Source organism: Strix uralensis, chromosome Z, assembly GCF_047716275.1.
Source record: "Strix uralensis isolate ZFMK-TIS-50842 chromosome Z, bStrUra1, whole genome shotgun sequence".
Lineage (NCBI taxonomy): Eukaryota > Metazoa > Chordata > Aves > Strigiformes > Strigidae > Strix > Strix uralensis.
The window spans coordinates 47,529,098-47,600,935 of record NC_134012.1 but is presented as its reverse complement, the minus strand read 5'-3'; the positions used below and the strand labels follow the sequence as shown (position 1 = coordinate 47,600,935).

General features: G+C 50.1%; 1 long non-coding RNA gene and 1 pseudogene across 1 annotated transcript; both read right to left on the bottom strand.

Annotated features, from left to right (window-relative positions):
- Window positions 1-39,704: 39,704 nt before the first annotated feature.
- LOC141938249 (U6 snRNA-associated Sm-like protein LSm5) lies at window positions 39,705-42,583 on the bottom strand (annotated as a pseudogene).
- A 17,980-nt stretch (window positions 42,584-60,563) lies between these two features.
- On the bottom strand, window positions 60,564-65,826 carry LOC141937807 (uncharacterized). The gene is made up of 3 exons (XR_012627072.1): window positions 65,739-65,826; window positions 64,063-64,224; window positions 60,564-60,748 (listed from the first exon to the last, which is right to left on the bottom strand). It is a non-coding gene; the product is annotated as an uncharacterized LOC141937807 (long non-coding RNA).
- Between the last annotated feature and the right edge of the window lie 6,012 nt (window positions 65,827-71,838).

Sequence of the window (71,838 nt, the reverse complement as noted above, 5' to 3'; positions counted from 1 at the left end):
TAGGCTAAAGCTACTTGTTCACGTGCCCTTTTGCCCCCTGTGATTGGTCCCGGTGTGGTGTCCACGCGATGCTCTCCCCCCAGGTAGACCCCCTGTTTTCGACATTCCAACATCTTTATCTCTTGGGAAGGAATGTAGTTTCTCAGGCCGTCTCGGCCTTGTTTTTGTCCTTGAACACAGCTGCAGCTTGTTGTTACAGTGAGGCCCCTCGGTTTGGATCGCTCATAATATGTCCGTTATTTTCCAGCCATTCCACAGTGGGGAGCTGCTCGATCCCATTGGTTCTCGGGAATCCTCTGCAGTGGGGGGCTGGCGCAGGGACAGAGCACAGGGCTGGCAGAGAGCGCACTTGGACTTGGTGCCAGTGCCATGAACTCCTGTGATGCTCCGGCAGCTCGTTTGTGACTGATTGTTGCTGTCTCCTGTCTCAACAACTGGGATAAGGTGGTGTGGGGGTGCAATTCTCACCCCTCCCCGCCCCTCCTGGTTGGGTGCTTGGTGCTGGGTGTGATTCCCCCCACCTCCCCCAGCTGTGCCCCGTCTCTGGAGATAAGGACTGAGAACGTTACCGAGCCTGGCTCCTGCCCTCCCACCTGCTGGGAATCGGCTCTAACAGCCCCTCATCTCCTCAGGACCTGGCACACCTGGGCCTGGGGTGGGGCCAGATGGGAACAAGAACAGAGTTGCACATCCATCAAGTTCTTGTGCAGCTGCTGGACGGCATCAGAAGGGACCTGACAAAAGTCAATTATCTTGGACCCTCTAAACTGCGACCCCCAGGGAGACCCTTGGAGCTCCCCTGGATCCCAGCGGCCTGTGACCAGCATCTCCCCTGAGCTGGAGCCTCGCAGGGACCAAACCCTGGAGGTGTCGTCTGCTGCCAGAGCTGAGGGCAGGCCGGGGCAAGGTCCCCCCGCTCGAGGCTCAGGGATCGCCCGCGGGGGAATGCCGAGGCCTTGGGAGGATTGGCTCTAACCTCGAGAGGAGGGAAATGTTCTCTGAGCTCGCTGCTCTGTCACCCGCTCGGTCTCTGCTCATGGCGGGGACGGACCGTTGTTTCTGGGTGTCTGTCCGTTGGTGGATGCGCAGGGATCGATGGATCAATGAAGGCACTGGGAAGTGAGGGAGTGTGAATCTGGGCAGTTCAGAATCTGTGAGTAAGTCGCTTTTCTTTCTTTCAGCATTTCTGAATTATTTTGTAATGATAAATTGCTGTTAGTTATTAATAAATCCAGATTTCCTGCTAAACCATCACTGTGTCAATACTATCAACCGCGACACCCAGTGCCCCCCACTATGTGCCAGTGGCTCTCCTAGTGCTCTCCAGTATGTTCCAGTGCCCTACATTCTGTCCCAGTATCCCTCCTAATGCCCCCAGTATGTCCCAATGACCCTCTTAGTGCTCCCCAATATATCCCAGTATGTCCCAGTGCCCTGCAGTACGTCCCAGTAACCATCCCAGTGCCCCCCGTTGAGACGGACACGACAAACACCAAATTGTGCAAAAATGGCTACTTTATTATTCTAACAAGCCTTTTTATAACTTTATGAAGAGTATGTGTCCATATATGATTGGTTTAATTACAGACTAACAGTTCATGACTGGATGACCTCTTCTCTGCCGCAACCTCGATAACCTTCCTCTCCTTGCGGTCAGGGAGTTCCAGTCTGGCAGTTCCTTAATCTTGTTTACTCAGCTCTTCTCGGGACTTTCAAGCCTCTTAAGGGTACGTGGTTATCTGTTCAAGGTCAATATCAAACTTCCATTCTGATCCCTCGGACCAGCCGAGGTCTCCCATAGTACCAGTACTGGTTCCCAGCTCCAAGCACAGAAGAGATGCTGGGCGGCTCAGGCCGCATGCTCTGCCCAAGCCAGAAGGTCACTGGGGCACAAGGGGCAGCCCTGGATCTGAGTTCAGGTGGGAGCAGTGTGGGAGGCTCCCACGCCCCAGACTTACCATGGGTCCTGGCTGATGGTGGGATACAGGCAGGTACCCCTGCAGTGCACCTGGTACAGTCGCTTTGTCCCCAGGGCCTCAAAATGCAGCGTCTGGTCAAACTGCCCCGGCACCGTGGAGCTGAATTGGACCTTCAGTTCCACCTCACCGTGGGCAGGCACTATCCACCGGCAGCTGCTCAGCCCGGCAATTAAAGAGGAGGCTTCAGACATTGCTAACGAGCAAACAAGAGAAGGAGGAGGCTCATGGACTCGCCATCCCGTGGAGGCACCGGCAGAGGGTCCCTGTGGAGCTGGGGATGATGGACCCCGTTTGGCAAGATGGACGTGAAGCAGAGGGATCACCTCCTCCCTCACAGCTCACCTGACGGATTTCCCCGGGAATGGGACTGTGTCTGTGTCGCTTTGGTGTGCCTCGGGGGGCCGCGTGGGTGCTCCCGTGCCCGGCGCCTGGAGACCTCTCCTGCCCCGGCTGGAGCTCCTCTTCTCCCTCACAGCCTCCCGCCTGCCCGCGGCTTTCTCCTTCCCCGACCGACCCCTGCTTGGCGTGACCTGCTCCTCTGACACCTTCACACCAAGGGAGAGAGGTGAGACCTGCCCTGAGACACCCCCATCCTGGAGAGAAAGCTGCAGGTTTGTTAACAGACAGGAGGGAGAATAAACCACCAACCACCTCTGCCCATGGATTTGGTCCTCCTTATGGGACTTTGTTTCTCCTACAACACCCCTCCTTGCCCAGGACCCTCTCCTCAAGGGAAGTTGAAGGTTTTAGCTGATTTATTTTTTCTCTCATCTCACAGAACTGCCCTATGTCTCAAGCAGAGCTGTATCTTTTAAACAGACAGGAGGGATGCCTGCAGACACGGGGCCCCATCATGTCTTCACTGCCCTTCCACAGTGATCCTTTTCCATCCCACCTGCCTCCCATGCCCCCATCCAGCCTGGCCCCTGCCCTGGCACCTTCACTGCAGGCACAACAGGGACGTCCAAGAAACTTCTGGTTTCCTTCTTTCCTTCTTCTGCAGTGGCACCTTCTGGCACCACAAAGGTGAAGAGGGCTTCTCCTGCTGCAGGGACCATCCGCTTCTCCGGGTAGCGGATCACAGAGTAAAAAGCAGTAGGTGGAATGGGAGGCCCCGAGGGACCCAGTCCCAGGTCATCCAGGATCTAAAGCATAAGAGAAAACCCTGTTTATACTCCCGTCGCCTTCATCCTCACACTTCCTGAAAGGCACTGAGCTTTTGGCAATGGGTTTTTTTATTTACATGGAGTACAGTGCTTTTTTATGCCCAGTGGGGTGGGCAGGCTCCAGAGCAGTGCCAGGACCTACAAGTGGGACCTAGAGAGAAATCTCAGCTCTGAGTGACTCGGCTGAAGGAAACAATGACCAGGAGTTGCCCTGCCCTGGGACCATTTTTAATGATTTCCAGACTGGGAAACTCTCCAAACAGAGAGGATGTTCTAACAGAGAGCCCTCCCTCTTTCCACCCATCTGAGGGATGGCAAGAACTTCCCCAGCCATGTGGCTGCTGTGAAGCCATCGTGGAACATCATCAGTGTCCTGGACAAGGCTCTGTGCTGTTGTCACCTGGTTGGACACAATGCACCAGGGCCCAGACCACGGCAGGCTCAGCATCTGAGCCTCACAAGGGCTTTACCTGCTCTGCCGCTGGCAGCTTGCCACTCTCCAGGATCGCCCAAGTCACATCTGCAGAGCTCAGCACCTGGATGTCCAAGCAGGGCACCCCGACGTCCTGGCCCCTGGCTGACCCTTCTGCACCTTCCCCTTCCAGCCCAGATAACTTGGAGTCCTCAAGAGCCTTCAGTTTTTCTAGATGCTCCTTCTCTCTGTCCTTTTGGCTCCTCCGCCTGGATAAATGCTGGCGCTGGCCTTGTACTTGGTGCTGCATCACCTCTTGGTTCAGAGGGGACAGCAGGATACCCTGAGCCCTGTCCCAGGATGACAAAATGTGTGTGACATCCTTCTGTGATGCCTCGTAGATCTTAAACCTCAGGGCCAAGTTCTTCTTGCTGTCACTCTGCGCCTCAGTTTTGGTTTCCCCCTGTTCTGGGTCTGCAGGTTGCACAACCTCCACTGGGCAGGCCTCTGTCGGGGGAGCCTTGCTCTGCTTTTTCTTATCTTCCTTGTTACTTGCAAGAGAGTCTGGGTGCTCCTTTGCAGATCCCTTCTTCTCTCCCCCCTCGGTGACATTGGACAGGTTGCCGGTGGATGCGCTGGTGTTGCTAGTGGATGCATTCGTATTCTGGGCAGGAGGAGCAGGAAAAAGCTGCGAGCATTTCAAAGCACCAACTCAAATGCTGTAGGACAGCGGCGATCTTTGCAATAGCACCCCACGCCTCTTCTGAGACCTGTGCTAGGTGCTCTACAAATCCCAATTCAGAACACAGCTGGTACCCAGCTGAGCTCAACTGAAACTAAACTCCCCAGTGCCAGACTGGTGAGGAGTCCTGCAAACCAGCTGAGAAACAGAACAGCTTCCCCAACCCAAACAGGGAACTTAAGACACCTCCTTACTCCTGTGCAGTCCTCCGGGCACGTTTCTGGTGTGCTGAGCATCCATCCCTGTGTCTGGCTGACACTTTGGGAAGTCTGGCTGCTAATGAATACCTAAAGGGCCTGGTGGTATCTCCTGCCAGACAGGTAGCAAAAGACACCACATCCCAGGCGGGTCATGGCTCAGAGGTGTAAGTCACATGCAGAACGGGGAGAAATGCTGAACTAAAACTATCTAGGGCTTGGAGTTACGTGAAGCCACGACTCAAAGGCAGCACGACCCTAGAAGAACAGCTCTACCCAACAAACCCATGCGAAAATACCCCTGGTGAAGCAGCAGCACGATCAAACACTGGCTGCTGTTTCCCAGCACAGCCCCGTGTGTTGCTGATGGCCAGGTACTCACCCCCAGCACTGCGGGTGGCTGCTGGCTTCGCCAGGAATGGTACGGCTCAGCAGGCGGGTCCCCAGGGCTTTCACTCTTCTCTATAAACACAACCACCCACCTGCCTGACTCCAGGCTCGCTTTTCTTCCTTGAAGCATTTTCTTTGTCTTTTCCAAGCTTTCTCTTGGCCCACTTAGACAACTTCTTCAGCAATTCTTCCTCCCTCAAGCGTTTGAGCTCCCACCGGTGCTTTTCCTCAAGCTCTCGAGCCAGCCACTCCATCTTCCTTCAGCAAGACAAACAGAAAACATCCCTGAGAGTCACCGCCAGAAATCGGGGCTCGCTGCAATCCTAGCTGGAGAGTCCCCAGCTCCACATACTATCATTTACTGCTGCGGCTCCTGCCTTAAGTCTTTACAGTACCATTTTCCCCTTCCCAGCATCTGATCTCTGCTATCCTGGCTTGGCAACTTTGCATCTCCTTTTTTATTTAGTCTTTTTCTGGCATCTGGACCACATTTCATAGAATCGTTTAGGCTGGAAAAGACCTTTCAGATCATTGAGTGCAGCTGTACACCTAGCACTGCCAAGCCCATCACTCCTTTCCCTGGATGTACGCAAGAACTCCTGCTCAGAAAATCCCTATGGATTTTAAATTCAGGACCGAGGGCCCCCTGCCCCGGGCACCACCCTGCCCTAGGCACCCCCCTCTCGCACAAGGGATGCCCCCAGCCCTGCAGCATGGGGCAGGGGGTGTCACCACCACCCCCCGAGCTCCCCCACAGCCCCGGTCCCTGCTCAGCCTCGCTGCCAAGACCCCCCTGCCCGTGGGTGAGCCTCCCGGCAGCACCGGCACCCAGAGGCACCCTTCGGCTTTTGGTCGGGGAGGGGACGCAGCCACCACCCCCTCAGCATCCCTCACCTCTCTCACTCCGCGAGGGCCATGGGGACACACTCACAGGAGGATCCCCAGTGCCAGACAGGCTGTTGCCCCCATTGCCAGGGCAACTGGGCATCCTGGCTGGCCCCAACACTGTGCATTGGGAACAGCGGTGATGTGGCGGGGGGTGGGGGGGGGGGCGGGCAGCTCTGGGACATGGGGACAGAGGGGACAGGGATGCTCAGTGCCCAAAGCACCCAGTGAGCACAGCAAGCAGGCCCTGAAACCACCTCCAGCATACCCGCCCGGCTCCAGCACAGCCGCAGCCCCGGGTGTGTTACCCCGGCACGGGGCAGTGGCTACGGACAGTCCCTTGCTGACCCTGCTCCGCTCTCTGACCCAGTCCTGGGCCTCACCATGCCTGGAGATGGAAAACTCCTCAGACGACCCCCCCCTCTTACAGAGCTCCCTGCCCAGGTACACGGGTGCAGCTGAGACAGGGAAGTCGAGGGAGGACCAAGTCTCTTGCGGGCTTCTTCCAAATGCCCGGGCTTATCGCTTCCAACAAGGCTTGCAAGTCAGACACAAAAGGAAGCATCAGCCATCGCCCCCAGGGGAGACCCCTGCTTTCAAAAAGAGAGCCCAGAAGCTGAAATTTCACCACCGTGGATGCTCAGGACCATGGAGTCAGAGGAGGGACGGGGTTTATATCGCTGCCCCCTCTCCATTCCTGGGGTTGGACATACCCACCTCTGCTCCCTCAGGGACCAACAAGCCCCTCTTCCCTTGCCAACACTCCCTCTGCCCCATGAGCTCCCCTCTGCTTTCCTGCACAATATCCAACTGTTACCAGTAAGCTCAGCTCGGAGCCATCATTCCCAGCTCACACTTGGCTCTCAGCTGGCTGCCTGCGTTTCTGACTCCAGGAGGACACATGTGGAGCAACCCAGGGCATGGAGCGGGGATCACACTGGCACACAGCCCAGCACAGAAGCAAGCCAGCCCCCTCAGCACTTCAGACAAGCCACCCTCCTCCATCCTAGCAGGGTCTGACCAAAGCAGGCTGCTGGCCCTGCTCTCTTCAGAGGCACAGGGAACTGATGGTTCATGCAGGGAGCCACTCTACAGGGCTGAAAATCCTTCCCCCATCCCCTGGGAAATGCTACTGACAGCTCTCATCCTCCTGCAGAAACACATGAGCGTACAGCCAAGGCCAGCAGCAGGCGTGTGGCATTACTAACCTCTCTCTTGCTGCAGTGCCAGAAGGACACAGGGCACCATCAGCCTGCATCTCCCCACAGCCCTGCTGCAGACTCCGAGACAAAGCCCCAGCACAGGCACTGCCCAGCTTCTGGACACCAGGACCAGAGCCCCTGGGGGGTGACACAGGCACATCAGAAACGTCTTTCCTGGCATCAGTGCTGCACTCACCAGATCGAACCCACAGAGTAACTGGGCACAGCTGGTGTCTTGCAGAGGACACGGAGCTGCAGCAAAGGCAAAGACAAGGGCTACAGTGAGGACCAAGGGAGAGGAGGGCAGTGCTGGCACAGACAGCTCACACCATCCATGGGAGCATTCCCTTCCGCCGTTTTAACCCATGAAGGAAGAACTCCAGCGCTCAACGAAGGGACTGACTGCGACACTCAAACCGTTTTAGATGCTATCAAAAGGTTTCCTACCAAATAACTGCAGTGAGATCACTTACCCAGCTGCATCATCATGAAGTCCCAAACATGAATTCCCAACTGGGCAGCCCATAATCCTCTCTAATCCAAGCAGGGTTTGTACTTGTTTTCTTCTGAGAAAGAAGGGAAATAAAGTTGGCTCCTTTCAGACATGTTTCTCCTGCCTTCCCCTGAGCAATGCAATCCCACATTGCAGGGGAGAACATTGATTTTTTTGGTAGCACACACCTCAACACACAGCCCTGGGTTTGCTTTCTCCCTTTTTATTCCCATGTTCGGAATCAATTTTTTTCCTCACTGTTTATTTTACATCTCACTTCCAAACCCTGAGCTGGTTCTCTACTCCTTTTCTAAATGAAGACAGTATCTCAAATGTCTACATTTTGCACACCCTGACATTAGCAGTGCAACCATGAAATCCAAAAAGAGTAAACTCATTTTTCCCCACTACTTTTTGAAACAAATCAAAGTCCTTGGCCCCAACAAATGTAATGCCTCCTAGGTTTTATTTTTCTGTAATACTATGAAACCGTTTAATCCAGCCAGCTGTCTTTGTGTAAATGCAGAAGAAAATTTACAAGCCTCAACAAGTTAATCACAGCTCAAGGGGAATCTCTGACATGGAGGTCAGCAAGGCAGTAACTGTGAGGCTGTGACTGCCAGGAGACAACGCCACAGGAAGATGGGTCGATTCTGGATGGAGGTTCAGGCCTGACTCAGCAGGGTACTGCCCTTAGGCATCTCAGCCTAAACAAGAAAGTGGACAGTTGTCAAGGGCACTGATCACCTACACAGTTACAGGATGCTTCGATAGTTGTTCTGGGGCTCACTCTACCTTAATCCCAACTCTCCTGGCCTTGTGTTTCCTCTGGCAGCTAAAAGACACCTAAGTCCCCATCATATTGAGGGCAGAAACATGCTGCAGTACCAGTGCACTGTAGGAGCAGGGCTTAGTGGCCTTTCACAGTCACAGAGGCAGAGCAGGGGTCAGTCTCTCCTCCTCCACACCCAGCTCTTCTCCTCAGCTGGCAGGGTCCTGCCAGGGCATTCTCCATCCCACCCCGTCCCATGGGGCACCACAGGCTGGGGAGCACCAGGCCCTCCTCTCCTCCACCCAAGGAGGGCACAGAGCCTCCTTCAGAGCCCAAGCACATGGAAGCTCTCTACTACTGGGCATCTCATGCATTTAAAACCATGGCAATACCTGAGCATCCACAGCCCAGCAAGATCCTCCCATGGTCAGCTCCAAGGACCACGCTAAATACCACAAGTGGTCCTTCCCTCCAACTTCTCCAGGACAAGAAAAAAAAACAATGTGCTTTACCTGGTCCACCACAGCTTGGTTTGCATTTGCAGCTTCTGGCATCACTTGGCAGCTCCATTTGCAGTGGGACAGGTCTCCTTGGCTCCTGGTTTCACAGCAAATCGGTCATCCAAAGCCCCAGCAGGTCCAGTACCTCTCCTGCAGGGCGCTTTCAAACACCAACATCTGCTTCTGTGATTTGAAGCAAAGGAGAGGAAGATTAGAAAAAACAAGAGCTGTAAGTGGGACACAGGGAAGGGACAAACCCAGCCCGTGACATGCATTTCAGCCTCAGCCCACAGGAGCCCCAGGCACAGTCACGGCAGCTACAAAGCACCACAGCGTGTTCAGAAGCAGTGCTGGGAAAGGAGCAACTTGCTTTCTTTATGCCTTGTGAAGCACTGAAGGGACAAGCTGGTCTCCTTGCCACTGCCAGGCCAGCGGGTGCAGCTCCCTGCAGCACACGGGCTGTGCCAAGAGGTGCTGGGGCAGCCTGAAGGCACCAGCTCTGCTGGGCGAGGAAGTTACAATGTGAACAGGCATCAAGAAAAAAGGCAAAGTGGAATGTGGTTTTACCTGCTCTGGGCAGTTGCCTTCATAGGCTTAATACAACCACACAACAGCCACAATTGCTGAGTTTGAACTCAAGCAAAATCCCAAAGCAATTGCTGGATTTGTCAAATATTTGACTGCATTTGTATCCAAAAGTCTTTTGCCAAAAAAAAATGGGCGTTTTGTTAAAGAACAGCCACACAGAGGCAGTCCTGGACTGGAACCTGAGCCAGGGCTTTATGATTTTTAAACAGGGCACCTAGTGCACCCCACAAAAGAGCCTCTGCTCTCTGCCGTGGAAGTACTGTCAGACTCCACAGCTTTGACGTGATCGAGGTCTCCATGCTGACTCCCAGCACATCACATCCTGGCAGTGGGAGCAGAAGGGCAAGTTTTCATTTTCCACATAGAGATCGTCCAAGCTGAACTGTTAAACGAGCTCCTCGGGTTCTCCCTTTGAACCTCTTCCCACCCTTCACACATCCCAAGAACTACCATGAATCAAAGAGCCAGCAACAAAACCAGCCCCAAACATCTGCAGATTCTCCTTGAGAGAAACCTTCCCACTCATGAAAAAGCAGCTCTGTAATAAGCACATGGCCTCAAAAGCAGAGGGGAAAACCCTTCAAAACACAAAGCAGGAGTGGAGCCACTCGTGAAATCAGACTGGTTCATCAGAAATGCTGATCGGTCTGTGCAGGGAGCACCAAAGGCCTGAAAGAATGAATCTGCCAAGCCACTGATATCATTGAAAACAGCTGGGATTTTAGAAGACAAGACAGTAGCCACATTAAAAAAAAAAAAAAAAAAAAAAAAAAGAGGATCAAAAAATTAAAAGATAGGCACTCCAGTGGGTCCAGAAACAGCCATGTTTGCATCTCAGTGACCACTAGCATAAGCATCTCTGAGCTTCAAGGCTCAGCGGTGCAGGACAGACCCACCCAACCCGGAGCTGTCAGCCTCACAGCAGAGCTTTTGTTTCCCATTACCAGGTCTGTTATAGGAGCAGCTCAAGAGGGTGCAGGTTTGGTTTGAGCAGCCTCTCTCTGCCAAGGATGAAAACAGGGATCTGAGTACCCCACTTGTGACTTCCTCTCACATTGAAAAGTCTTCCTAGTGCACCCTGGCACCCGATCTCATTAAAAGGGAAGAGGGGAACAGATGGAAACCAAAAGCAGCTGTCAGCTGCCAACCACTGACCCCATCCGACTCCATCCCTCGCCCCACTGCGGCAGAGGCACAACTGGCTGCTCCTGGAAGGACAACAACAAGGCCAGCAGGAGACAAGGAGGATTTCAGGTGGGCAATAAACAGCAGGAGCAGATGAAATCTTGGTAAATAAGAGATCCTTTGTCAGGAAGAAATTCATCTGCAATCAGGAAAGACAACATGTGAGGACTGTGCCACGTCTGGGACCATCCTGTCCCTGCAAACAGTGAGGAGCGGGGTGCTGGCTGGAACAGCCACCATGTCTCAAGCCTCTCCAGCACATCTCTGCCTCCAGGCACCAGCAAACCCAGCAGCAAAGTCCCGGTACCTGAGCTGGGATCCCCGGCAGGGCCTGCGGGAATCACACTCCTATCTCACAGCCTCTAGTTCAGGTATTCAAGCATTCTAGGAAGCCTCAGCAGACCCAGGTGATGTCCTGTAAGCAAGAGCATAAGCTATCAAGATTAAATAACGATCATCGTGGATACATCACACTCAAGTTAAAGGAGCCCTGAAACAGCAACGCAAATCAAAATCGACTGGACCCCTGAGGCTCCGAATCCAACAAAAGGATGGACATTAATTATCAGCATGATCGAACTATGGGGAGGGATCGTAAGTACATGGGACTATACATTAACACATAATATCTCCCTAATTCTAGGTAAGATCAATTGTTAGATATGTACTCAAATACCTGCTTTGATACAGCAAAGGAATTTGCTTAGGAAAAAGAAAAGGGGGGAATTAATACGAGGAAATGATCACTTGCTTTGCAACTTATTTACTTATAGCAACTTATGGCAACTTATAATGACTTCTGAATATTGCTTGATAATCCTGCTTGCCCTGACTGTTCTGTGAAAGCTTACCAAGGGCTACTGCTACTGTGTTCATCAAAACAAAGCAGTTTTCTGTGGAAACTTACCAAGAATTACTATGTTTGGCAAAATTAAGAGACATGTCCTTGGAAAGAGACTTGTCCTTGGAAAGCAGATGTGTTCTAGCAAGTTTAGTCTTTGTAATGGATAGACAGCCATATATGGGCGGTAGAAATTAATAGACTGGTGCTTTTAGATAAGATAGAGGTGGTAAACCAGTGGGAACCACTCTTGTTATTCAAGAAATTGGCTAAGAGAATCTGCACATGCTCCGAGGAAAAGTACAAGGTGAGGAGGACTGTGAGCCTTCCTCCAACAGACCCCCGGAGACGCCCACCAGGAGGCAATGAGCAGGTGCAAAGAGAACATAAACTGCTGACACCAGCCTCTAGAGCTAACGCAGCCTCACTTATGCATATGGCTATTTGTGTTATGTAATCCAATGACTATGTATATCCACACTCTAGAAGTTTCCGGTAAAATGTGCTGTTGGGGTGCAAGCTTTGTGGAGAAATTCCCTTGCACCCCGGTGCCGGAGTAAACATACCTGCTGTATAACTCTGAGTTGTAGAGTCTGTTTCCACAAATCAACAACTTCCTGCCTCCTGCCTTGGCCACCCACCTAAAAACCTTGAGGAGGGAAACGGAAGGGCACCAAGCACCCAGCTGGTGCCTTCAGCCTTCAGCATCCTCCATCTCTAAAGAAAAACAGAGCAGGGCAAGTAAAATTATGCCCAGGCACCAGGACCTTCTAGAGGCATCCATCAGCTGAACTTCTGACTGAGAAACAAATATCTAGGGTTTCCCTTTAGCACAGCCTCAAGGCACATACCTTCTTTTAACCCTCCCTGGCTGTTGCTCCCACCTTTTTAATCAGGAACTGAATGCTGATTTCTCCCAGACAGGTTCACAGTACGTCGCTGGGCTGAACACAGAAAGATGGCTTCTGTTTAATTTTCCTATGACTAGAAGACAGAGGTTTCCAAACCTGTTTGGAAACTTTTTTTTTCCCGGTCTGGTCTCACCAGCACTGGCAACCCATTTTACAAATGATATCTCATTAAAAATACATCTGGTATTAACCAAGCCAGCTACATCAAACCGTCCCAAGGAATAGCTGGGCTGCAGGGGAACTGATGAACCTCCTTATGGAGCAGATCTGGGTAACCAGCCCAGCAAGGAGACTGGTCAGGAAGCCAGCTTGTCAGTAACACTTCTTCTCCACGAGCAAGAGCAGTGACAGCTTTGCAGGCTGACTCTGGGAGGCTCCAGCTGCTGGCAGAACACAGCTCCCTCCTCCACCACTTTGCAAGCCCTCCCTCCCCAGGCAGAGGCAGCAGATGAGGTAGCCAACCTCCCTTCAGACAGGACATCTGAGTCTATAATGGCAGCTTCGATCCCTGGGCTTAGCTTCCTTCCTCTCCACAGCTCAGAGAGCTTTTCTGCCTCGTTGGACACACTGGTCCCTCCCTGCCCTGAACTTGGGAGAGGGCCCTGGGGAGGTTGGACTGGCCCCTCCATGCTTTCAAGCTTGCTGGGCTGTATCTCTGTGCAATCCACAGTCCCTGCACATAAGGGAAGCCCTTTTTTCAGTCTCTCTGGCAAAGTGAGCTGAAAAGCAGCTGAGGAGAAGGATTCACTTGGGACAGTCGGATTTCTCCTTCCAAGCAAGCAGCATTTGCAGGGCAGCAGACAAACTGGCTGACATTTGCCGAGAGCTCTGAAGGCACACAACCCTCCAGAAATGCCCATCATTAGTCCTGCTGTTCTTGACCCACAAAGCTTGTCTGTCTCCCACAAAAGCTACAACACAAAAGCACAACCCTTGCACACATCCTGTCTCCCTACTCTCGTCCTCTTTGACTTAACTGTCCCCTTGAGCCCACAGAAAAATTTCAAGGCCTAGAAACACCTGGTATGAAATGAAAACAAAGGTCAGACATCAAGTGCAACCCCTCCTGGGGATGTACGCCCAACAAGAAACCCTCTCTCATTATGGTCATAATCCAGGTAAGCCTGAAACAGCTGCTCTTGAGGAAAGAAGCAATACAAGGAGCTCCTCCCCAGCACATCACTCCCAGAGTCCTGCTTGGTCTCCGAGCAGGGCAGGGGCTGCTGCCAACATGGGCTCCCTGCCTTCCCAAATTCCCCCCTTGTCATTCCCACTTGCCCCAGGTCTATGTACAGGTTCATCTGGACACTTCACAGCAACAGCAGTTGCCTTTCCAGTCAAACAAATTCATCTAGAAGAGAAAAGGCAGCTAGCATCTGCTCCCTGGCAGAGCTTGCAGCAGACAGCAATACTGATACAATTCTCCATGTTTTACAATGATTTTTCTCTTCCTTTCACTCATAAAGCAGACTGCATGGGTCATCAGCATGATCAGGTAGAGAAACACGGAAAAATTTAGGAGGAAGAGACTTTGGATGTCTCTGGTCCAACCCCTCTGCGCAAAACGGACAATTTCAAAGTTAAAACAGATTGTGCAGGATGCGTCCAGCAGCGTTAAATGTCTCCCAGGACGGAGATTCCCCACCTCTCTGGATCACAATAAACTTTTACCTGCCTTTAAAGTTACCAGACGTTTGTCCTCAGCTACAGCACAGGCTCCAAGAGATACTGTGTGTTGTGACCCTGCAGCCTTTGTTCTGGAAGTGAACCTCAGCACGTGCCTTCAAAGTCCTTGGCTCCTGGAAAAGAAGAGAAAGTCTCCTAGTTTGGGTGTTTTTTTATTTTTAAGCAGCCATCTGCTGAGACCAAAATGCCAGTTGCTTCCTACCAAAGACAAAAGCCAAACCCAGCATTCAGCAGAAAGGCAGGGAGGTCATCGACCTTGTGCACAGGAGTGCCAGATGTGCCATGGACCAATAATCCCATGGAAATAAAAGGTACCACTTGCCTTTAAATATGGGTGATTGCAACAAATTGGTGCAGATTTGTGTCTGCTCCAAGTACTTTAAAGTGCTAACGTGTGCCCTGGGGCCTTTTCAGTAAGAAGCCCTTGGAGACACAGGCTGCCAGACTTGTGCCAGCCAGAAGAGAAGAGGGCAGCATGTCAGTGATTCTGGCTGAACTGGCTCTTGCCACAAAGTCAGGAGGAAGAATTTGATTTTTTGGTATGTTGGGCTACATCTCTTTGTGTTTCTCTTTCCTGGAAAAACTAAAGGTGATGGTTGGAGCAGTAACACAGAAAGGGCACGTCCCAGTCTCAGTCAGGGTCACCTACGTTATAGGAATGGTAAGGTCTGGTCCCCCAAAGACACCCGGAGCAGTGGTAGGAGGGGGTTAACTGGGAAGCAGCGATGCCCGTTCCACTTCCTGGTCTGTCAGCTGAGTACAGACAGAGCAAGTCAGAGATGGACATCCAGACAGTTGCTTGTACAAACCAAACTCTTTCAGCCAGAAAATACTGAGGAGAGGCCAGAGTCCCAAACAACCTGATAGTAGAGCATGTGGTAAATGGGCTGATGGAAAGAAGGAAAAGGGTTCCTGAAGCCCCCAAGGCCCACGAGGCAGGAAAAGTCAGAAGGCAGGTAGCATTCCTGAGAGTCAGGCCAGCTGTAAGTGAGCCCAGCTCACGGGCTCAGAGAAGCAGAGCTGTAACTCGTACTGAGCGCCAAGATCTGCTCAGCTAAGATATGTCAAACAATAAAACAGCAGTTCCGGTTTGGGGCTTTTTTCCCACTGGATGAATAATCTTTTCTATCGGGATGCAATCAGGAACCCAACTCCAATTTGGCTGGGACAGCCCCTCCTCTGATCAGGAACCTGGAAATCTCAGCTCAGCCACTCACAAGTTTCTTGCTCGCAGGGAGACTGCTTATAACAGCGCAGCAGACTAAACACAACAAGCAGTCACTGCAATAATCAAGGCAAACCCAGAGCTGCTGCTTGCCAGCAGAGCATTTTAGTTGAGGGAGCAGAGCAAAGGATCCTCCTTTCACTGATCCCTTGAAAGTATGCAACTGCTTTCCATCACTCATCGCCACCCAGATCGAGAAGGCTGAAGGGGTTCAGTTCTTCCTGCAGTCAGGGCCAAATAACAGGCACTTGTCACCTCACATCTGCACTTGGGACTTACACAACCACTGCAATAACACAGCACAAATCCAAAAGTCTGTCCTAACACTTGATAACCACACCTAGAGGGCACAGCTCATGGAACAGCAGGGCCAACCCTGAAACAGAGATCTGCCCAGGGCATGGGGGAGAACGCGGAGGAAGATGCAGTGCTGGAAGCACTGGCTTCCTGAAGCTAACAGCAGCACGGATGCAATCTAGACCAAAAGCTCTGCCTGCTGCATTCCCATTGAGTAATTAGTGGGAGGTTCAGCTTTCTGTATTTGTAAGGTTGTCCTGTACCTTGCTAGAGGGGTATGTCTCGTGCAGATCTGCAGTAGGGGATGTGCCAATTCACTCACCCCTGGCAAATCAAAGCTGTATCCTAATGACAGAAAGCAGAGCTGAGCTGAGAGATGGGACCCCTGTGAAAGCCACTGCCTGACGTCCAGGACAGAAGAGCAGAGGTCTCCAGTCTCCATCACAAGGGGCCACTCCCAAAGTGACTCCTAACTTCTGGTCAGTACAGCCATAACTTACAGAGCGGTGACATCTTCGAGAAAGGGTCCGAAACCTCCACTGCAAACAGCAGACGAGCCCCAGATGTCTTCAGCACAGGGTTGGCTGGATTATTCACAGCCAGGGAATCAGCTAAATGCAGTTTAACTCAGTTGCCTGCTTAATCCAGAGCACTTTTAAATCCCCATACACTGATCCAAGTTGCCAGAGGTATTTTAACCCCTGAGACCACAAGATGCTAAACATTGGTTAAGAAAGCAATTTTAAACACACAAATCGAATTTCCTTCAGTGTTTCAGTAACTGTGAATGAACTGCTCATCCATCCTGGCTACCAGCTCTTGCTACAAGGAGGATTCATTTGGCTCCATCTTGCTTAAAATACTGAGCTGAATCAGCAGATCCTGTCCTGGAGGAACAGGTAACCCTGCCCCGAACCTCTGTGCATCACGCAGCCCCAATCTGCTGCTGCAGATTAAGGGCCAGAAGCAAAACACAAACAGGACAAAGAATAAACTGACAAACTGCTGGATTTGGAGGCCTGGTAGCCCCCTCCCAAAAGACACGTCCAAAGACACCCGGGCTAAAGGATTGTTCCTTCAAGTACAAGAGGTAATACAGTAAACCCTCTTGTTTTCTCCTGGATTTGGTCACCAGAGAGCTGCCCACCAGCCCCTGGACAGAAGAGCACACATCCTAATTAAAGGCAACACATAAAAGCCCAAAGCAACAAGGTGGCATTTGGCAAGTGACAAAGATACAGAAGCTTTTGGTAACAGTTCGTTGAAGGGAAAGCCAGAGTTGATAGGCATCACCGCTGGAAGGCTCTTACAGAGGAGAGTGTTAAATAGCGTCAACTGGCAGGTTTAAGCATTGTCTGGGAAATATCAAACACTGTCAAGATACCACAAAGCTCTCTGCAGCCAAGCCCCAGCGAGGGACTCCTGTGGGCTCATCTCTGAGAACACAGACTGATGGGCCACCAGACCTGCCGACAGAAAACACCTTATTAGCAGCTGGTGCAGAGAGTACAGCGCCCTCAAAACAACCAAACCAGCCAGGTCAGCCCACCCAGACACCCAGCATCTCCCCGCAGTACCTGCAGCCACAGCTGCAGCCCAGCCCTGCTGTCAGGAGTCCTCTCGGACTGGTCGGGTCAGCGCTCCCAGCCTTCCAAACCCCGCCCTTCTGGGAGCTGCACTCAGCCCAGTCCAGGGAAAAAAGATGAAGACACCCCTTAACTCTATCTGGAGACTTCCAGGAATTCTCCCACCTCAGGGAAAAGGAAATGGAACGAAAATTTTTGTTCAGTTTTTCCAAAGCAAAATAAAACCCAACCACTGCAGCAGCGAGACAGCTGTCACAGGAGTACAGATCTTCAAAGCTCTGAAATAAATAGTCTTGCCTCTGGCTTCCAGCTGCATGGGATTGCTTTATAGCACCTTACACAAAACCCACAATAAAATACCTCCTACAGGTTGTCAAAGCAACAGCATTAAGGTTGTCCACGGGATTAGGCACTGGCTTCTAAACGCCCCATTCTTTGGTACCTTCAGCAAACCACCAGCTCTGATTCAGCCCTCGGTTGGTTTTCTGAAAGGGTGACAAAAGCAGCTTCAGCAAGATCAGAGTCAGACCACAAAATCTGCTTCCTTTAGAGATCAGGCCCTGCTGTCTCTGAGCAGCTTAGATCCCCCTACAGCTGCTGGGCCTGCAGGAACTGAACAGCTCGAGTATGACGAGGTATGAGGCAAAGCCTGTGGAAGAAGGCCAGCTGTGAAACAGTTTGACAGAGAAGAGGGGAGAGAAAATATGTGGGGCAATAGAGCTCCTAAAGGAGATTACAAGAATCAGGTGTTCATGAACCCAATCCATGAACTAGAGGTTCTGTATCTGTACAGATGTTACTGTACTAGGAATGGCAGAACACTAAAATCCATTGCCCAGGGAGAACAGAGAAGCTTTGGAGATGAGCACAGCGCACAGCGCTGCCAACTCTTTAACAGCCAGCAGAGCACACCTCCTCCTGGGGCGGGGGGGGCAGCTCCAACTGCCACACTGCTGCTCAGGGAGGACAGGGGAGCAGAGTCAGGACAGCTGCAAAAAGTTCATGAGACTTCTCAAAGGGGAAAAAAAGGAAAGAGAAAATAACCAAGATCTTTTCACCAGGCTGTCTGTGACACGAGACATCAAAACATGAGTGTGGGTGATGGACAGCTGGGGAGAACAGTCAGGATTCGACAAAACAGTTCAGAGAGCATGAAATCAGAATGAAAATGAACATTCATAAAAAAAATCTCTTAGTATTTGGCTTTGCCCTAGAGGTACCTCTGTGTCACAAGGTAAATATCCCATTCCGCTGCCCAGATGCAGATTTATTCCAAGACAGAATTATTCCCCTAACCAAGGGCTTTTCTACACAATAACCTCTGCAGCCTGGGGCAATGCAGCCGTGCATTCGAGTACATGCACACCCAGTGTGTGCAGGCTTGCAGCTGAAACCTTCCCATACTTCTCTCTTCATTGCTGCTGAAACATTTTGACTCCCCAACCCTACGCTCTGGTTCTGCAATAATCCCCCATACAGTCAAACTACAGTTTCAGGCACATCCCATTGCCTGCCCAGCATGGAATCCCCAGAGTGTGACTGTTCCCAATTCCATTTTTCCCATAGGAAACAATGGGATAGAGAGGAATGTGTGCAGGCGCCTCAGCAATGCACACAGCTGAACCACCAAGAACAGCTGGTGTGATGTGGAAGATGGTGAGACAGAAGCGAGACCTCTGGGGTTGTCAGCTGCCAGTTCAACACCTGGTAATGACAGAAGTCTGAACAGCCCAAACTGTGACAACAAAACTTTTTTTTAAAAAAATCAGAACCATGAAAAAGTTTGGGGTTTTAGACCAAAGCTTCCCCTTCCCCGGGGATCCCACCACCCCCTCCAGGGAAATCGGCCCCAGCCCCTGCACTCACCCACTGCTAGGCCGGAGCCACCACCACTGGTGCTGGTGCTGGTGCTGGTGCTGGTGCTGGTGCTGGTGCTGCTGGTGCTGGTGCTGCTGGTGCTGGTGCTGGTGCCACCTTTGCAGGAGAAAAATTCATTCAGCCATCCAGAACAAAGCGAGTGTTTTAAAAGGAGGAATTCCCACTTGCTGGGTGAACCAAACTCTCTTCCTGGAACATCCCTCAGTGCAGACCACAGAGAGCTGGAGGACCTCCTGCCTAGGCCGCCTCACTGCAGACCATAGGCCCTCGCAGACTGTCAGCAGGAAGTAGGCCCTGTGGGGGCCAGGGGACCCCCGGGGGGGCTCCAGCACGTTGTCCCCCCCCAGCACCTGCCCACACTCCTGCCTGTGCCGTGAGTGGGGGATTTGGGAGCTGGGGGGATTCTTGGGGGGGTGTTATTGGGGTTCTGTGGGAGTTGTGGGAGTTATTGGTGTCCTGAGGGGGTTATTTGGGTCCTAGAGGGAGTGTAATGGAGTCGGGGGGTGGGGGGTGTCCTGGAGGGGTTTGGGAGGGTTATTGGGGTCCTCGGGGGGGGTCTTGAGGGAGATATTGGTGTCCGAGGTGGGGGGATTGGGGACATCCTGGAGGGGGTTCTGGGGGAGGTACTGGGGTCCTGGGGGTGTTTTGAGGGAGGTATTGGTGGAGGGTCTTGGTGCTTGGGGGGTGTTATTGGGGTCATGGGGGAGTTCAGGGGGTTACTAGTGTCTGGGGGTGGGGAGGGGGGGCGGAGTGTCTAATGATCGTCTCCTGGGGGTGGTTTCTGGGGGAGATATTGGGGTCCTGGGAGACAGTAATGGGGTGCAAGAAGGGTCCAGTGGGGGCTGCTGGGGTACTGGGAGGGATCTTGTGGGGGATAAACCCCCCCATAACATTTCAAAACACCTCTTATATCCCCCATATCCCCCCAAACCACCCCATATCCCACCAAATCACCCCCAAACACCCCATATCTCCCCAAATAACCCCAAAACACCCCATATCCCCTAAATCAACCCCAAAACCTCCCCATAACCCCTCAAACCCCCATATCTCACCAAATCCACCCAGATCACCTCAAAAGTTTCCCATAGCACCCCAAAACCCTACATATCCTTCCAAAATAACCCTTATATCCCCCATATCCTCCAAACACCCCCATATCCCCCAGGTCTCCCCCACATATCCCATCCAAACCCCCCATATACCACCAAATCACCCCCAAAACTCTCCATATGCCCCCAAATCACCCCCATATACCCCCAACCCCACCATATACCCCCATATCACCACAACCCCCCCTATATCCCCAAATCACCCCTAAAATTCCCCATACACCCCCATATCCCCCATATCCTCCAAAACCCCCATAAACCCCAAGTCACCCCCATATCCCCTCAACCACCCCCATAACACCCCCAAACTTACTATACCCGCTAAACCTCCTCTATATCCCCAAATCAACCCACAACCAACCCATATCCCCTAAATCACCCCCCAAACCTACCCATATGCCCCCAAACCCCCCCATATCTCACCAAATCCCCCCTAAATGCCCCATATCTCCCCAAATACACCCAAATCACCTCAAAACCTTCCCATATCACCCCAAACCTTCCCATATCCTTCCAAAATACCACTTCTATCCCCCATATACCCCCAAACACCCCCATATCACCCCCAAATCACCACCCAATATCCCCCCAAACCTCCCCATATGCCACTAAATCCCCTCCAAAACCACCCATATCCCCCCAAATCACCCGCCATATCCCGCCAATCCCTCCCATATCCCCCATATCCCCCCAAACTCCCCATATATCCCAAATCAACCCCAAAACCTCCCCATATGACCCCAAACCCACCCATATCCCTCCAACTCACCCCAAAAACCCCTTCTATACCCTAAATCAACCCCAAAACCTCCCTATATGACCCCAAACCCACCCATATCCCCCAAATCACCCCAAAAACTACCCATATCTCCATAATCACACCACAATATCCCCCCAACATCCCATATACCCCCAAATCACCCTAAAACCCCCCATATCCCCCCAAACCCCCCCAAAACTTCCCCATATCCCCCATTTTACCCCCAAACATCCTGTATATCCCCAGATCACGCCAATACCTCCCCACATCCCCTAAATCACCACCAAAACTTCTCCATGTGCCCCCAAACCCCCCATATCCACCCAACCCCCCCAAAACCCCCCATATCTCCCCTATATCCCCACAAATCATCTCAAAACCTGCCATTACACCCCAAAACCCCCATATCCTTCTAAAGTCCCCCTTATATCCCCCATATCCCCCCAAATCCCCAAATATCCCAGCAAATCACCCCCAAAAAACCCCATATCCCCCCAAACCACCCCCACATCCCCCAAAACCCCCATAACTCCCCAATTAAACCTAAAACACCCCCATATTCCCCCATATCCCCCATATGACCCCCAAACCACCCGTATCTCAACAAATCACCCCAAAATTCCCCATATCCCCTAAATCACCCCCAAAACCTCCCCGTATACCCCAAACCCCCCAAAATCCCTCCTAAATCCCCCATATCTCCCCATATCCCCACAAATCACCTCAAAACCTGCCCATATCCCTCCAAACCCCCATATATACCCCAAATCACCCCCATCCCCTCAAACCACCATACCCCCCAAATCACTCCCCAAACCCTCATATCCCCTCAAAACACCATATCCCCCCAAACCACCCCAAAAACCCCCATATACCCTAAATCACCCCCAAAACCTCCCCATATGCCCCCAAGCCCCCCATATCATCCCAAATCAGCCCATGTACCCCAAATCACCCCAAAACTTCCCCAAACACCCCCGTGGCCAACCTCCACTCCAGTGACCCCCACACACACCAGGGTACCCCCCGGACACCTGGGTTCCCTCAGAGTGGGGCTGGGGACTCCCCAGGTGCCTGGTTCCTCCCAAGACACCCCTCTCTGTCACTCTGTGTGTGTGTGTGTGTGTCCCAGGCACCATTATATTATTATTATAATTATTATAATATTATTGTATTATTATATTGGATGAGAAAAGGGGCTTCTGTGTTCATGGAGGTGCTGGGAATGCCGCAGCACGTCCTGGAAACATGAAGGAACGAAGGTCATTGGAACTAGGCGTCAGCATGGAGTCAGCAGGAGAAACCCTGCTGGCCCCACCTAATAACCTTCTGTGGTGAAATGACTGGCTGGGGAGACGAGAGGAGTGTGGTGGCCACTGTCCACCCAGACGTGAGGAAGGCTTTCCGCAGCGTCTGCCAGAATAGCCCCGTGGAGACGCTGAAGCAGCGTGGGCTGGCTGAGGAGAGGGGGAGGTGGGTAGAAAGTGGCTGACCAGCCAAGGCCAGAGGGTGGTGAGCAGCGGCACCAAGTGCAGCTGGAGCCCGGGAGCCAGCGGGGAAGCCCAAGGCAAGAGGCATTGCCAGCAGGTGGAGGGAGGAGGGGTCCTTCCCTCTGCTCCGTCCTGCGCTGGGCTCCCCAGGGCAAGAGAGGCGGGGCCATGCTAGAGAGGCGGGGCCATGCTGGAGAGAATGCCCAGCCTGTGGCCCCTCCCACTGTCCGTTGGGCTTGGGCTGTCAATCAGTTGGAGCCAACAGCCCCCAGCGCCGGCAGCACGGAGCTGTGCTGGCACAGAGCGGCACTGGGAGGAGGCAGGGTCTGGCCGAGCAGCGCTGACCAGGCTCCGGCAACCCGCTTCCCATCCTCGCTGTCACCGGCTGGGCCGCATCCTTGGTGCACAGCGAGGGTCCTCCTGTCCCGGGCAGGATGGGCCAGGCCAACGGCTGCTGTGGCTCCAGGTGGGCTCCCCCTGTGGCTCGGGGACAGGGGGGCACGGCCGGGCCCCGCAGCAGCGGCCTTTCTGATGCCTGCCGTGCTCTGCTCCGCAGGGACGCTCTCGCCGATGCAGAGCCGGTGCTGAGCGCAGACGTGCAGCTGACCCGGGGCTGCAAGAGGAGCGAGAGGCGCCTTCTCCTCCTCCAGGAGGAACTGGTGGTCACCAAGCTGCGGTAAGACCCTCCGACCCAGCTGCCCTTGCCCCATCCCTGGCCCCGGCTCAAGGGCTGGGACACCCTGGCCCCCGGCCCCAGGACCTGTGTGCTGGATGCACCAATGCCCATCCCAAGGGCAGGAGGGGAGCAGGGCTCTGCCCGGGGGGGCACCCCAAGGAGGCCACCTCCAGCTCACTGCCTGCCTCTGCTCTCTGCAGAGGTGGCACCACCCTGCGCCCACAGCTCCGCCTGGCCCTGGACCAGCTGTGGGTGCTGAGTGACGGGAAGGAGGCGGCGTGGGAGGAAGAGGTGGAGGGTGTCGGCAGCCGCGAGGAGAGGAGCTCCCTCATCTTCCTCTGGCCCAGGGGCTCCTGCACTGCCACTTTCGGGTGAGTCGTGGTGCCACGTCCCACGGCCGGGCAGGAGAGGTTCCTGTGAAGGGCCTCTGCCCTCCGTGCAGAGCCTGGGCAGGGAGCGGGCAGCACGCCGGCAGGGAGGGATGGGGGGCATTTCTGCGTCCTGCATCCCCTGGTCACCTTTTGATCCCCAGAAGGGAAGGACCAAAGCAGGTGCTGTGGCAGGACAGAGGGAGCCAGGGCTTGGGCAGCAGCTCTGTCCCGCCCCATGGCGCTTCATCCTGCCCCTGTGTCCTTCCCCAGGGGGCAGGGCTGTGCAGGCATCCGCCTCTGCCCACGGGCTGGGGGGCAGCGGGGCCTGACACTGTTTCTCCTCTTGCTGCAGCTCCCAGGCGCTGAAGGAGCTGTGGGTGCATACATTGCTGGGGTAAGCTGGGGGGTGCTGCAGGCACAGCCAGATGGGGGAACACAGCTCCCCAGCTGGGGAGAGGTGCCCCCGCGGCTGTGGGCAGCTCTCGGGGAGAGCTGCCTGATGAGAGAGAAGAGGCGGCTTGGGGCTCACCCAGCTCTGTCCCTTCCCGGTGCACAGGATACCCGACGCAGCCAAGAAGCCCCGAGTGACCCTTGTCCCGTCACTCAAGCTCCTGGAGAAGCTGAGCCGCCGCCATGCCGTGAGTGTCTGTCTGGCCTGGGCGCTGTCCCCAGCACTGCTCCTCCAGCCGAGCAGCACAGGCATCACTGCTCACCTTCTGCCGCTGCTTCTCTCTTGCCAGTGGAGGCCGTTCAGCACCAGGAGCCTGGAGAGGCTGGTGGAGCACCAGTCAGAGGTGAGAACGGCTGCCTTTCCCCTCTGGCTGTGCTGGGGTGCAGGGATGGGCGTGCAGTGGGGTGAGCTTGCGAGGGAGGGAGGGAGGGAGGGAGGGAGGGTCCCCTGGTGCAATTCAGGGAGTGGGGAGGGTTGAGGAGCCACCAGGAATGCTGGCATATCCTTGCTGGTGGCACTGGGAGAAAACCTGCCACACGGGTCAGAGAGCCCAGGAGGGCAGAGGGTCCCCACTCCGCGGTGCTCAGGCTGCTGGTGCCGGGTTCTTGCAGGCTGATCTCAAGCAAGGGCCTCCGATGGTCCCGTCGAGCAGTGAAGGGGGACTTTGCCGCTCACCAGGTGAGTTTGGGAAAGAAAGGACCCTCCTGCAAGCAGCTGGGCTGTGCTCACTTGTCCCTTGAGTGTCCCCATCCAGGTTGGGCAGCCCAAGGGAGGACATCAGCCAGAGAAGGAAGGACAGCGCTGGGCAGCGGCCGATGGACGTGGCTCTGCAGGGACACGCAGCCTCTGGTGCTGCCCACAGCCTGGAGGAGGACAGGGCTAGGACTGGGCCAGGCTGTCCCAGGCTCTCAGGAACCCCCGAGCCGGAGCTGTTGAGCTGGAGCCGTGGTTCCAGCTGCCGGCTCCCTGCCTGTCCTGCCACACCGCTCAGCACCATGCTGCAGGCAGGGCAGGGCAGGCTCTGGGAGCGCTGGCCTGGCGGCATCCACTGATGGGCTCTTGCTCTCTTTTCCTTTGCAGCAGGAGGGATCATCAGCAGAAGCAGCAGCAGCAGCAGCAGCAGCAGGAGGTGGAGGGGGCTGCCCTGGCCCTTCGCTCTGCGGCGGAGCCCGGCCTCTGTCCTGGCACCAGGGCAGGCGGGCTCCGGCTGCAGCAGGGCGCTCTTTGGGCAGCCCCTGGCAGCCCTCTGCGAGGATGGCACACTGCCCCGGCCCATCCAGGTCAGCCAGCCTGTCCAGGGGGTCCCCAGCCCTCCCTCCGCAGGCTCCGGAGGGGCAGCGGGTGTCCCCAGGAGCTCCGAGGATGGGGCACTGGGCTCTTCACCCCCAGCACGGAGCCAGCTCTGGGGCAGTGCTCTGGCCACCGCCGCTGGAAGGTGGCTCCTCAGCAACGCAACTGTCCTTCTGCCTCTCCTGCAGGAGCTGCTGGCTGTGCTGAAGCAGGAAGGACCAGCGACCGAGGGGATATTCCGCAGAGCCGCCGGTGGGACAGAGCTTCGGGAGCTGCGGGAGGCCTTGGACTGCGGCGCAGACGTCGACCTTGGAAGCCAGCCCGTGCTGCTGCTGGCCGCCATCCTGAAGGTGAGCGCTTCTGCCCTGTGGCTGGAGGAGCTCCTGGCTGGCCCTGAGTGTTCAAATGCTCACTTGGAGCCCTGGGCCTTGCAGGACTTCCTCCGGAGCATCCCCTGCAAGCTCCTTGTGACTGACCTCTACGAGGACTGGATGGCGGCGATGCAGAAGGCCAGCAGGGAGGAGAAGATCAGGGAGCTGAGAGCGTAAGTGTGGGCAGCAGCCTGCCTGTTGAGCAGGAGCACTGACCGCTGGCCCAGAGCACCTGGAAAGCTGCGCTGGCTCCCACCAGCCTCGGGCGAGTCTGGGGAACGCTGTGGGCAACATCTGCTTTATTAGCGCCGTGTTCCTATTCCCCCAGGGTGGCCGAGAAGTTGCCTGCAGCCAACCTCCTCCTCCTGAAGCGGCTGCTGTCCCTCCTCCAGCACATCGGCCACCATGCAGCCACCAGCAGGATGGGCTGCAGCAACCTGGCTGTCTGCGTTGGGCCAAACCTGCTGAGCCCAGCCCACGCAGACCTGCTCCCCCTGGAGGCCATGCTGGAGGTGACCCACAAGGTACACGTCCCCACCTGCCGGGGCAGCCTTCCCGGCCCACCAGCGCTTGGCTGCGCAGAGGGCTCTGCAGGCCTCCTCCCGCCAGCAAATGCTGTCGGGGTGGCTGCCTGGAGGAGCAGCCCCACAGCCACAGCCTCTGGGCAGGAGCAGGGGGCAGGGGTGGGAAAGGCTGCTTGGTCCCTTGTCAGGCAGGGGGATTGAGACCCACGGTTTGATGTGTGCAGGTGAACGTGCTGGTGGAGTTTCTCGTGGAGAACTGCAGGGATCTCTTTGAGGAGGAAGCGGGCAGCCTTTCCAGCCCAGCAGACAAGGAGCTGCCAGTCCCCCTGGAGAGATTCAGAGGTGAGAGGGGGGACTGAGGGTTGGCACCGGCTGGGCCTTGGGACGCCAGAAACCTCCGTGTTGCTTCTGACAGGGCTGGGCATCGAGTGTTGTCCTCTCAGCCCCGCTTGTCCTGTGGCCTCTCTTGCCACTGCTCTCCAAACATGAACGTCTTCCTCTGCAGGATGAGCTGAAGCCTGCAGACAGGGCATCGGAGGGCTGACCACAGAAGTGTAGGGCTTCGGGTGGGGGTTGCTTTAGCTCTGTTTGCTTCCAAGAAGTCACCATGTTGCACATGCTTTTGCTTTCTAGACCTGAGTTTGGAAGAGAAAAGTGTCCCTGCAGGCAAAGTGGACACCGAGCACCGAGCAGAAGCTTTGCCGCATGCACCCCCCTCTCTGCTCGGTGTCCTCACGGAAGATGGGGGAGATACGGCGGTGGAGTCTGAAGTGGGAGAGGTACGTCAGCTTCCCAAACACGGTGACAGCGTGTCTGGGGTAGGAGGGGAGTCGCTGCTGTGCCTCTGCCTGGCAGTAGAGCTGGTGTGGGTTTGGGTTATTCCTCCACCCCTTGGGATGATACATAGCAAGGGAAATTGGCAAGGTTGTGTCTCAAATGCACTCGGCAGGTGCTTAATCAAACCAAAGGCCCACAAAATGACTACAAAGAGGCAGAGGGGAGCAGCTGTCAACTTCAGGGGGGTTTTGCTCAGGCCCTACTTCATCAGAGCTTCCTCAGGTCTATTTGGGGGTCAGCAGTGGGACTGTGTGAACTGTGGCTGATGCAAACCAGCCCAAGGCATCTCCTCTGGAGATCTCGGGTACCAATTTAGCAAAGAGTCGCTTACCACTCCAGGTCACCCCTTGCCACATGCCAACTGTGACATTTCTGGTTTAGGCACTGCCAGCTTTGCCTCTAGCCACCCCCGAGAGCATGGCAGACTCCCTGGGGCGCCCAGAACAACTGGCCAGGTTTCCAGAGGAAAGAAGGTAAAATGAGCTTGCTTTGGTTAAAATCAGAACTGACTCCAGTGGGTCGTGGCTTTCCCTGTCTAATCCCACTGTGGGATGGAAAGATTTGCAGGCTCTGCCCACGACGAGGAGAAGAAGAGGAGCCGGAAGAGAAGAGAAGCCTGGGGAGAAGAGAGCGAAAGCTGCGTGGAAAAGAAGAGGAGGAAGAGAGAAGGTGCTTCTGGCGACGGACCAGCGAAAAGACGCAGGAAGGCGCAGCAGGTCGGGCAGCCCAGGTGCGTGCCGGGCTCTCTGCCCAACTTTCACACCTCTCCACACTCCTCTGCGTCAGCCCAACGCGCTGGCGAGGGACAGCGAGGGACGGTGCTGCGCGGGGTCTGGAAATAACTCCCTGGCAGGGCCCAGGGGCTCCCGGCCGAGCCCTGCGGCGTGGCACAGGGGCACTGCGCGTCTCTGCGCGCGCTCGGGGCTCGAAGGGCATTGCCCGGGGGACGAGGTGCCAGAGCCACCCCGTAGCCAGCGCCAGCAACAGCTCTCTGCTCTGGGCCGTCAGCAATTCCTCACACACGGTGTTCCCCGGAGAGGGCAGCACAACCCTGCCTCTTCCTGCCGCCAGGGACTCACCAGAGCTTTCTGACTCTCTCCTTGCAGGTGCCGATTCATTGTCACCGCCTGATCCGCTGACTTTGGGGCCCCCAGCGTTGCTGTTTGCAATAAAAAGTTGTTTTCTCTCTTGTGACGGAGTCTGCCACAAGACATTCTGGAGTGGGGGCTGTTGTTCTGTGATGGATCCTGGGGGAGGAGTTTGGGCTGGTCCCTTGTCCCAGCACCCTTCCCAGTGGGCGTCAGGGCTGAGTCGAGGTGCTGTAGGAGGGAAACCCAAGCCCAGAGTCACGCGGGAGGGTGGAGGTTGGACGGAGCAAGTGACAAGAACAGTGACAAGTTGGTATCACTCAGAATCTAAACGTAGCTGCCCCCAGCCCCCCTGACACCTGAGGATGAACTGGGACACAAGGGGGTTTATTTTCTGCCAAATTACCCTTTAATGTGACAGGTGTCAATGTTGGGGACACTCCAGGCATGGAGACGTCACCACAGACACCCTGGGGACATCCTGGTCCCCTCCCAGTTGTGGGCCATCAAAGTGGGGTGCACCCCAGGGATGGGGATGTCCCCAAGAGCCAGCTTGGGGTCTCCTGTGTCCCTCAAAGTCATGGGGTGTCAACGTGGGGGACACCCCGAGGACGGGAGCATCACTAAGAGCCACCTTGGGGTCCCTCAAGGTCATGGGGCATCAACGTGGGGGACACCTCATGGATGGGAATGTCCCCAAGAGCCCCCTTGGTGTCCCCATGTCCCCTCCCATGCCCAGGGTGACAATTTGGGGACCTCCAGGAGACCCTGAGTGGTGTGTGGGGGGTGTCCCCATGGCCCCTCCGGCGTGCCCCTGTGTCCCCCATCCTGGTCGATGCCGTGGATGTACAAGTGGAGGCTGTTGGTGACTTTCCTCGTCAACCTGGTGTGGTCCCCTTCCTGGGGGGTGGGGGGGACACACGGGTGAAAACAGGCTCCCCAATCTGAGGGAAGTGGTTGTGGGGGGCATTGGGAAGCCCCCCCTTCCCGGGTGTCCTCGAGAGTTTGGGGGGGCAGGGATAGGGGTGTGGCATCGGTGGGACCCCCCCAAAAATCCTGCAGGGGGTGGTGGGGACAGCAGGACACAGTGTGTGGGGTAACTGGGGGGTGTGGGGGGGTGACAGTGCTGGGACCCCCCAGAGCTCCTGCAGGGGACAGTAGGGATGTGGAGGAGGGGTTTGGGGGTCCCAACGGGGGAACTGGGGATGCACAAGGGGGTTGACATCCCTGGGACCTCCCCCAGACCCCTGCAGGAGACAGTAGGAATGGGGGGGTTGGTTCCTAATGGGAAACTGAGGGTCTCGGGAGAGTTAAGGGGGGTCCTCCCAATTTTGGGGGGTCCTGGGGAGGTTTTGGTGGTCCCAGAGGGGCTTAGGGGTCCCAGGTTGGGGGGACCCCCTGATTTTGGGGCACCTCAGGGGGTTTTGGGGGTCCTAGGGGGAGCTTGAGGGTGTCCCCACTATTTTGGGGGGCCTCAAGAGGTTTCTGGGGGTCCTCAGCAATTTTGGCGGGCTCGGGGGGGGGGGTGTTGGTGGTTCCAAGGGGGCAAGACTGCTAGAGAAGAAAAAAGAAGCTCTCCTCTTCAGCACCAACCCTCCACCCCCCACCCCCCCACCCAAAATAAAAAGCACCCTCATTCACTGTTTCCCCCTAATCCTTCATTGTTCAAAGCTGTGTGGCAGCGACAGTATGATAAAGTGATAAAGAGCTCACTTTGGAGCTGGAGGAGGAGAAAACCCACAGAGGCCTCTCAGGTGTCATTTCAAGGACTGAGAAACCTTAAAACATGGAGAGAGAATCTACTTGCTGCATCCCGAGGTGAAGGGTGTCACTGCAGAGAAGCCTTAGTGAAAGAGACACCTGCTCCTCAGCAACTGCTGCCAAATTGTAACTCTCAGCCAACTGTAATCTCTGCCGTAGCTGAGCTAGTAACCTACATACGGAACTCCTCTCCCTGCTAATCCCCGGAATCACCCCATCCATCCAGAGAGGAGCAGTGCAGATCCTCCTGATTCCTCTTGAAACAAAGAGCTTCACTCCACAGTCAGTATAACTGTTCAGCAGGGATTCTTTATTCGCAGCGCTGGGCAGCACTGGGGATCGCTCCACCACAAGTGCCGCACTTACTAACAAAATTCTTGACTACATACACCAAAACATACATATGCATCAGATTTCTTAGAAAAGGCAGTCTTATGCTAATGGGTTCTCAGAATCCATTTACATAGAATCACAGAATCACAGAATCATCTAGGTTGGAAAGGACCTTGAAGATCATCCAGTCCAACCGATAACCTAGCACTGACAGATCCCAACTACACCATATCCCTCAGCGCTATGTCAACCCGCCTCTTGAACACCTCCAGGGATGGGGACGCCACCACCTCCCTGGGCAGCCCATTCCAACGCCTAACAACCCATTCTGTAAAGAAATGCTTTCTGATATCCAGTCTAAACCTTCCCTGGCGCAGCTTGAGGCCATTCCCTCTTGTTCTATCGCTTGTTACTTGGTTAAAGAGACTCATCCTCAGCTCTCTGCACCCTCCTTTCAGGTAGCTGTAGAGGGCGATGAGGTCTCCCCTCAGCCTCCTCTTCTCCAGACTAAACAACCCCAGTTCCCTCAGCCGCTCCTCGTACAACCTGTGCTCCAGACCCTTCACACCTTCGTTGCTCTTCTCTGGACACGCTCGAGTCATTCAATGTCCTTTTTGCAGTGAGGGGCCCAATACTGAACACAGTCATCGAGGTGTGGCCTCACCAGTGCCGAGTACAGGGGCAAGATCACTTCCCTGTCCCTGCTGGCCATGCTATTGCTGATACAAGCCAGGATGGCATTGGCCTTCTTGGCCACCTGGGCACACTGCTGGCTCATGTTCAGCCGGCTGTCAATCAACACCCCCAGGTCCCTCTCTGACTGGCAGCTCTCCAGCCACTCCTCCCCAAGCCTGTAGCGCTGCTGGGGGTTGTTGTGGCCCAAGTGCAGCACCCGGCATTTGGCCTTATTGAAACTCCTACAGTTGGCCTCAGCCCATCGCTCCAGCCTGTCCAGGTCTCTCTGCAGAGCCTCCCTACCCTCGAGCAGATCAACACTCCCACCCAACTTGGTGTCATCTGCAAACTTACTGAGGGTGCACTCGATCCCCTCGTCTAGATCATCAATAAAGATGTTAAACAGGAGTGGCCCCAAAACCGAGCCCTGGGGGACACCACTCGTGTCTGGCTGCCAACTGGATTTAACTCCGTTCACCACAACTCTTTGGGCCCGGCCATCCAGCCAGTTTTTTACCCAGCAAAGCGTGTGCCCATCCATGCCGCGAGCAGCCAGTTTTGCCAGGAGAATGCTGTAGGAAACGGTGTCAAAGGCCTTTCTGAGGTCAAGGTAAACAGCACCCACAGCCTTTCCCTCATCCAATAAGCAGGTCGCCCTGTCGTAGAAGGAGATCGGGTTTGTCAAGCAGGACCTGCCTTTCATAAACCCATGCTGACTGGGCCTGATCATCTGGTTGTGTGATGGTACTCAGGATGAGCTGCATAGTCTGAGCGTGTGTAGTAAAAATAGAGTGAGGGTCTTCTCCCCCCCTTAGTGGTCCACATCGTCTTCCTCACACTGTCCACTAGTTGAGCTTCAGGTTTCCCGTGTCCATACATCGTCACGGAGTGACCTCATCTGTCCTTCGGCTCCTGTTTGTTCCAAGGAGGTTAGTTTAGATCAGCTTCCAGTCACTTAACACTGGTGTCTTCTTAGACACTTGTTTTTAGGTTCCTGTTATCAGGGATGTACCCAGGGAGTTTTTCAGGCTGTCCAAGGTCTGTCTTATCTCCACTAGGCAAGGAGTTAAAGGTTTCAAAACATCTTACAAGTGGGTAATGAGGGTAGTTAGGAAAACTGTATAAATGAAATTATATACATTGCAGTAAAATATGGGAAAAATAAAAGCTAGTAAAACACAAGTGATGGTTAACGTTAAAGCTAAATGTTCTACTTTACAGGTCCATGTACATTAGCAATTTCAAGTATACTTGTAGCAACTTCCCTTCACTCTAGACAGCCTTCTTCTCCGTTACAGACATGTAAAGCAGTTACCTGGAAAACGAACGCCTGCGCTCCTTTGGAGTCTTTTTAGATTCCATCCGTTCCTGAACCATCTGTAACTCATCAAGTCTGGACTTCTTCTTCTCCCTGTTAAAAGAAGTTTGACCTTTATTACAATTACAGCTTGACCTTTATCACAAAAAGACACCAAGAAACAAAACATGGCCAGTATGAGAAAATGTACTGCTTGCAGATGCAAAGGTGGACATGCTATTTAAGCAAAAACTTTCTTAGGGACAGTTTTAGGATGACATTCGTCTTGTTTTAGTTTTGCATGATTACCATCTGCACCCAGAAAGTCTATTGGAGAAAACACTCTGTCATTTTTGCTGATGTCAGATGCACTCGAGTGTAACTGCCGTCCGACAGGCCATCGAAACACAAACATGAAAAACAGCCCAACCCAACTTCATTGAGTCAAGCCCCCACTCTTCTTTAAGTCTCGTTGTTCTCTGTCAAACTCCTCCCTAGACAAGGGAGGCCAAAGGCATCCTGCTTGTGTCAGAAATCGCAGCAGGACCAGGGGAGCGACGGTCCCCCTGTCCGCGGCTCTGGTGAGGCCGCTCCTCGAATACCGTGTCCAGTTTTGGGCCCCTCACTACAAGACAGACACTGAGGGGCTGGAGCGCGTCCAGAGAAAAGCAACGAAGGTGGTGAAGGGTCTAGAGAACAAGTCCTGTGAGGAGTGGCTGAGGGAACTGGGGGTGTTTAGCCTGGAGAGAAGGAGGCTGCGGGGAGACCTCATCACTCTCTACAACTACCCGAAAGGACGTTGTAGCAAGGTGGGTGTTGGTCTCTTTTCCCAAGTAACAAGCGATAGGAGGAGAAGCAACAGCCTCAAGTTGCACCAGGGGAGGTTTAGATCAGCTATTGGGGAACATCTCTCCACTGAAAGGGTTGTCAGCTTTGGAACAGGCTGCCCAAGGAGGTGGTTGAGTCACCATCCGCGGGTAGATGTGGCACTTAGGGACATGGTTTAGTGGTGGACTTGGCAGTGTTGGGTTAACGGTTGGACTCGATGATCTTAGAGGTTTTTTCCAACCTCAGTGATTCTATGACTCTCTAAGGGAGGTGATTGTGCCATTGGGATGGCATGTGAATGAGCCATTGGAACTGCTGCTGATCCTCAAGCTGGTGACGTGTCTGCAGGAGCTGGGGGATATTCTGAAGAAGGGAGAGTGCACCCAGCAGACGGAGGCTGCCCAGGTGGAAACTGAGGAGGAAACGGTTGTGGTGGTACCCCCGGGGGAAGAGGACATGCGCGGGGTGGTGGAGGATACAAGGGAGGTGGAGGCACAGGCACAGAGAGCGGTGTTGATGCTGGTAGTGTTGGGGCCTGAGTCCTCTGGGTATGTTCACTGTGCGGATGTCCTCGATTTGAGCTTCTAAAGAAACCCCAAAACACGAGTCACTGTTTGTTACACTCTGCCCTGATTTTAAAGTGGAAAGTGAATGGAGGAGGAGCGTGGTGGCGAGCACTTCTTGTTCTCAACTGAAGCATTTTTCTCCCCGCTTTTTGTTCATTTGAGACTACGCTCATTTCTTGGTCCTCAGACTTGCCTTCCACATCGTCACTCCCAGCAAATCCCTCAGTTTCCCCTTCTTATGGTCAGTTTGGCAACTGTGGCTGGAGGCTGCCCGTGCTAAAAGAGACACGTGCCAAGCGCTCCTCTGACACACCTTGACACCCTTAATACTTCACAGTTCTGATCTTCAAAGTACTGCACAGACATTAACTCATCTTCTCTCAAACTTCTTTTAACATCTTCCGCACACGCTTCCTAGGTTGTTGCCTCATGGTGACATCTTTGGCCTGTTCTTGGCCCTGAATTTTTATTTTTTGCTTACTGAACTTGAGGTTTTAGACAATCTGTGGGATGGATCCTGGTTTTTGTTTTGACTTATTTTTAAGACTTTATACACACAGTGCACCCTTACAATCTCTCTATAACACACAGATACCAAAAGGAAGGACTAACCTGACGCTGCAATAAACCAAAAGAGACTCCTCTCTCTCCAACCGAGAGAAAGCAGCTTGGCTATTTGAGATGACTAAGTAGTAAAATAACAGCGTTGCCTTTTCCAGTAGTTTGCTCAATCAGTATTAGTTAAGTTGTTAAAAAAAGAATATTGGAGACTGATTTCTATTGGGAAATCAATTTCTTCAGCCCTATTCAGCCAGTAACCAAGAGGGTGCCTTTCCATCTGATCCTTTAATTATGTTTCATTTTTACACGTAATTATGATTTCCTCACAAAGACTTCATTCTTCAGAGTCCTCTTTTCAATCATGTACTGGAGTTTTATTTTAAATAATCTTCCTGAGAGCACAGATCCCCTTTGTGAAGGCCAATTCAAATTAAGCCATTTTAAAATTAATTACCACATGTATTCTCCACAACGATCTGTGCATACTTATTCCCTTATAAATCAGCTGTTGTGTCCGTTATGTGTTTAACATGGTTAACAAGGTTACAAGCAGCAATATATTGAATTTCTGTAGCATACTTACACTTCCCAGTCTGGTCTGCCACTCGCCGAGCGAATTTTGCCAGCTCTCATTGGATGACCTTTTGGCATGGGGAGAGAAAAAAAATCCCCTTCAGTGTACCTGAAGAGAATTTTTTAAGAGAAATTTGTAAGTTACGGTTACTTACCAGTTGTGGGTATGGATCGTCCTTGGTAGCCCAGAAGACTCGGCAATGCTGGCCGTGACAGTGCAGGAACCTGATAGCCCTTGTGAATCAGTGCAAACAGTTGGAAAATACGCTCTACTAAAATACGAGAATCACTGCATATGGTGGAAGAAAACCTACCTTCTCTTCCCACAAACCGCGGATTGACAGGGGGGAAGATTGGGGACGTCCTGTGGCAGGAGGGTTCAGAGCCACGAGTGTTGGTGGAGGTGCTGGTGGCTGCTGCTGCTGCTGCCTGTGCATATGGATCCTCTGTGCATAACCAGTTCCATTTTTGAAGTTGTTCACAGCCTAGAGGCAGAAAAACATTTACAAAGAGGTAACATGAACCTTCAGTAGCTCTAGGAACAAAAGCCTCCACAGAGTAAAATTACTTGTGTATTCCCGTATATACTATCCATCCTAAAATAAACCAACATACGGATATATTCAGATTAGATGTAAGGAAGAAATTCTTCCCTGTGAGGATGGTGAGGCCCTGGCACAGGTTGCCCAGAGAAGCTGTGGCTGCCCCCTCCCTGGAAGGGTTCAAGGCCAGGTTGGACGGGCCTTTGGGCAACCTGGGCTAGTGGAAGGTGTCCCTGCCCGGGGCAGGGGGGTTGGGACTGGATGGGCTTTAAGTTCCCTTCCAAGCCAAACCCTTCTGTGATACATGAACGCATCCCATTAAACACTGGTGTTAATGACTGGTAACTCAGACTATCTGTGTGTAAAGCACTCCAGCGTTAACGCTGAATTTGAAACTGAGGCAATCCTGTTAAACACAAGTGTGACCTGAATTTGCCAGATTGTCTCTCAAGAGTTGTCAGCTTCTGTAACAACAGGGAATGTATTTGCAAAGTAAATTTAGCCTTATTCCATTTAGCCTTGTTTAAGGAGGTGTAAATTAATATTTTCTTCCCTTTCAGCTAATTGACTGACTAGACTTTTCTTACAAACAGTTTATCTAAAAGTCACTGCATTACCTGGCGTAGGCACTTGTTGGCAACTAAAGTATCGGGAGAAACACCTGCCTGATGACACGCTGGGCATGTATGTTCCTCACATTCCAGTAATACTGTTCTAATACCTGGGTATAATCAGAATCATCGAAACAGGTTTTAGCTAAACTAAGGACGTTGTTGGGGTTCTAATCAGTTATAAAATCCTGTAGATGGTTAATGGGTGAATATGGTCCTGAACTGAGAGCATGAAGCTATAAATGTTCAGCAGTGCAAAAAATTTCTAGTATGCAGGAAACAGCTGCCCAGTTTTGTTATTTCACTATTGTAACATTTGAAGATGCAGAGTAGGCCGTGTCCTGATGTTTTGACTAGTCAGTTCTCCACTGTCTAGCACAGTGAGAAGTCCCCAACCTCAAGGTTCATGAATAAGACACATCTCCAGAAACCATTAGTAGGTTCAAGTTCTGACGGTTTTAACCAACTCTCCCGTGGAGAAGAATGTGGATTAAATGCCTAACGAGCCATTTGCTGCAGACCACAGTAAGTCACCAGCGTTGGCTCTATAGTTTTGTATGAGAGAAAGGACTGTGCACAAGCTCAATGCATTTGATAACTAATACTGTAATCAGCTGCAGCATTACACACTCTTCTCGTACTCATCCTTCCGCATGGAAAGAGGATTTAACTAGATGCATAAAAAGGGAAAAAAGCCTTCTGCCTCTGTTTTTTCCTTTCTACAAGAAGAGTCCTTTCCTATTCGGGGTATACTGAAGTATTAAACAGAGCTGGTAACAAAGGAATGTTATGATCTTTCTGCTGTCAGAAGATCAGGTGTGATGTTTGGAATTAACAAACACGGGAGTAACACTTGCATTCGTCACAATAACTGTTTCCACAGCAGGGAGTAACAACTGAGCTGGTCATGATTTCTTTGCAAATGAAACATAAGAGCTCCTCTGGAATAGGATCATCTGAGGAGGAGGAGGAGGAAGAGGACAGCTCCTCGGGTAAAAAGGGAGGCTTTTCATAAAGTTATGAACATGAACTGTATGATGGCTTGTTAGCATCTATATTTGGACACAGACATGCAAACTGTCCATCAACTGAATTCCAAAGCCTGGGGCTTAATTGCTGGGCAATTCCCCAAGGAAAAAATACCTATCAAAAGCCAACAGTAAGACAGAAATCTCTTTCTATTTCATATGGTAAAAAAATACAGTGAATCCTGGAAAAAGGAATAGATAATAGACAGGGAAAGCCTCTATAATTCTAGGGCAAGCCACAAAACCTTTAATGCTTTGATTACTTTTTAAATGTATTTCTTCAAAGTAGTTAGACAAACATGGAAACATTTGCAATAGCAACACTTGCGTCAGTTTAAAATCTTGCTAACGCTGAAGTACAGGTCAGGAAAAACTAAGGATGTGGGGAGGGCACTGTAGGTCTTTTTATTTTCATACACGTTTACATACATCTTTATACACATACATACATACACTCCACAACGCCAAACAGCTCTCTTAACTATGTCTGCCAGTAAACTGAAATAGCAGGCAGGAAGGATCCACGTCCACACTAAGACAGTTAGGCACGTAGTAAACTAAGATCTCTGCAACCAGTGCCATCTTAAAGAAGGAAAAAAAAACCCAAACCAACCCAAAAACCTGAAGGGAACCATCACTGTGCATGTCATAAGCATGACATGATTTTAACCTGACGGCTACCCTGCTCTAAACTTTATGCATCGTTAACTTTTCCATATTTTTAAAGCCTAAGGTAATTATTCTCAATGACCTACTTGTGTGGCAGCCTAAGGGGCATTCTGGAGAACAGCACAGCGTCCACAACTTCTAACAGCACAGCGCAGCATGATTAAGCACTAGATTTCTAGGGGAAGAAAAACAAAAAAAACACCAGCACTCGTTTACTCAACTGAAAAGCTTATTACCTGCACTTCCAAAGCAACAGGCGACAGGAATACCGAAGGCAAAGCAAACCAGACCCGTCTGGAATACTTTGTATTCTCTGCTGAAGGTTAAAAATCTTTCCTTTCGTATTATGCACAGAAACTGCTTTTAGAGTGACGTCTGCAGACCTCTGAGCCACGAATTAAAACGTCTTCCTAAAAGGTAACAGTCTGAGCACTTCCTCTGGAGGGAACGGGGAAAAAAAACCCCACAAACAACAAACCAACAACAAACAAGCCAACCAGAGAAGGAGGAAGCGAAGCAATACCAAGTTCTTTTCCCGAGGTAACAAAATCCTGAGAAAACAAGATGTTTGTGCCATCAGAATAAAAATCCAAAATGAAACAAAATAGTTCACCTTTCCCTTTGAAAAGCTGCTCTTGAGTCAAGATCTGCTCTTCTTCTCTCCCAAGCATGAAACTCCTGTTCAGATTAAGACTGTTTTCAAAATACTAAGTGAAGTAGAAATTAAGTGCACACACTGAAACATGTAGAGAAACTTATTCAAAAAACCCCAATACAGTAGTACTACACTGTCCAGAAATCTTTTAAGTGTTCTGATGAAAAGGCGACTTATTTTTAGGAAATAAAATGTTTGCAGCCAAAACCGACAGATGATGTTCCAGTCAAATGTAGGTTTAAAACTTTTTGGTTTTAAACGATGTATTAAAAAGAGCTGGAGAAGGAAACGGGGACAGAAATGAAAAACCATTCAGGGGGTCAACAGTATAGATTGTCACCATGCAATCTCAACACGACAACTGCCGATCATCTATTCAGAACAAGCCAGCCCACAGTAGCACACTCCCTGGCAGAGGAAGGACCCTCTCCCCTCTCACAGGCTCGAGCAAGGAGTGCTCACAGTGTTTCGGGCTAAGGCTCAGCGAGCAGAAGGCAGCTTTTCTGTCAGACAGAGCAAGGCAAAAGGATCTCGTACAGCAACTTCCTTGCAGTTTCTTGCTCCCGAGTCCCCTTCTTCAACTCCTCGTTCTTCTTCTGGTGACATGAAGGCAAAGCACGTCCTGGCCCTCTGAGTCCATGCTGCAGCCTGCTTCTCCCTAGAGCAACAGCAGGCACCTCCTTTGGGATTGCCCTCCAAAGCCATTTACACACAGAAATCAGCTGAGCAGTGTATTGTGGAAGCATAAGCTGCAGCGGACATGACTTAGAATCAGTTATTCTTTTGTCCATCATGACAAAATAAAACCAGCAATTCCTTCCTTTATAGTAATTCTCCTAAAGAGTCGCTCCCAATATCTGTCACGTTTTTATATCACGCGAGAACAGATGCAGTCAAAAGAACATTGACCCTAAAACGAGGACTCAGATCTACGCAAGCAGGCACGGGCAGCTCCCAGTTTCATTGAGTGTACACAGCAGCACTTGGTGGTGAAAGCAGAGTCACCGCGGACACCAATGAGAAGTTTTAACACCAGCCTTCCTTTAGGGTTTGCTTTGCTTTGGTTTGGTTTTATCCCTTGAACATGAACTAGGAAAGTCTATCTACCAAGCAAAAGGGAGCTGAACCAAAGGGGGCTGAGCATGCAACAGCTGCATCCACTTTGAAGAGCTTTACGAATTCTCCAGCACTCTACCCCCTGGTTTCTGGTGACACAGCCTGAAGCAGTGTTTAAACAAATGATCCAGCTTAGCACCTGCCCCTGTTCTGAAGAACAGCAATCTCTTGCCTCACGACCTGTATTTTACATAGACTTGGGCCATAAACAAATGCAACAGATGGAGAAAAACTGAAGACTGACAGCAACTGAAACAGAACTATTACTTTCCCATCAACCAGTTAGAAATCTAGCTTGTGCACTGACATAACGGAACACAGGAACTAACAAAAAGAAGGCCTTCTGTTCAGAACAGATCAGTGTGTCTTCACAAGAAAGTGATTTCAACGACTTCAACTTAACAAAGTCAGCATTATCATTAGCAATGCACCTTTCCTGAAGAGGAAATCCTTGTCTTTTTCAACTGCCAACTGCAAGAGTGTGTCAACAAAACAAATAAACAAACAACCCACACCCCAAGAGCTCTCTTTAGGTTATAGATATATAGATACGACATGTCTTCATAGATGACAGCTGCATCAATTTATACTTCAGGTCCCTCTCCTCTCCAGGAACCAGCTGGTGTTAGTGCCATAGATTTGAGTCTCACAAACCCACACCTGACAGGTCTTGCTTTACAACAGTTTTTAGCAGATGGAGACTTTGTGGTAGATCACAAAAGTGATTTTTTAGATTCAGTAGTAACTTCCTCTCCCAACAGAGGAAGTCAGTTACTGCCAGAGAAGTGCAGGCCAAAGCCAAAATCTCCAAAACGCAAAGAATGTTTAACAAAACATGAAGGGGTGCCTAGATAACACACATCCTGGTTTTTGTCTTTGTTATTCACTTCAAGGAGATGAGTCTGTCTAGAAACACTACAGCTCATTTTTAGAAAGACAAAGAACATGCTCCCTTCCATGAAGAATTTCTCCAATTGCCAATTCTTCCCCAGACTGTCGCTACACTGGGAAGTTGGTCTCCTCTTTCCAACTTCTATTGCTAAGCAGAGCCCAAAAACTACGAGCGAGCCTGAGCCCTTCTACAGGCAGCAGGGAATAAGTCAGCATAGCATTTTCCTGTGAAGAAAGTAAAGAACTGAACAACAGAAAAGGGAATACAAAAGCAAAAACATCAATAAGGGAAAAGAGAATAACCATTCCTTTTACTGATATATTCTTAATAATTAGCTGAGCACTTCTAAAGACAAAGAGCTTTGCTGCTTTTGGCACCAAAGTAAGGAAAAGTCTAAAGCACAGTCCTCCTGATGTGGGAAGATGTGTCCCCAAAAGAGACACAAGTTCGAATACAGAAACATCTCTACGTCTTGCTGGAAATTTGCACGCTAAGAATCACCAGCTCCTGCTTCAAGAGAACACACCAGCAGCTTCACTGGACGGTAGCAATTTCACCCCATACAAGAAGTCAGGACATGCACTATCCTTTCAGGATGCAGCACAGTCATTTCTAAGCCCTTTTTCTGCTTTGGTTAAGTCAAGATGGCACGTGCTCAGACACACAGCGAGGAGGCGCAAGGTAGCTAAGACAGCAAAATGGAAATTACTCCCCATTCACACAGAGCCAACTTTGACTCAAGTCAGTCCTCCTCTTCTCTTCCCACAAAATTAGGAATACCCTTCTGCAGGAAGGCCAGACTTTGCAGCCATCCATGCAGACAAGCAAAGAACTACCGTGGGTCTGCTTTTGTGGTATTCAGGAAGTTGCAGAAGGCAGCTTAGGGATGCTTAATCACAGTATTTCATGACTGTTTCAGTACTGATCTACAGACATCAGCACACAATATACTAAAAGTCACGGTGCTTCTGATTTGGTATAATCCAACAGACCTCCAGATTTCTCTCCTGAGCATGTAAAGGTACCGCTCTCCGGGCATTGCTCGGTACCACAACCGCCAAATGACTCGACGAGCTTCTAAGCATCCAAACTGCTGCAAACACATTTATATGTACAGTAATGGATGAAATGTAGATGCATTCCACCTCTATACTTATGCACGCAAGCACTCACGAGTTAAAAGCCACTGTATGAGCTGGCCTACAGAGTGGGTAACAAAGGCAGTGATTCCCTTGCACACCTGAAAACCAGAAAAACACTCACCAAAATAAAATTAAGGCCACGCACTTCTCGTTTTATTTTTCTTTAAACTGTAACACGTACCAAGTAAGGCAGCCACATCACTCTTCCAGCATCATTCATACACACATATGCCCTGGAAGCTACCTGAAAGTACCTCATGTAATGGAAGTGTCTGGAAAGCGCAGCTTGAACTAGCTGAACTCAGTTACTGATCAGCTTACAGGTACAGAAAATATATGCCTGCAGCCTTTTAACAACAATGACTTACCACTGTTACGTTATTTCCATTTAGCAAAATCTGGTCCAGCTTTGTGATTCTTCGGCCCTCAAGTGGAATCTCACTGAGGCAGCGTTAGAGAAAGTGAGTACGAACACAGAAGCGGGGACAGCGAGCCCAGTTTTCATTACAGAACTGACCTAAGTCTCTCCATTAAGACAACAGTTGTTGCAACTACCAACTAAATTAGCCACACCGCAGCATAATCTTGATAGATTGACCAAAGAAAGCAAAGAAAGCTGCCCGGCAACTAGAAAGATCCATTGTACTTTTCTGCTCAGTACATAAAGGTATAGAGTCACCCTCTAAATCTTGGCAATTTCTTGAATACCACCAATACTCAAAAGAGGTTTCAAATAATAACACAGCATGACAAAGTAATAAATACTTATCCTTAAGTCTGCAAACTCTTTAAATCTTTGCCCAGGCCTCAAGCAAATGGTAATGCAAACAAACTGCTGCAAAGTTCAACACACAACCCGTGCAAAATTAAGCCTACAAATTAGGAAGCTGACTACAAGTAGAAATCATGCACCAGCTACTCTATGACATGGCTGTCCTGCATAGATCACCCTCTAGAGTTTAAGTCCAAGGTATAAACTATTCAGCTGGCAGGTATTCCTAAAATACAAAACCACTTTGCTTATAGATCTTACACAGTACTGTTCTTCAGGCCACCAAACATTAAACAGCAACAAGATGCAGAAATAACAATTAGAATTCTGCAATGCCTTCTAACACCACATCTGAAAATCCAGTTTCAAGGAAAATAAGGCCCAGAGTTTTAAAGGCAAAATGTTTGTTTTCATCTCATACTGAACAGTAACTTTATCTGTAAAATCAAAATATCAGAATAATACAACTGATCCCTACAAAAAGGTTCTAGTCAGTGCACTCAAACCTCTCAAAAGCAATGTGGGAATTAAGCCAAAGCATAAAGCCGACAGCCTTAAACATTCCCATCAAAGGAGACTGACAAAGCCATCAAATCCTAGAAGCATTCCAACAACTTATCCCTCTTCATCACAATAGGAATGCGTGAACCTGTGCATTTCCCCACGAGTTCTGTAAATAAACCGAAGGTACAAGAGACTCTTTTACAGAACGCACATTTTCCCAAACAAAAGCCCGAACGCTGCGATGGCAGAGCAGTAATTGCCACTGACACTGGTAAAAAACACAGAAACAAGGCGGGGGGGCGGGGGGAGACACACACCTGGTGTCAGGTTTATGGTACAGGATGTCCCACTGGGGCTCACGGATGGGTCAGCAGCAGAGGGTGTCACCAATTTCCAGAGCTGTGGTTGCCCTGACCAAGTATCAGACTCAGCCACAAGCACCGTAGTAGCGTAAAAGAGACAATCCCTGACCCAGAATAATCATGAACTGTGTTATCAGCATGAACTCAGATGAACACTCAGTTTTCGCCATGAACTACTTTATCCTTAAGGATCACAAAAATTGAGCAGACCAACTTCAGACAACAGGCCAAGGCTAGAAAGGGACACACTACAACAGAGTCAGAGAGATCCTGGCTGTAGTGATGGAATAAACAAGTCAGACAGAAGCATAATGCATCTGCCATTTACTTTCCAGAAATCCTCAACAACAGACAATTATTCCCCTAACCAAGGGCTTTTCTACACAATAACCTCTGCAGCGTGGGGCAATGCAGCCGTGCATTCGAGTACATGCACACCAAGTGTGTGCAGGCTTGCAGCTGAAACCTTCCCATACTTCTCTCTTCATTGCTGCTGAAACATTTTGACTCCCCAACCCTACGCTCTGGTTCTGCAATAATCCCCCATACAGTCAAACCACAGTTTCAGGCACATCCCATTGCCTGCCCAGGATGGAATCCCCAGAGTGCGACTGTTCCCAATTCCATTTTTCCCGTAGGAAACAATGGGATAGAGAGGAATGTGTGCAGGCGCCTCAGCAATGCACACAGCTGAACCACACAGGAACAGCTGGTGTGATGTGGAAGACGGTGAGACAGAAGCGAGACCTCTGGGGTTGTCAGCTGCCAGTTCAACACCTGGTAATGACAGAAGTAGTAGAGGAAATTCTAACTGCTTTTAATATACCAAGAAATAACTGCTACTTGCCTGAGCTTTAGAGTGGAAAATCCCTTTATAACACAATTAAACTTCATGATGTCCTGGTGACCCCGTGTGACCCATCTTCAAACAAATCACCATTCTGAAACCTCTCAGCTGCTTCTCCTGTGACACTGAACACCTGACAACTCTTTCACTGCCAGTGGTCCTGCTGCCTCTCCTGATCCATCACATTTTCATCAACACCTTCAAATGCCTGCTGCTCACCATGGTCAGTGAAGGATGAAGGAAAACAGGACCATGACAACAGTAACCAGAGCAGGGTATTAAATAACTGACGGCAGAGCTCTGAAACAGAAGGGTCAGACAGCAAGGCATTACTGTGCACAAGCTTTCACAGTGCAGACGCAGTATAGACAGGGTAAGAATCTGCTCCCCAGCTCTGGAAAACCCAATCCCCTCAGCAGCAGCACTACTGACACCTGCAAGCTTCCTTCCTTAAGTTCTAAGGACAGAGGAGCATCACCTGGATCCAGATGCAGCCCACCTCTGACTACTGCCATTCTGAGGTGTTGCATTTTTCATATCGATCAGCAAGAACTTAGAAAGCAAGATTTCAGTTAACTGTCCTAAAACCTAAATCCCCAACAGGACTTGCCTCAAAAGGTCGATCAGAGACGAGCCGGCTCCATCTGCTGCATGGCCTCCCCTGACCACCACACACAAAGCTCAAGACCTCCCCAGCCTGTCCCAGCCAGCGCCCCAGGAAGGTGTTGTCAGACCTCTCCGCTCCCCTGACAGCCCCCCGGCCAGCTCCCCGGCACAGGGCACACGCCGGCTGCAGGCTGCCAGTCCACCTTAGGGACAGGGAGTCACTCCAGGAAAACTCACGTTTTCCCCAAAGACCAGGTTCTGCTCCGAGCCCGAGCTACCGCCACGAGCCCACAGCACCCTGCCTCTCCGCAGCACCCGAGGGGTGCAAACCCCGACCCGGAGCAGACACCAGCCCTGTCCCACCTGCTTCGCACGGCATCCCTGCAGCCACAGGCACCTCCTGAAAGGGGGGAACCTGCGAGAGCAGTTTTTAAATGTGTTTCCACGAAGACCAGGCAATTACAGAAAACAGATTTCACAGGGAGAAAACCAGGGAAAAGGAGGAGGAGGAAACTGGTCTGCCTGGCTACATGAAATCGGGGTGAGAACAAGCAGAGATGCAGGGCACAGCAGAACTGAACAGGAGCTTGAAAGCGACGGGAAGGAAAAACAGGCAAGATGAACTATACAGGTGTTCTGGACAGGAGCCTGGTTTTGTTTAAATCTTGATTAATTCTTCCTTATCAGTTATTCTGATGATTAATTCTATTTTCACATGGGCATTTTGTCAACATTTAAGAAGATGCACAGGAGACCCCAGGAGGAGCCCCAACACTCACCTAGGAACGAGGTGACGATCTGCAGACCAACAGCACATCAGGCGGGACAAGCTTGCAAAGAAGAACGATGGCAACCAGTTACATCACGTTTACAGCAATCCACAGCTACATGCAGTGAAAAGCGACTATTTTATGCAGAGCTGGCGCAGAGCAGAGAGCTGGAGATGAAGGAGCAGCTGACGGGGGAGGCTGAAGCAGTGCCACCCACGGCAGGAGCTCTGCCAGCTGTTTGCAGTCTCAGAGCAAGTGTTGCTGCCGGATTTCACAACCAGAAGCACTTCCAGGATCCCAGCACACAGAAACTTGTCCTTTAATTACTTTTCAATTACTTCTTGTACCTTCATTGTGTGAGACTTCTGCTCTGCCTGCAGATGTCAAGAGATTCTTTTCTGAAAGCAGAGCAGGGTCGTTCCAACTTGAAACAAACAGGATTTGTCTTTTGGAAAAGGTGCAAATTAGAAGCTCAGCACAGAAACTGAACTTTGTCCAGAAAGCCAGAGGAGCAGCGGGGCTCTGCAAAGGGGCTGGGCTCCAGCACACCCCCATGCTCACCCCCCCATATCGCTCCCAGCACCCCCGACCTGGGAAAAACTGTCCCACAGCCAGAAGGCAAGAGCCCGCCTGGGCCAGCTCTCGCCCTCGGGCTTAATGCCGGTTTCTGATCAGCACCTCTTGGCTCTGGTGACTGGCACCCTCTGAAGCACCACTCTGAGGTGTTCATCAGATTGAACCCACACAAACCAAATCACCACAGAGAGCAGAAAATATTAAATGCGTCACCTCCTTCACACTTGAAGTAAAAATAAAGAGCTAAAATTCACTTTCCCTGGGGTAACCTGACAGATAAACCCCGCAGACACAACAGACCCTTACAGACAGCAAAGACCCAACAAGTTCAAGGTAAAAGGACAAGCACAGACACACATCAGAACATCTGAACAGCCCGAACTGTGACAACAAAACTTTTTTTAAAAAAAATCAGAACCATGGAAAAGTTTGTGTTTTTAGAACAAAGCTTTCCCCTTCCCTGGCGATCCCACCACCCCCTCCAGGGAAATCGGCCCCAGCCCCTGCACTCACCCACTGCTAGGCCGGAGCCACCACCACTGGTGCTGGTGCTGGTGCTGGTGCTGGTGCTGCTGGTGCTGGTGCTGCTGGTGCTGGTGCTGGTGCCACCTTTGCAGGAAGACTATTCATTCAGCCATCCAGAACAAAGCGAGTGTTTTAAAAGGAGGAATTCCCACTTGCTGGGTGAACCAAACTCTCTTCCTGGAACATCCCTCAGTGCAGACCACAGAGAGCTGGAGGACCTCCTGCCTAGGCCGCCTCACTGCAGACCATAGGCCCTCGCAGACTGTCAGCAGGAAGTAGGCCCTGTGGGGGCCAGGGGACCCTCGGGGGGGCTCCAGCACGTTGTCCCCCCCCAGCACCTGCCCACACTCCTGCCTGTGCCGTGAGTGGGGGATTTGGGAGCTGGGGGGATTCTTGGGGGGGTGTTATTGGGGTTCTGTGGGAGTTGTGGGAGTTATTGGTGTCCTGAGGGGGTTATTTGGGTCCTAGAGGGAGTGTAATGGAGTCGGGGGGTGGGGGGTGTCCTGGAGGGGTTTGGGAGGGTTATTGGGGTCCTCGGGGGGGGTCTTGAGGGAGATATTGGTGTCCGAGGTGGGGGGATTGGGGACATCCTGGAGGGGGTTCTGGGGGAGGTACTGGGGTCCTGGGGGTGTTTTGAGGGAGGTATTGGTGGAGGGTCTTGGTGCTTGGGGGGTGTTATTGGGGTCATGGGGGAGTTCAGGGGGTTATTAGTGTCTGGGGGTGGGAAGGGGGGGGGGCGGGTCTAATGATCGTCTCCTGGGGGTGGTTTCTGGGGGAGATATTGGGGTCCTGGGGGACAGTAATGGGGTGCAAGAAGGGTCCAGTGGGGGCTGCTGGGGTACTGGGAGGGATCTTGTGGGGGATAAACACCCCCATAACAATTTAAAACACCTCTTATATCCCCCATATCCCCCCAAACCACCCCATATCCCACCAAATCACCCCCAAACACCCCATATCTCCCCAAATAACCCCAAAACACCCCATATCCCCTAAATCAACCCCAAAACCTCCCCATAACCCCCCAAACCCCCATATCTCACCAAATCCACCCAGATCACCTCAAAAGTTTCCCATAGCACCCCAAAACCACACATATCCTTCCAAAATAACCCTTATATCCCCCATATCCTCCAAACACCCCCATATCCCCCAGGACTCCCCCACATATCCCATCCAAACCCCCCATATACCACCAAATCACCCCCAAAACCCCCCATATGCCCCCAAATCACCCCCATATACCCCCAACCCCACCATATACCCCCATATCACCGCAACCCCTCCATATATCCCCAAATCACCCCTAAAATTCCCCATACACCCCCATATCCCCCATATCCCCCCAAACCCGCATAAACCCCAAATCACCCCCATATGCCCTCAACCACCCCCATAACACCCCCAAACTTACTATACCCGCTAAACCTCCTCTATATCCCCAAATCAACCCACAACCCACCCATATCCCCTAAATCACCCCCCAAACCTACCCATATGCCCCCAAACCCCCCCATATCTCACCAGATCCCCCCTAAATGCCCCATATCTCCCCAAATACACCCAAATCACCTCAAAACCTTCCCATATCACCCCAAACCGTCCCATATCCTTCCAAAATACCACTTCTATCCCCCATATACCCCCAAACACCCCCATATCACCCCCAAATCACCACTCAATATCCCCCCAAACCTCCCCATATGCCACCAAATCACCTCCAAAACCACCCATATCCCCCCAAATCACCCGCCATATCCCGCCAATCCCTCCCATATCCCCCATATCCCCCCAAACTCCCCATATATCCCAAATCAACCCCAAAACCTCCCCATATGACCCCAAACCCACCCATATCCCCCAAATCACCCCAAAAACTACCCATATCTCCCCAAATCACACCACAATATCCACCCAACATCCCATATCCCCCCAAATCACCCCAAAACCACCCATATCCCCCATTTTACCCCCAAACATCCTGTATATCCCCAGATCACGCCAATACCTCCCCACATCCCCTAAATCACCACCAAAACTTCTCCATGTGCCCCCAAACCCCCCATATCCACCCAACCCCCCCAAAACCCCCCATATCTCCCCATATCCCCACAAATCATCTCAAAACCTGCCATTACACCCAAAACCCCCATATCCTTCTAAAGTCCCCCTTATATCCCCCATATCCCCCCAAATCCCCAAATATCCCAGCAAATCACCCCCCAAAAAACCCATATCCCCCCAAACCACCCCCACATCCCCCAAAACCCCCATAACTCCCCAATTAAACCTAAAACACCCCCATATTCCCCCATATCCCCCATATGACCCCAAAACCACCCGTATCTCAACAAATCACCCCAAAATTCCCCATATCCCCTAAATCACCCCCAAAACCTCCCCGTATACCCCAAACCCCCCCAAATCCCTCCTAAATCCCCCATATCTCCCCATATCCCCACAAATCACCTCAAAACCTGCCCATATCCCTCCAAACCCCCATATATACCCCAAATCACCCCCATCCCCTCAAACCACCATACCCCCCAAATCACTCCCCAAACCCTCATATCCCCTCAAAACACCATATCCCCCCAAACCACCCCAAAAACCCCCATATACCCTAAATCACCCCCAAAACCTCCCCATATGCCCCCAAGCCCCCCATATCATCCCAAATCAGCCCATGTACCCCAAATCACCCCAAAACTTCCCCAAACACCCCCGTGGCCAACCTCCACTCCAGTGACCCCCACACACACCAGGGTACCCCCCGGACACCTGGGTTCCCTCAGAGTGGGGCTGGGGACTCCCCAGGTGCCTGGTTCCTCCCAAGACACCCCTCTCTGTCACTCTGTGTGTGTGTGTGTGTGTCCCAGGCACCATTATATTATTATTATAATTATTATAATATTATTGTATTATTATATTGGATGAGAAAAGGGGCTTCTGTGTTCATGGAGGTGCTGGGAATGCCGCAGCACGTCCTGGAAACATGAAGGAACGAAGGTCATTGGAACTAGGCGTCAGCATGGAGTCAGCAGGAGAAACCCTGCTGGCCCCACCTAATAACCTTCTGTGGTGAAATCACTGGCTGGGGAGACGAGAGGAGTGCGGTGGCCACTGTCCACCCAGACGTGAGGAAGGCTTTCCGCAGCGTCTGCCAGAATAGCCCCGTGGAGACGCTGAAGCAGCGTGGGCTGGCTGAGGAGAGGGGGAGGTGGGTAGAAAGTGGCTGACCAGCCAAGGCCAGAGGGTGGTGAGCAGCGGCACCAAGTGCAGCTGGAGCCCGGGAGCCAGCGGGGAAGCCCAAGGCAAGAGGCATTGCCAGCAGGTGGAGGGAGGAGGGGTCCTTCCCTCTGCTCCGTCCTGCGCTGGGCTCCCCAGGGCAAGAGAGGCGGGGCCATGCTAGAGAGGCGGGGCCATGCTGGAGAGAACGCCCAGCCTGTGGCCCCTCCCACTGTCCGTTGGGCTTGGGCTGTCAATCAGTTGGAGCCAACAGCCCCCAGCGCCGGCAGCACGGAGCTGTGCTGGCACAGAGCGGCACTGGGAGGAGGCAGGGTCTGGCCGAGCAGCGCTGACCAGGCTCCGGCAACCCGCTTCCCATCCTCGCTGTCACCGGCTGGGCCGCATCCTTGGTGCACAGCGAGGGTCCTCCTGTCCCGGGCAGGATGGGCCAGGCCAACGGCTGCTGTGGCTCCAGGTGGGCTCCCCCTGTGGCTCGGGGACAGGGGGGCACGGCCGGGCCCCGCAGCAGCGGCCTTTCTGATGCCTGCCGTGCTCTGCTCCGCAGGGACGCTCTCGCCGATGCAGAGCCGGTGCTGAGCGCAGACGTGCAGCTGACCCGGGGCTGCAAGAGGAGCGAGAGGCGCCTTCTCCTCCTCCAGGAGGAACTGGTGGTCACCAAGCTGCGGTAAGACCCTCCGACCCAGCTGCCCTTGCCCCATCCCTGGCCCCGGCTCAAGGGCTGGGACACCCTGGCCCCCAGCCCCAGGACCTGTGTGCTGGATGCACCAATGCCCATCCCAAGGGCAGGAGGGGAGCAGGGCTCTGCCCGGGGGGGCACCCCAAGGAGGCCACCTCCAGCTCACTGCCTGCCTCTGCTCTCTGCAGAGGTGGCACCACCCTGCGCCCACAGCTCCGCCTGGCCCTGGACCAGCTGTGGGTGCTGAGTGACGGGAAGGAGGCGGCGTGGGAGGAAGAGGTGGAGGGTGTCGGCAGCCGCGAGGAGAGGAGCTCCCTCATCTTCCTCTGGCCCAGGGGCTCCTGCACTGCCACTTTCGGGTGAGTCGTGGTGCCACGTCCCACGGCCGGGCAGGAGAGGTTCCTGTGAAGGGCCTCTGCCCTCCGTGCAGAGCCTGGGCAGGGAGCGGGCAGCACGCCGGCAGGGAGGGATGGGGGGCATTTCTGCGTCCTGCATCCCCTGGTCACCTTTTGATCCCCAGAAGGGAAGGACCAAAGCAGGTGCTGTGGCAGGACAGAGGGAGCCAGGGCTTGGGCAGCAGCTCTGTCCCGCCCCATGGCACTTCGTCCTGCCCCTGTGTCCTTCCCCAGGGGGCAGGGCTGTGCAGGCATCCGCCTCTGCCCACGGGCTGGGGGGCAGCGGGGCCTGACGCTGTTTCTCCTCTTGCTGCAGCTCCCAGGCGCTGAAGGAGCTGTGGGTGCATACATTGCTGGGGTAAGCTGGGGGGTGCTGCAGGCACAGCCAGATGGGGGAACACAGCTCCCCAGCTGGGGAGAGGTGCTCCCGCGGCTGTGGGCAGCTCTCGGGGAGAGCTGCCTGATGAGAGAGAAGAGGTGGCTTGGGGCTCACCCAGCTCTGTCCCTTCCCGGTGCACAGGATACCCGACGCAGCCAAGAAGCCCCGAGTGACCCTTGTCCCGTCACTCAAGCTCCTGGAGAAGCTGAGCCGCCGCCATGCCGTGAGTGTCTGTCTGGCCTGGGCGCTGTCCCCAGCACTGCTTCTCCAGCCGAGCACAGGCATCACTGCTCACCTTCTGCCACTGCTTCTCTCTTGCCAGTGGAGGCCGTTCAGCACCAGGAGCCTGGAGAGGCTGGTGGAGCACCAGTCAGAGGTGAGAACGGCTGCCTTTCCCCTCTGGCTGTGCTGGGGTGCAGGGATGGGCGTGCAGTGGGGTGAGCTTGCGAGGGAGGGAGGGAGGGAGGGTCCCCTGGTGCAATTCAGGGAGTGGGGAGGGTTGAGGAGCCACCAGGAATGCTGGCATATCCTTGCTGGTGGCACTGGGAGAAAACCTGCCACACGGGTCAGAGAGCCCAGGAGGGCAGAGGGTCCCCACTCCGCGGTGCTCAGGTTGCTGGTGCCGGGTTCTTGCAGGCTGATCTCAAGCAAGGGCCTCCGATGGTCCCGTCGAGCAGTGAAGGGGGACTTTGCCGCTCACCAGGTGAGTTTGGGAAAGAAAGGACCCTCCTGCAAGCAGCTGGGCTGTGCTCACTTGTCCCTTGAGTGTCCCCATCCAGGTTGGGCAGCCCAAGGGAGGACATCAGCCAGAGAAGGAAGGACAGCGCTGGGCAGCGGCCGATGGACGTGGCTCTGCAGGGACACGCAGCCTCTGGTGCTGCCCACAGCCTGGAGGAGGACAGGGCCAGGACTGGGCCAGGCTGTCCCAGGCTCTCAGGAACCCCCAAGCCGGAGCTGTTGAGCTGGAGCCGTGGTTCCAGCTGCCGGCTCCCTGCCTGTCCTGCCACACCGCTCAGCACCATGCTGCAGGCAGGGCAGGGCAGGCTCCGGGAGCGCTGGCCTAGTGGCATCCACTGATGGGCCCTTGCTCTCTTTTCCTTTGCAGCAGGAGGGATCAGCAGCAGAAGCAGCAGCAGCAGCAGCAGGAGGAGGTGGAGGGGGCTGCCCTGGCCCTTCGCTCTGCGGCCGAGCCCGGCCTCTGTCCCGGCACCAGGGCAGGCGGGCTCCGGCTGCAGCAGGGCGCTCTTTGGGCAGCCCCTGGCAGCCCTCTGCGAGGATGGCACACTGCCCCGGCCCATCCAGGTCAGCCAGCCTGTCCAGGGGGTCCCCAGCCCTCCCTCCGCAGGCTCCGGAGGGGCAGCAGGTGTCCCCAGGAGCTCCGGGGATGGGGCACTGGGCTCTTCACCCCCAGCACAGAGCCAGCTCTGGGGCAGTGCTCTGGCCACCGCCGCTGGAAGGTGGCTCCTCAGCCACGCAACTGTCCTCCTGCCTCTCCTGCAGGAGCTGCTGGCTGTGCTGAAGCAGGAAGGACCAGCGACCGAGGGGATATTCCGCAGAGCCGCCGGTGGGACAGAGCTTCGGGAGCTGCGGGAGGCCTTGGACTGCGGCGCAGACGTCGACCTTGGAAGCCAGCCCGCGCTGCTGCTGGCCGCCATCCTGAAGGTGAGCGCTTCTGCCCTGCGGCTGGAGGAGCTCCTGGCTGGCCCTGAGTGTTCAAATGCTCACTTGGAGCCCTGGGCCTTGCAGGACTTCCTCCGGAGCATCCCCTGCAAGCTCCTTGTGACTGACCTCTACGAGGACTGGATGGCGGCGATGCAGAAGGCCAGCAGGGAGGAGAAGATCAGGGAGCTGAGAGCGTAAGTGTGGGCAGCAGCCTGCCTGTTGAGCAGGAGCCCTGACCGCTGGCCCAGAGCACCTGGAAAGCTGCGCTGGCTCCCACCAGCCTCGGGCGAGTCTGGGGAACGCTGTGGGCAACATCTGCTTTATTAGCGCCGTGTTCCTGTTCCCCCAGGGTGGCCGAGAAGTTGCCTGCAGCCAACCTCCTCCTCCTGAAGCGGCTGCTGTCCCTCCTCCAGCACATCGGCCACCACGCAGCCACCAGCAGGATGGGCTGCAGCAACCTGGCTGTCTGCGTTGGGCCAAACCTGCTGAGCCCAGCCCACGCAGACCTGCTCCCGCTGGAGGCCATGCTGGAGGTGACCCACAAGGTACACGTCCCCACCTGCCGGGGCAGCCTTCCCGGCCCACCAGCGCTTGGCTGCGCAGAGAGCTCTGCAGGCCTCCTCCCGCCAGCAAATGCTGTCGGGGTGGCTGCCTGGAGGAGCAGCCCCACAGCCACAGCCTCTGGGCAGGAGCAGGGGGCAGGGGTGGGAAAGGCTGCTTGGTCCCTTGTCAGGCAGGGGGATTGAGACCCACGGTTTGATGTGTGCAGGTGAACGTGCTGGTGGAGTTTCTGGTGGAGAACTGCAGGGATCTCTTTGAGGAGGAAGCGGGCAGCCTTTCCAGCCCAGCAGACAAGGAGCTGCCAGTCCCCCTGGAGAGCTTCAGAGGTGAGAGGGGGGGACTGAGGGTTGGCACCGGCTGGGCCTTGGGACACCAGAAACCTCCGTGTTGCTTCTGACAGGGCTGGGCATCGAGTGTTGTCCTCTCAGCCCCGCTTGTCCTGTGGCCTCTCTTGCCACTGCTCTCCAAACATGAACGTCTTCCTCTGCAGGATGAGCTGAAGCCTGCAGACAGGGCATCGGAGGGCTGACCACAGAAGTGTAGGGCTTCGGGTGGGGGTTGCTTTAGCTCTGTTTGCTTCCAAGAAGTCACCATGTTGCACATGCTTTTGCTTTCTAGACCTGAGTTTGGAAGAGAAAAGTGTCCCTGCAGGCAAAGTGGACACCGAGCACCGAGCAGAAGCTTTGCCGCATGCACCCCCCTCTCTGCTCGGTGTCCTCACGGAAGATGGGGGAGATACGGCGGTGGAGTCTGAAGTGGGAGCGGTACGTCAGCTCCCCAAACACGGTGACAGTGTGTCTGGGGTAGGAGGGGAGTCGCTGCTGTGCCTCTGCCTGGCAGTAGAGCTGGTGTGGGTTTGGGTTATTCCTCCACCCCTTGGGATGATACATAGCAAGGGAAATTGGCAAGGTTGTGTCTCAAATGCACTCGGCAGGTGCTTAATCAAACCAAAGGCCCACAAAATGACTACAAAGAGGCAGAGGGGAGCAGCTGTCAACTTCAGGGGGGTTTTGCTCAGGCCCTACTTCATCAGAGCTTCCTCAGGTCTATTTGGGGGTCAGCAGGGGGACTGTGTGAACTGTGGCTGATGCAAACCAGCCCAAGGCATCTCCTCTGGAGATCTCAGGTACCAATTTAGCAAAGAGTCGCTTACCACTCCAGGTCACCCCTTGCCACATGCCAACCGTGACATTTCTGGTTTAGGCACTGCCAGCTTTGCCTCGAGCCACCCCCGAGAGCATGGCAGACTCCCTGGGGCGCCCAGAACAACTGGCCAGGTTTCCAGAGGAAAGAAGGTAAAATGAGCTTGCTTTGGTTAAAATCAGAACTGACTCCAGTGGGTCGTGGCTTTCCCTGTCTAATCCCACTGTGGGATGGAAAGATTTGCAGGCTCTGCCCACGACGAGGAGAAGAAGAGGAGCCGGAAGAGAAGAGAAGCCTGGGGAGAAGAGAGCGAAAGCTGCGTGGAAAAGAAGAGGAGGAAGAGAGAAGGTGCTTCTGGCGACGGACCAGCGAAAAGACGCAGGAAGGCGCAGCAGGTCGGGCAGCCCAGGTGCGTGCCGGGCTCTCTGCCCAACTTTCACACCTCTCCACACTCCTCTGCGTCAGCCCAACGCGCTGGCGAGGGACAGCGAGGGACGGTGCTGCGCGGGGTCTGGAAATAACTCCCTGGCAGGGCCCAGGGGCTCCCGGCCGAGCCCTGCGGCGTGGCACAGGGGCACTGCGCGTCTCTGCGCGCGCTCGGGGCTCGAAGGGCATTGCCCGGGGGACGAGGTGCCAGAGCCACCCCGTAGCCAGCGCCAGCAACAGCTCTCTGCTCTGGGCCGTCAGCAATTCCTCACACACGGTGTTCCCCGGAGAGGGCAGCACAACCCTGCCTCTTCCTGCCGCCAGGGACTCACCAGAGCTTTCTGACTCTCTCCTTGCAGGTGCCGATTCATTGTCACCGCCTGATCCGCTGACTTTGGGGCCCCCAGCGTTGCTGTTTGCAATAAAAAGTTGTTTTCTCTCTTGTGACGGAGTCTGCCACAAGACATTCTGGAGTGGGGGCTGTTGTTCTGTGATGGATCCTGGGGGAGGAGTTTGGGCTGGTCCCTTCTCCCAGCACCCTTCCCAGTGGGCGTCAGGGCTGAGTCGAGGTGCTGTAGGAGGGAAACCCAAGCCCAGAGTCACGCAGGAGGGTGGAGGTTGGACGGAGCCTGTCCAGGTTGTCTGGTCCAAGCTGGGCTCAAGCACGCTCAGCTCGAGCAGGCTGCCCAGCACCACGTCCTGGGGAGTTTGGGATTTCTCCCAGGAGCAGCGCCGTGAGCTCAGGGTGAGGGCGAGACGTAGGCAGGGCACAGTGGCCAGGAAGGGCTGAAGGTCCTTATGGGGCCACCATCCCCGGCAGCTCGCTGTCCCCCGGGGCCCTCATCCCTGCACACGGATTGTCGGGCGGTTTCCTCAGAGCCCCCAAACTCATGGCAATGGTACAAACCAAACGTCCCCTCTGGGCGGTAGAAACCCTCCCCTCAAATGCTGCACCCACTCCTGGGTTGGAGTCCTGCAGCTGCGCCTGGGGGGTTTCCTCCAACACAATTTTCCTCTGCACAGGGAAATACTAAACGCTCCCAAAGTAAGGAGCTGGTCGGGGGTTTCTGGTGGGTGAAGGGGGCAGCCGTAGCGCTGGGTCTCCCCGCCAGCCCCAGGGGGTACAAATACCTTTTAGATGGCCCGCAGGCACGGTACTGAGCAAGACCTCAGCTTGCCTTTGAGTTTTTAAATCAATAAACAAGTAAATAAACAAATAAAAAATGCTGTAAATAGCCTAAAACAAAGCTTCAGATGGAGAAGACAGCCATGCTGGGGCACGCCGGGGCAGCCTGGTTTGCTGACAAGGCAGCTGGAGGCTCACAGCCCCCCCAGCCCCACTCCCCGATCCCCTGAAGGCTCACAGCCCCCCCCAAATATTTCTGTAGGACCTACACCCCCCCCCCCCCATTGACACTGACTCCACCCCACACCTTCACTGCAAGGTTCTTTATTCCCTTAGGACACCCCCGCCCCCCCCTGACAGAAAACCCCCCAAAATACACCAAAAATAAAAGGGGGGTGGGACTTCCACAAGCCACGCCCCCCCCCCCCCCCCCCTCCCCCCCGCCCGGCAGGTTTAAGGTACTTGTTGGGTGGGGGAAGAGCAACCCACCGGGCTTGGGGGGGGACGGGGAAGTGAGGGGCTGGCGGGGGTGACCGGCAGAGATGGGGGGGGTCGCTGGGGGGGGGGTGGTCACTTTGGGGGCCAGGGCGGGAGGGGTACACCACCACGCACAGACGCTGCCCAAGGTGCATCAGGGCGGCTGCGGGAGAAGAGGGGGCGGAAAGGGGGGGGGCTGTGACCCCAAAGTGCACTACAGCTGCCCCCAAACTGCGCCCTCACAGTGCTCCCCACAGACCTTAGCACCCCCAAATCACCCCAGACAACCTCCATATCACCACAACCCCCCCATATCCCCTCAAATCACCCCAAAATTTCCCTATAGCCCCCATATCCCCATATTACCCCAAAACCTCCCATATCCCACCATATCACCCCAAAACAGCCCATAACCCCCCAAATCACCCCAAAACACCCCCATATCCCCTCAAACCCCCCATATCACCCCCAAACCAACTATACCCCCAAACCTCCTCTATATCCCCCAAATCATCCCTAAACCCCCCCATATCCCCTAAATCACTCCCAAAACCTCCCCATATCCCCCCAAACACCCCATATGCCCCCAAACCCTCCCAAACCCTTACATATCTCCCCAAATCCCCACAAATCACCTCAAAACCTCCCCATATCACCCCCAAAACCCCATATCCTTCCAAATACCCCTTATATCCTCCATATCCCCCAAACACCCATATCCCACCAAATCACCCCAAACCTGTCATATTCCCCCAAATCACCCCAAAACTTCCCCATATACGCCCATATCCCCCCAAATCCCCCCCAACCCCCCATATCTCCCCAAACCCCACAAATCACCTCAAAACCTCCCCATATCACCCCCAAACCCCCATATCCTTCCAAAATACCCTTATATACCCCATATCCCCCCAAAACCCCCCTGATCCCCCCAAATCACCCCCACATTTCCCCCCCAAACACCCCCATATTCCAGCAAATCACATTAAACCCCCCCATAGACCCTCAAATCACACCCCCATATCCCACAGAACCCCCCCATATCAGAGAGACCACAGAGAGCTGGAGCAATACCCAGATAACATGGAATAAGCCTTATTTATCCTGTACAAACCTTTAGAGCGAATAATAACAGGAGAACTTTGGAAAAAATCTCCAGTTTTTCGTAGTGTTCCATCTTTCTTTTTAGCTGACTTCTTACTTGAAGTAGATCCTTGCTTTCTTAAGGGGTATACGTTTCTAAACAACTTTGTAGAAGACATCTGTACAGAAATACAAGATCATTGTTTAAGTTGAAAAACTGACTTATCTTCAAGTTTAATTCCATTTTATTTGACTTCAATGTTATTTTCAAGCTGACATTTTGAGCTTTGCTACTGATACCTCTGTTCATTATACTAATGATACTGCCACAGCAAGCAATGTAGACAACCTTATTTTATACCCAAAAGAAAAAAAATTATCAGAGTTTCACAGAATACATTTAAGGGCACGAGTAAGATAGGAAACAAATAGTTTCTTTTACAAAAAAGTAGATTCAAAGTTTTAGAGTATTTCATTAGACCAGCTGTTCTAGTTATAAAACAGAAGGAAACTGATGGTGAAAATAAGTCTTCTGTCCACCCTTTGAGCCTGCCCAGGTTACTACTAAGGCCTAAAATCATATTTTTATAATTGTCATGCATACAGATGACACAAACCTTAGTTCTACCTCAAAAGGAATTGCCTATAACATGACATATGCTAAGAGTATGTTCAGACTAGTCTTCGTAACTACTCAGCATGCAACATCCTTCCCTGTGAATCCCTGTACGCTGCAGCTAGTACACGTTCTTGGCAAATACAGACTGACTCTCTTTGGTTAGCTTAGAAAGTTTAGCAGGAAGACAACGTAAGTGTTTAAGAATCCTATCAAAATACATAGATAAGGATAAGATACTGCTGCGTAAGAATGTTTGCTCCTTTCACGAGTCCACCTATACAGAAAAGGTGGACTCGTGAAAGGAGAAACTAACTTCAAAATTGAACATAACCAAACTACTGTCTTGTTGCTTGTAGAAGGTGAATTAGTCATAGCAGGTTTTGCATTTTTCTTGTTCTCACTTTTCACAAAATCCTAAGAAAATAAATATGACAAATTTTAACCAGGATTCTTCTGGAAAGAACAATTATCTGTATTAGAGAAGCAGCCACTGTTTAAATGCTATGACTAACAGTAGGGAGGCATTGACTAATACTGGATAGAGGTAACTATTCAAATGTGAATGAAACGCTAAACAAACTTGTGGAAGGGAACTAGAAATGCCTGTAGTCAAACCATTCTGACATTTACTATTTTCTTCTCTCCATTATTTCCTATACTTTTGTCTTTAAGAGATTTGACAAGCCAACACACAAATTGAAATTAATAAATCTAAGTGTAAATTCAGATTTATGGTGACAAGTATGAAAGCCAGGTTGGTAGCACAGTGCCTGCTTAAGCTGTCTTGTAATGACATCTTCTATCTGGTGAAGTGGTGCCAAGAGAGTTCAGATAACCCACAGCCATACCAGCTGGTAACAGCATCAGAAAATGGAAAGAGGGTTTTGTTCTTTAATTAGAAGGGAGTCTCTGCAAAAGATTTGGTTTTGTTTGTTTCTAAAAAACCAAGGGGGTTTTGTTTTATTTTTTTAAAAAATTTGACACGAGCAGTATGTGGTTATGTTAGCACTACAGGTTTCCCCTCAGTCCTTAGTTTTAGTTTTAACAGTGCTTTTCAGTTTTAGGAAATTTAAAAACCAAATTGTGTCTTCAGTAGACTTGTAACAGTTAAAGTTACTGAATCACTTTATAATCTATCTCTGTTTGGCATATGTAACATGAAGATAAATATTTAAGAGTAACATTCAGGTGAATAAAACAGCAATAAGATACTTTTAAAATTAGTTCCATGTTATTGAAAAATTACTTAGCTAAATGTTCTCCCATCGGGGTATGAACATCTACACTATGAGAGGATTTATAAACGGATCAGTACAACAGTCTTCTCAAAACATGGGTGACTACGTTAGATGAACTATATCCATCTGTAGATAAGTGCAGTACTTTTTCAGTGCCTTCAGAAGGATGATTATTTTTACACTTACTTTTCCAGCAGCCTAAGAGAATACTACTCTCAAAGAAAATTGGTTCAAGACATAGGAAGTTTAAATCAACTCTGGACATTATTCCAGAATGAAGTGTTCAATTCCAGATGAATTAACTTACACAGCTTTTAACAGTTACTTTTGCAATCCAAATTTAACAAAGTGAGTTTATCGAAGTACTGTTGAACACTAATCACTGAAGTGGCCATTTCCCTTAACTATTTTACTAAGAGATTAAAAAAACATCACAATGCTAGAAAAGCATCAGACACTTCACTCCCCAGCTGAGACAAACTCACTCAAAGCGTCACTTACCACTTATGCAAATGATCCACAGGTCACCTCCCTTATACCCCCCCGTCAGCTGCAGAAGTCCTTACAAGTGCAGAGATTCATAAGATTACAGGTATGTAAGTACCACCACAATGAGGTGTCAGGGTTTCAGAGCCTCTGTAAGTGTTGTAGAGATAGCTGTGTTTGTGCTAGTGCTGATAAAAGGCAGAGGAAAGAAATGTGCAGTTCGAGTAGGAGCGGAGAAGATTTTTACCAGCCTGAACTGCTGTGAAGCCTTAGTCTCGCATGTAGACACCACAGCACTCTAGGAAGGCTGGTGCATATAACCTAGCACAGCTGAAGGAATTAAAGAGGAATTAAGTTCTACAGAAACCAGGGAGGTTCAGGTGCTCATGCAATTAGTTCTGTATATTCCCTCTAAGTACAAAAAGATCAAAGAAAACACAGACTGGACAAAAAGTCAAAGGAAGTGGTCTTGAAACTCTGAAATGCATTGATTAAGCCCAGGGGCTTAACTTGTAACTGCCTATTAGAAGAGATTATAATTGATACCAGTGGTTGTTTAAACCAAAAGAAGCAGTTCTATTGAACTGGTCTGTAATCCTGCAGATCACAGCTAGAGACAGAAGCAAACAGTAAGAGCAAGGAGAGAGAAATTAAAAGGTAAAGAGGAAGTACCGATCAGGGACAAGTGTCCAGAGTCTGGATAAATTGAAATCTGTGACTTTATTCAACATAGGCCAGAGATCCACCACTTGGCAGGGGGCGGGGCATGGGGGGGAAGAGGTTTAAATATTCTCTCTATGTATCCTTAGGATCTCAGTGAGAATCAAAAGGATAGGATTTTAACAAATGATCGGAGTAATAAATTGAAAAACTGCACAATGTATTTTGTCAGTTGGTCTAAGTCATACCTCATCCATCTCTTCACTCTTCCTTTTCTTTCTTGGCTTGAGCATTTTAACTGTAAGTGGTAAGGTGCTGCCCTGGTGCTTCACCTCCATCTTACTGGGTTGCAGAGCTGTGAACTGGATTTCCACCTCTGGTTTTGGGAACTGACTAGTATTTCCATTTTCTGTGGACACTTCTGAAGAGTGAAGGACAATTTCTGAATGGTCCTGCAAATACATGGAAATTTTAAGAACACAAGTTTTGAAATAACTGAGTTAAAAAACCCATAATACATATCTTTCCCCAATGGATTGCAAAGTAAGCATTCCATTTTCCAGCTGTTCACTTTCAGAACACTTCTAATTGAAGGAATCTACTTCAAGCATAGCAGAGTTTAACCCTTAATTTCTAAATCTTTATTACATTTTAAAAAGTTAATGTTTCTATCCACAACCACAGAACTTGAACTCAGCCTGATACTTTGTTTCCAAGTCATTTTGCTCAAGGGCAGAGACAGTCACAGTTTTCACAAGTAGCAGGAGTAGAATTGATATGACTTTCATCTTAACTCTGCTGCTCCTGAGGAGCTAGGCAGTAATGGGAGCTTTTGAGAGAAAAGTATAACCTTTCTCTAGCCTATCTTTAAGGAACTCTCCCTTCCACTTCTACACCGGAGAAGTTGTGCAAGTAACGAGGTCCAACCAGCAAGCTACAAGCCAAATTCAACCTACGAGAGACTTCTACATCACCACCTGTTCTCTGGAGGAAGAGCAGGCACTAAGGCAGCCCGCTGCCCACAAGCTGAAAACCTTGTCTTGTACCTGCTCACAGCCAAACCGCACGGACTGCACAGGGAGGGTGGGACGGAAAAGTCAGTTTGCACAATTTTTCTTCCTCATCAGCACTTACCTTCCACCATCCACCCAACCTGTTTTTCTTAGCAAAACCAGCAAGTTAGAGCTGTGGTCTTCCCAGCTCCTGCATCTCTGTGGCAGCAGTTTAGCTGGGACTCTGAGTGGGAATACGAGCACCACTGCATTCCCAAAAATGGAGTTGGCTAATAAAAACATTTTTCTTTGTAACTGCTACTTCATGAGAGTTAGCAATCAAAAAGTTACGTAGGAATGGCTAGCGTCGTTAGCTAACAAAGTTATACACAAGAATCCTGCAGTGGAAGAAAGCAAATCCAATTTGCCCTGCTATTTCTCATCCATTTAAAAGGGTTTATTCATCTTTTTTTCAAGTGACTTATCTAATAATCAGCCACCTCATAAGCATTGGTGAGAGGCAGGATTTCAAGAGCATGCAGTTGAAGTCAGATATAGCTATTCACGTGATTATGTTACACATCTTTCATTTCTACCAAAAGCCACTAAATCAGGTCATCTGATCACCGAGAAAGGTATTTGCAGAAGAAAACTTTAGCATTGTTCAGACAGCAGGATACATTTTCTTCCCTATTCTGCATTTAGCAAAACCCATACAACTGCATAAAATTTTTAAATTTCAGTTTTGTACCTACCTCACTTAATGAAGAGGCACTGCTAAGACATCGAGATAATGAATAATTCCTTTTAACTTCATCATATCTAACTGGAATACTTTGTCCAAGTAAAGGATTAGTTCTGCTTTGTTTTTCCATGAAGTGTAAATATTTAGAATGAGAAAAGATTATGCTAAACTGTAAACCTCAAAATATTTTGATTTTTCTAAAGCTACAATACAAAAGCTCAAGTGCAGACAGCTAATGAACACCTGGGCTGAAAGACAACACAAGTCGAAGGCAGTAACCTCGACTCACGATGCCATCATAAGACGTGCCCTGGTGGGTCTCACCAACAGTCTGTCTAGTTCAATATTCTGCCCCAAGAGTGGCAAAGGGAGATGCTATTTAAGGATAACGTGTGTGATCCTGGTCACCTTGTCATCTGTTCTCTCCATACTCTCCCAGCATTCTCAGCTGTTGCATTAGAATTGTCAGAGTCTACACCACTGCCTAACCCTCAGAGTATCCATTTAAAAATACATTTATGGATTTCTACTACAAAATTTTTCTAATCCCTGCTGACAGTACCTGTTGCCACCACCTCCAGAAGATTACTAGCTGCTTCATACAGGAATATGTTATTTTAACTGTCTTAAAATTATCTCCTATTAGTTTCATGAAGCGCTGCCCAGTTCTTGCAGGATTTTACCAAGGACAGTTGTGCCTTCTGTCTACCCATCGCAGCCATGATTTTGTAAACCTCAGCCCCACAACCCTCTGGTGGCCTTAACCTCTCCTAATCAGAGTGCCAGCTTCTTAGCCTCTCCTCACAAGGCAGGAGACACACATCGTCCTGATCACCTTAGATTTTCTTCTTTATCTCCACTATATCTTTCCTGAGAATTATTTGACTTCCCCCAAAACCTCTACCCCATTCACTTCACCACCATAACAGTTTCTCACATGATAATCCTGTTAGTAGCCTCTCCCTACTCATAACATCAAGTACTGCTGCTACTGGCTTGAGGTAAATACTTCAGCACCAACTGTTCACAACAATTCTTCTCTAGAACTAATTTTATAGCAAAAATAACTAATTTTATGGTGCTCTCCTAGCTGCCATTACAAAGCTATATAAAGCAATAACCATTCTGACAGCTACTCTCTACTCCCTCATACATCACAAGCTTTATCTATTCGGCACTAGCTGAACTGATGAAGTAGCAAGAAACTGGCCAGTCTTATTTGGCAGTAGACAGGAAAGAGATGAAGAGATGCATTTTATCATTCAGTCCAGTTCTGCCACAAGAGGAGAATCGCATCTTCTAGCAGCCAGGGGAGGGTCTGCTAGGAGATCCATGTTCAGCTCTCTTCATTACTAGTTAGCAATGAAGTCACATAGCATTAATTCAGTTTAACAGGAAAACTACCTCATTGAATACTGCTCATGTAGCACACAGGGATTTGGTCAGAATCAGAAGGCTCAGTACAGGTGCAAGCCTTTTAATTTTTGTTCAGGAAATATGCAAAGTCGATCTTTTCTTTGTGTAAACTTCAAATATTGTTTTGTTTTTAAGTAAGATGAAAGATACTGTTCTGTTCTTGTGAACCCCATATGGACTGGCAGCTCTAATTACAGAACCATCTCTATTACCACACTATAGGTGATATCGGGAAAGTTGTTTGAGCTGAAATCCCCTTACCAGTGACATAACCAAACAGAGGTGACATCACAAATATTATGTCTTCAGATCTCTAGAACCTGGATTAGTTAACTAGTTTTTCCCTCAGGTACAGAAGTTTTATAGTGTATAGAGAGGTGATGTTCTATTAACTAAAGTACTTCTTATTTCTGAGAGGGGACTTGAAAGAGGGAGAGGGAAGAATGAACAAGAACTCAGAACTAATGACACAGCTAAAGTACGAAGAACTACAGGAAGTAACTTTTGGGAGATTCCCCACATTGCTGAAATATATAGTGAGCAAACAACAAAACAACAAAGTCATTAACAACATATCATTAGTACATACTTTCTACAAATATAACAAACATACCTCTTTGTTTACAGACTGATCTATTTTATCTTGTCCTTCAGGTAAAGGTACTTCTGCCAAAGACTGAAGACTTTTATGGTTAACGCGTTGTTTCAATTCCTTTATAAAGTCATCTTTCTCAGCCACCTGTTTTCTTAGTTCTTCTGTATCAGTTTCCTTATCCTAATAAACATAGCAAAAATTGCCACAAATTGCAGGATTGGCAAAAGAAATTAACATGTGCATGAGCATCATTACAATTACTCCGCAGCATCAGTTTTAGAATTGCAGGCTCAAACAGCCAGCTGTCCAACAAAAAGCCAACAACTTCATGTATGAGTGGCCTCTATTTAAAGTCAAGAAAGGTCATATAACAGCCTGGGAAGATGTAACGCAAAATTTTTATTTTACTCTACTTATGTAGGGTTATAAAAGTTCACCTCCCATTTGCTCATGAAGTTCTTGGTTCTGTGAAAAAGGCAGCAGATGTGATAGTTGTTTCAGATTTCCAGTCCAATCAAATCGCAATCAAATGATCAAATGGACTTGAGTGTTTATTTGAACTAATAAGTTTTTTGAAACTTCAGTTACTGTTACAAATTCAGTTTCAGAAAAGCATAAAGCTTTTTTTATATTAGCTGCAAACAATTTCAATATGTTTGAAATAGAGCCAAAACTTCTACAAACCATCTGAACTGTTCTGACAGTTTAGTTTGGCATAGTTAGTACTATCTTATGGCCTTAGTAGACTTGAGATGTAGATCTTAAAAAGCTCACACCGAACTAGTTTCACTACAAATATACAAAAGCAAACCATGCTTCAAATTAGGAAAAAATGTGTCTATACTTATACTCTTTGTGAAGAGAATTTTTGTCAAGAACCACCACTCCTGCTTGCCCACTTTTTGATTTTATTACTGGAAAGTCTCAGGCAAGCAAAGTCACAGACAAAGTGAAAGTAGTCCTAAGCTCCTAACATCCTCCTGTACTGATTGCAGGTCCAGAAGGTCATTGCTAACTACTTCTAGATGCAAGTATAGCTTTAGATTGTACAGATTCGTATAATAATTTCATATGCTCAGGAAATTACAACCTTGATACAGTCCAGTGACCAGGCAAGGTATCCGCCTTGTTATCAACTATCAGTCACTCTACTTTGAAAGCGATATGGGAGCAAAACCACTAGCATTTTGACCAAGTATTTTTACTGGAAAGAAGCTTTTTTTGTCAACTACTGCCTGCTTCTTCTCTTCCTGCTAAAGCCTCATAGGCTTTTTCCTCCCCCCCCCCCCCCCCCCCCTTTTTTTCAGAAAAGCCAAGCAAGAAATCTTGTTTTTCAAGGTATGTTTTCTCAGCTTCATTAAGTAGCAATTCATTTAAGCATAGGTTACTTATTGGTGGTTTACACACAAGATGAAGTTTGAAGAATTCACAGCAAGGTGGTGGTGGTGATAGGACAGAAAGGAACAGGCACTTGCACTTCCATTAGGTATTATGCTTTTTCATGTTGTGACACTCCTGTTCTTCCCTTTTCACACGGAGAAGATCTCATGTAGGCTTTGCCATGTGATAAAGTGAGGGGACTTTGACAAAGGCCAGCTCCCCTCAAGCGCCCACACTGTTAACACTTGACACGAGATCTGCTCTGTACTAAAGACTTACGCTAGAGGACTCTGCTGAGACCTCCAGTCACTTACAATTTCTGCTTGTTGCTCTACCAACGTTTTCCACAAATTTTCTCATTTCTCTGTTGCAATGGCTCTCAGCTTCTTTCACTTGACTTATGAGTCTCATTTTCTCCTCCGGCCAGTTCTTTCTATCAGTTCGATACTTTGCCTCATTCTCCTATTTTAGTGGAACCAGAAATAAAGCCATAGGCAGAGATTAAGCGGCACAAAAACAAGTCTTAAAATCCAAATTACCGTTAAACACATTAGTTTCAAAAAGATATCAGAAATACTAGCACAGTTTTACTCCAGCATATTCCCAAGTGCAAGTATTACATTCTCGTTTGTTTTTTCCATTTAAAACAATTGTTTAGCAGTTTTCAGAATTTATTATTCAGACTGGCATGTCTTCAGGGAACAGACTATTTTTCCTCTAAAAATGCTCTGGGTAAGTCACAAACACTATTAAAGTTACACCAAAGGTAATGGCAAAAAGACCCTTTTTACTTACAAATTCCCAATCTTTTATACTGCCTTGCAGGTCATGTTAGGAAACCTACTTCAAGACTGAAAAGCAAAAAATGCAGCACAATTTGAATGGGAAACAGAGATAGTGTGTAACCAGGAATGTCACTTCAATCCACAGCAACTTTGCCTCCTTCTCTACCACAATCAAACCTCTTGTCAGACATTCTCCCACACAAGACAGAAGGCACCTGAAAAGCCGCCTGGGAAAAAAGGCTACTTTCTAATCTAAGGAGAATTAAGAGGTAAACCCTCAGCCTAACGGGAAGGGCTTACAGATCACACAGCAAGCACAAGATCTTTAAAGTGTCCAATTTATTTGCCCAAGCAACTGATGGGAAAAAGGTTTGAAACAATCCAGCTCCTGACATCTGTTCAGGACAGCTGTAAGAGGAGCCCAGCTAGAGAAGCACCGTCCATGGCAGCACACCACAGTGAAGGGTGCACTCCACTGTGGGGCATCAGTGATGCTGTGTATTACAAAGACACTCCATCCAGACTTTGCTGCACTGACGCACTGCAGTTTTTAGAGGAGGTTTCCTTCACCAGTGTAAGAACTTGCCACATCATGCCCTAGCTCTTGAAGATAGTGACACAAAAAAAATTTAGACTCCTAAATGAAAGTTATGGTTTTAAACCTAAGTATGAATTACATCACCATGTTTTACCTTCAGTTCTTTTTGCAGCTTTATTAATTCCTCATTTTCATCTATGCTTTTTTCCACGGTGTTGCTCATCTTTTGCCGCCAGTCACTATTGCTCTGGTTATTCAGCTCTCTATATTTCTGCTTCCATGCTTCCAGTTCTAGTCAGTACACAAAATGAGGTTATATAACACACAGTTTTAAATGCATATTTGACCACATTCACATCCTTCTACTGAAGTTACTTGGATTTATCAGCTATGACCACAAAGGGACAACAGAAGCCTTTAACTGTTAGAAGTTTGTTATGTAGTATATAAAATTAATGCCTAAATAACACTCAACAAATCAAAACAGAGATTTAAAGCAGCTATCACAATACATCCAAAACAATTTTGCCTCCTTGCTGCCGTTTTCAGGTTTTGGGTGAGGTTGGGTGCTGCTGGGGGCGGGGGGCGGTCGCTGCGCTCGGTAAGCCACGGCCGCATTTTACCCGCTTTTTGGACTCACTACTGTTACTGTTGTTTTCTTGTTATGTTTAGTAAATTCTTTCTTTTTATTCAACCTACGAATTTTCTTCTTTTTGTCCCTCCCCTATTTCACTGGGGAGGGGAGGGGGGAGGTGAACGGCTGCCACGTGGCGACTGGCTGCCGGCTGAGCTCAAACCTCAACGCACACAGATCTGAAAATAAATTTACAGATGAGCCCCCATCCTAGTTCCCACCATTCTCTCCCAAAGTGCCTTCACCACAAGCAATTTCCCCCATTTCCTGAGATCTAAAGCTCTATTAGAAAGAAATAGAGTATCTCCACAGAACTTTCCAAATCCAGAATTCTGAAGTGATTCTCATCCACTCGATTTAGGTGAGCATTTCAGTGTTAACGTCAGGCTACGGGTTGTATTATATGAAAAACTAACTATTGTTCAACTGCTGAGTGTTTATCAAACCTGCAGAAACTGTTGTTGTGCTAGTTCATGTTTCAGTGTTTGATGTTGTTAACATGGCCAACTAAAGTGGCAAATAAATACCAATATCGAGTAAGTTAACACTGATATAGCAAATCCAGTCTTTCTTTGGGGCTTATGCTTCTTATTCTGAGGCTGTTTCTTTGCTTTCAAATATTCCTGCTAATAATGATTCAATAAAAATTAGTTCCTGACTGTAACATTTTAATGCCCAGGCTGGATTTTCTCAGTATTTTAAAATATAAATATGCAAGACTCTCCAAATTAGATAACATCACAACTCATTATGTTGCCATTCCACACCCAAAAAATGGCGCAGTAAGGGCTTTTTCTGACCTTTACACACTTTCTCATACTGTTTGGAGATTTCTTCCAGCTTCTCATTATTCGGCTGCTTCTAAATATCACATTGAAAGCGAATTAAAGAAAACGTGTCAAAAACATATTGAAAGAAACAAATATACTGCTACATATTAGTAGCTTTTCATTCTGAGCCTCAGTAAGTATTAAATGAAGTATTTAAAGACAAACAGTCGAGAATAAGTAAGTTTTTCATGTAGTGAAAGGAGCATTCAAGCTGACTAAAAAAGTGTTTAGAAGACATTCCTACTAACATATCTAAGCGTCACTGATCAGAATCAGGGTATCTGCAGGTATTAAGTATGTATTTACTAGGCAGATTACTCGATTTAAAACAATTTGCCAAGGTCCTGCAGTGAGAAGTTCTTTAAACATCTTTCATTCATCCATTAAGACTAATTTCATCTGGATACTCTTGTTTTTACCCCTATTTCTGTAGGCTTTCTCCTGTTGGTTGGAAAATTTGCCTCATTACTGGATTACTTAAAAAAATTAAAAGCAAGTAAAATTTAAAAAAATAGAATACCTTTTTAAATTGCAGGATTGTGCACTGTTTGATCTCTAATTCTTTACTAAACTGGTTTTTAATTTTCTGAAGTTCATTAACTTTGTTCCTCAGGGAATTCTCCTCAGATTGCATTCTACACACCTGTAACAATGCATAAAGACAGCAAGCAAAGCTAACATTTAGCTATAAGCCTTTTACAATCTCTGCAGGTTATCTAAGTAAAAAAATACTTTCATCAAGAATCAAATTTTCGCAAGCATCTTTGCTAAATTTCAGGGGCTAGAAGTGCACTATGCTGTACATCCTGCCTAGGGAACAATTTTCACCATAGAACAGAGTATTAAGTTTGGCAGGAAAAAAACGAAAAACAACAAACCACACCACCAAAACCAAACCACCAGGAAATAGCCTAATCGAACTACAAATTCAGTTGTCCTTTAAAAAAAAAGTGTTTCCTGACATGCGATCCCATCCACTCCTTGCTACTTCCCAAAGGATTATACACTGCATGTTGAGTAGGGAAAAAGTCCTGAAATGTTACGCTGCTGGGGAAGACATTAATACTCTTTTAAGGCTCCACTTTCAAGCCCAAACTCTTGCAATAGTCTTCTGGATTCTAAGTTCTTGTGATATCCCATGAGGTTCTAAGAAATTCTACTGCTTAATAACTAAATACTAACAATCAACATTAGTAAAAGTTATTCCATTTTTTCATTTATTTTCCCCAAAATAACAGAAAACATCTCAGATTTTAAAAAGTCTCTAGAATTTTGTGCTTTCCTTTTCCAATTAATCCATCTTTTCCTCCCAGAGATGAGCATTTTCCAAAAGTCTGAATTCTGAGGCTTTGCAGTCAGCACAAATAACAACAGGAGGCTACTGTTGTTATGAAGATTACAAAGTCCTCCTCCATAACCAGGTTAACCTACTTTTGACAAGCCTTTTTCAAGTGTATTAATAAAATTTACTTCCCCCCTTCAATATCAGTACTAATCCATGTTTTGACACCTTATCTTTAGCTCACAGCTCAATGGCAATGTAACTTTAGATTCACTCTTACTCTAAATGGATGGCTGAACACAGCCTTGTTATGAATCACTTTTAACAGCTGTAGCTTGAGACTTGTGAAAACAGGTTTTACTAACAGAACCCCAAACAAACTTGCAGAAGAAACATTTGCCCTAGGGTTACAAACCTGGTTTTGTACTTGCTGAATTTGTTTCTTGGCATCAGAAAGTTTCTCTTTCAAATCTGCATATTCTTCCTCTTTCCTCTGCAAATCCTTTTTCAAGCTCTGTACAAGGGCAGAGCTCTCAGAAAGATCTTTACGTAGCCTTGTGTTAGAAATTAAGAGACATAAATAACATTAGTGTTACACATCTCAAAGAAACACCTTTTACACGTTAACTCAGGCTCTTCGATGGCTGGTTTTATTCATGGATAGAATCCCAGATCTATCAGCTAAATGACAAGCATTACAATTTTGGATTTCAGCTACATATTATATGATCCTGAAGTAACAAACCGCTCAGATTCACTCTTGAACAGTGCAATTTTTTAAAATTCTTTTTTCTAAGCACAGTAGACTAACCATTTCTACCACTAGGTGTCCTTACACAGTAACAAAAGGGACAAGGTTAATATCAATTAAGTATAAACTTGATATTTACATCCCAGACCTTGTAAGGATCAAAATAAATAAAAATCAAAAGAAAGTAGAAAAAACAACAATATTGTAACAAGTCCTGTTGTTATTAAGTGCTATAAAGTCATTAAGAAGTTTAATGGGTTTATTTTTAAATGGTCATATTTATTTTAAAAAGCTTACAGTAAGTTACCTTGGATTTTTACTTCGCAATTACCTAATAGAAGATTTCTTAAATTCTATAATTAACAATGCAAAATAAGGTCTCACAAAAGGAAAACCTTTCAAAGTTCCCCAGACCTTCATGCTAAATTGTATTTTAGAGTACATGCACGTGCCCACAGATATCAGAACTAAAGAAACCCTAGTCAGAAGGGCTACACAGCATCTTAAAGCTATTTTTACATGATTGCAATTTCCTTGCCACATAGCAAATATAATCTCTCAGATACATTTAATCTCTTATTTCTTAAAGATTTAAAAACTAGAGGGGGCTGGGGAAGTTCTACTCTCCTACACCCATTATTCCTTCAAGTTCTTATAGTATACTGTGTTCACCTAGAATAGCTATTACCAAAACCGGCTGTTTACTGTTTAATTACTGGCTTTTTTTTCCTTTCTTCTTTTCCTTTTTACCATTCAGTCCTTTCTAAAGAAAACATTGCCTGCTTTTATACGAGTTACAGCATATAACATTAAACTATGTCATTTCCTCCAAAAAGGGTATGTAACATAATACTGTTAGAAATCCCCAAATAATTCATCATTTCCTGTTTCCCCCTACAATAGTTCTGCATGATTTAGATCTATATTTCTGAAAGAATACAGAAACAGGTGAGGAAAACATAGCTAGCAAAATATGTAAATATAGAAATCAAGTAGTGCATTAAAAGTTCTTAAGCAGTTTGGTTAATAAAGTTGACAAACATGAAGATGTGTTATGTCAAAATAAATTGATGTTCACAGAGGGTAGTTTTAACTTGAGTCTATTCTCAAAGGGCTAGGAATTATCTCATTATTTACTTACAATTCTATAGATTGTATTTGCTCACCCTCATTTTCCTCTTTTTCTTAAAGAGTGTGTTTCATGTTCTGCAAGCTGTTCATCAACTGCACAACTTCCTCCTTTAGATTTGCTTCCTGATCATTTAATTCTTTCGGTTTTTTGTCTGAATTGGCACATTCCTCTTGCAGAGCTACTGTATTACTTTCCAGATTTAAAATAATAGATTCTTTTTCTTTAAGTACTTCTTCTAACTTTGCTATGCTGTCATCTTTAGCTCTAAAAGCCTCCAAGAAGCATTCAAGCTCTCTTATTTTTCCCTTGGAGCTGGTAACTTCCTCTTCAAACTCTGCAATTACTCTGTGATCTTCTGCAGCCTGTTTTTCAAAATCCTGGGTTTTCTTCTGGATGTGCTCTTGTAACTGACTCATAAGATCTTTTTCCTTTGTGGACTGATGATCTCGATTTGCAGTCTCA